Consider the following 72,089-nt stretch of genomic DNA (forward strand, 5'->3'; position numbering starts at 1 on the left):
GGGTCGGTGGTGAAATGGTCTGACCTTCCACCTGCTGTCACAGACACCGTCTTTCAATAATTTATAATTAATAAGCTGTGACCTTTCTTCCAAACTTAATCTGTTGTTAGCTTGTTTATTTGATGGCACAATTACAGTAATTAGTATACCCTAGAAGGAGGTTGGGTGCATGAACAGAAGACATCAACACTATGCATCTTATGTATCAGGCACTATAATTAGACATCAGTCCTATATATGTCTTGAGAAGACATTGTACAGTGCTGTAAGTTCTATGTACAAAGATATATACATATATCTATATCTATCTATATATATATATATATATATATATATATATATATATATATATATATAGTAACTCTTTATTGTAATATGAAAACTATATTTAACACTGGTTATTCCAAACACATGCAAAACACTTTAAAGCATACAGAAGATGATATAGGACAATAGTTGTGCTGCGCTGAAGGCACATTTGCTTGACATTGGGTATCAGGGAATAAAAAAGGGCTGATTGGAATTTAACATCATTGTCATATAATGTTTATGGCTACAAAGTGAGATTGACACAACATGATTACAATTGTCAGTAGTGATTGGAAATTAAACATTATAGCTGTTTAACCACATCCTTAGTGCAGGGGTGAAGATCAAAACTGAGCCTGTGATGGAGACAGAGAGGAACAACCAGAGGAAAATACGATCGAGAACCTGAGCCACGAATTTCCAGTCTTGAACAACCTAGATTAAAAGAATTCTTAATTAATAAGTCTGGCTGGATCACTTATAAATAACGTATTTGTGACTAGATCATGTAGAAATAATTTATTGCAAAAATGTATTTCAATCAGAGGTGCAGACACCAATGTATATAATTGCAAATGTACTTATCGTGTTACATTGGGATGTGTTTTGTATGGAAGTGTCATTTTTTGGGGTTTTGTAACTTTGCTAGAGGAAGTCTGTTTGCTGATAGCAGGAAATGCTAAGTAAGTCTTTTTATGTGAAGTGACAAACACCTGTTTGGCCTTTATACCCAGCAGGGGGCCGTTGCCTTTCTGTCTGGTGTGGCTGCATCTCAGATAATGCAAAGCATCAAGTTTTAGCACATAAATGAGTAGTGTAAATATTGTTAGCTTTGCACTACATGTAAATCCACATTTGGGAAAACATCGTATTCTGATACTAAAAATAGCTCAGACGTTGCGGAACCATCTCGGATCAGGGGGCTGGCTTACCCCCTGCCATTAGTTATGTCAGAACTGTATAAAAAGTGAGCTGTTTGAGCATGTAATGTATCATTCTTGTACCATCTCTACTTCTGGAAAGATCGCTAGTACCACAGACTGGTGTGTGAACTGTCCTAGTTAGGACTACTTGAGTTAATCATCATAATCTATTTATTTATATAGCGCCACTAATTCTGCAGCGCTGAACAGAGAACTCATTCACATCAGTCCCTGCCCCATTGGACCTTACAACCTAAATCCCCTAACATACACGTTATACATACATTGGATATACATGTTATATCCACTGATCACTTTACCTGTGTGTATGCTTAGAATAGAATTTCAGAGTTGTCTATAAGTTTTCAGTGGTCTGTGTTCAGTGATCAGGCAACACAAGACAAATATGTAAAATGAGTAACAGGACATTGAGACAGAGGCTTGCGCTGAAATACTTAGGGGTATTCACTGAGATTGCTATAAAGTGAATCTTAATGAATAAGCCTGACTCGTCAGTGAACTAAGTGTGGATATCAGTTCTAAGAGGCACCTGAAAGGAGCATGTGTGCTAGATCTGTCTACCCATGAGTGCAGATTAGAGCACAATGTACACCAGCAAAATTAGAGAAATATCCTGTAGTGATTTGAGATCAGGGCTAGAAGAAAGACTCTGATAATAACGAGATTGAAAGATTAAGAAGCAGAGAGACAATCCTAGGAAAAAAGAGTGTGTCAGGTCTGGGGCCATCATGTAAAGTAACGTAACTGTGATTCATGCAACTAAGTGTTATGCTTAATGAAACATTTAATAAAAGTGATGCTTTATTTCATCAGAGAGATTGTCAGTTGTAATAGTATTGTGCCACCATGCCTGTGTCAGCTCCCTGCATAATGATCACTTGTTATTAAAGCTGTATGTGGAGAGGCAACTGTCCAGTGAACAACAGTATCCTGGGAGAAAGGGACTCAGCTAGACCTGGGGGCAACGATAATGACCTCCAGAAGTAGATGCCAGGGAGGATACCTCTATACCACCCCACAGATGGAGAAAACAATGATCAAAGTGCAACTCTGCCTTGTGTGCACCCCAAAGCAGGGGTACTGTGTCTGAGCCCAACTTCAAAAAAGGTTCCCTGCGAGTGGTCAAGGGAAGGTGTAAATAGGGATGATGATGATGATGGTTACCAGCAATAGGAACAACTTATGATTGGCTGTTTGTGAATGATATGGGTATTTATTTTATTTTCTCATATACGTGAGACTGGGATTTGTTTCACCTGCATTAGAAAGGTTTAAGTTTTATTGATGTCTAATAGTGCATCAGTATAGCTTACAAACAAAAGAAATGGTTATAAATATGGACATAAGTGTATGTAGCATATGCCTGGTGTAAACTGGCTGAATAAGCTACTGGTACAGACCTGCACATGTCTAGTGAGAGTTGCAATATGCCCAAAATTGCGGCTTTTTAGAGAACACAATTTCCAACTGAGATTTGGGGAACAGTTGCGGCCAACTCCTCATCAGTTTGAGTTTATTAGCTCTAAAAAAAGCCTGCGACTAATCCTTTAAACTATTTGGCACCAATGCCCTTTAACAAATGTCTTAACTTTTGTTTGGCCTGGGACCATTAATTGTGGCTGTCAATTTTGAATGAATAATATGTTTGATCTTTATTACTTTACATTGTTAAACAATGAATGGTAGGTTATTAGGTACTATTATAAAACAATATTAAAATACTAAATAATTTGCCTATGAACTGATTGTATACAGTAATTTTACAAATGAGGATCATGGGTACTCATCTCTAACGACATGTGGACTCACTTTTTGGGTGTCAACGCACAGGTTTAGAGTTTCTATTATATACATGACTATTTTACTTGTTGTTCAGCTGAACTATTAAAGGCACACATGGATCTCTCGGTGGTTGCATGCATTCTTAACTTGAAACAAAGTGTAATCCATACTTACTTGTCTAATAAAATGTTCCTTCTTAACATGAGTTGAAATATACTTTATAGAATCAGCTGCCTTTTCCAGGAAAGCAATTAGAACCTTTTCTCCATCATTTGCTTGAATGTGTTTCCTTTTGCCAGATATCTTTGATTTGGCAGGTGGGGTAGACTTTTCTGAATCCAAAAAGGAGAACTGATCAACATGTCCCTTCATACATAAAAGTTTTGGTAGCTTCTGCAAGAAAAGTCCTTTCACCCACGGAGCCATAGGGTGGTATGTTGCTGAGGATCGGTGGTGGACATTGATGACAAATACAGTCACTATTATTGACAATGTTACAAATATCATGATAAATAATAGATATTCTCCAATCAAGGGGATTACCTTTGAAGAGGATGGGATAATCTCTTCAATGACAAGAAGGAAAACTGTAAGGGAAACCAGGACAGAGGTAGACAGAGAGAGCTTTTCTCCTTCATCAGATGGTAGGTAGAACACAAGGACGGTTAAGAAAGACAATCCTAGGCAAGGAACTATTAGGAAAAGTGTATAAAACAAGGGAAGACGTCTCAAGACAAATGAATATGTAATATAGGGATAGGAGTAAATTCCATCTTTCCTCATCCCTTTCAGACCTGTGGCATTTAGAATATCCCATTCACCATTATCAAAAAAATCCTTTCTATCTACATTTGCATCCAAAAGAATGAGATCAACCATATTCCCATCATAAGTCCATGATCCAAATTTCATTGAGCAGTTTTGCCGGTCGAATGGGAAAAATGTGACATCCATAGTGCAAGAGCTTTTATAACTGGCTGGTGGAGTCCATATTACTGTACCATCATATTTAACTATTGCTTTTGTCATCAGAGATCCCTCAAAACGCCCATCCGCACTGAAAGACAAATAAAAGCCATATTTTCAACACAATTTTTGACAGCCCTTTGGATATATTATTACAAGGATGTTGTAGAGATAGTTGCTAGTGCTCTTATCTTAACGTACCCATCCTGTATTAGCCAAAATGCAGGAAAAGACCAAACCTGTAAGCAGTTGTGTTTTATTGCAGAGGCAAATTTTTTAAAGCATCCTCGACATTACAGAACAGCTGTAAAAAGTATATACATCCTGACCTGCAAATGTCTAAGAGATATAGTATCAACTTAAAAGACAAAGAGCAACATATAAAAAAGTGGTTCATTAAATTCAATGTGTTCTCCAATACTAGGGGAAAACTTGTGCAAATGTGCATAACATTTTTAAATACAACTGTGGCTGGATCACATAGAAATAACTTATTGTAGAAATGTATTTCAATTAGTAGTCAATTAGTTTTTATATTGTGTTGTATTTCTGTAAAGGAAATGTATTGATTTCTGAGAGAGTATGCCAGGAGAGGAAATTTGGTTTTTCTGTGTAATTTATAAAGCCAGGTTAATCGCATCCTAATTAAGTTAGACTTTTTTATCTCAGTGACCAACATAGCTATTTAGCCTGAAGGCACAGCAGTAGGTCGTTACTTTTATTTCCTGTGTAGTTTTTCATTGTGTATTTTAAAACCTGTCTGAACAATGTAGACAGCAAGGATTGAGAAAATCACAGATTGATGTAAAATTTGTTAAAGCTTAAAATTGCATTAACTCCAAGTCTAGAGAATATATCACATGTTAAATTATTTAATGTTCTGTCTGCTGACCCTCGATCAGTTTACAGAACAAACCGCTGTCTGGATCGTCTTTTTATTTTTGCCTGGATACTATTCACATCACATGCTGGTTTGGTGATGTTAGTGGACTGGGTTACCCCTGCTAACATATAAGTCAGAAATTGTATAAAAAGAGCTCTGTTTGACCATGTAATAAATCATTCCATCGTAACTTCTGGAGAGTCGCTAGTACCTCAAACTATCATGCAAAAGTCTTTGTCAGAGCTTTTGAGCAATAATACATCACTGCTTGAAGATTCAGCCTGTGACTATTACCTGCTGTATCCTACTGTGGCTGTCCTGTGTTGAACCCAGCGTCTCTGCGTCAATGATCTGCCCACTACTCAGCAGCCCTGATCCATAGTAAGTCGTCAGGAGGGACCAACTAGTCCACAGCAAAGAGGCATTACAGCAGCTATACCAGCTACCCCAGAAGTATGTGGTTCTGGGTGCGGCAATGGAGCCAAGTGGTGGCAGCTGAATTCTCCTACAACTATTGCACAGTTAACATTCGCAGTCAGTGAGTGTCTGGTGGCAAGGTTACAACAGTAGGAGTAACATTCGATTACTAACAGTGAAAAGGAAACTCAGATACACTGAAAAGGAAGTACATCCCTCCTTTCCTCTTCCCCCTACAGACCGGGTGGCGAAGTAAGCCCATCCGGTCACAACAATACAATGTGCTATACGAATGCTACCCAATTATGACAAAAAATAAGCTACTCTAGCTTCATCAAATGCCTCTAGAGCACTGTACAACTTCCACACTACTCTAGCAGCATACAACAATTTTGCTTATATCTTTTGCTTAAAAAACACAAGCTAAATAATCAATAAATTGTTATATACAAATCTGTGCAAAAGTTTTAGGCAGGTGTGGAAAATTGCTGCAAAGTAACAATGTTTATAAAAATAGAAGTGGGTCATTCCATGTCAGTTCAACCAGGGTTGTCCACCACCCATCTAAGAATTTTTTAGTTAAGAGAGGATGTCAAAACAACTATTTCTGCCAAATATCTTGACTGTCTGACAATTAGTTGATTAAATATTGATTTTTCAATTTATTAAATAGTTTACTAATCGCGGCTTCTTTATCCAGTTTATTTGAAGTACCGCGGGTGTTTTTAACAATGTGTAAATTATGTATGCGGTACAACACTAATCGGACATCAACTATGAAACAGAGTACCTGGCTGATTTTTTTCCTGGTAATGTATACCTTTTTTAAACAGCCCCGGAAAAATTGGATCCCTAATGTCAATTGAACCTAGCGTTTTTAATTCTTTTTGCCATAACGCAAAACATGAGGCAGATAAAGTAATTTGATTTGGATTTTTGGATTCGGGAGGAAGCGTTACCTTAAGGGTCCAAATTTTGTGGTGATTCTTAATAATCACCCGCGGTACTTCAAATAAACTGGATAAAGAAGCCACGATTAGTAAATTATTTAATAAATTGAAAAATCAATATTTAATCAACTAATTGTCAGACAGTCGAGATATTTGGCAGAAATAGTTGTTTTGACATCTTCTCTTAACTAAAAAATTTTCAAAAAAATCTGAGATGGGTGGTGGACAAATCATGTTTTTTTGGGTGATCTGGGGGTAAATGTATTAACATGCAGGTTCTTCAACGCTGCATTGTAAAGGGAAACTTCCCTTTACAAGGCAGCGCCGCTTTAAATTTAATCGCCGAAGACGCTGAACTCGTGGGTGTTGAAGAACCCGCATGTTAATACATTTACCCCCTGATGTGGAATGACCCAAGTGTTAATAGTCTATTTTTATCTATTTTTATCAATTAACAAAATGCAAAGGGAATAACCAGAAGATAAATCTAAATCAAATCAATATTTGGTGTGACCACCCTTTGCCTTCAAAACAGCATCAATACATCAATTCTTCTAGGTACACTTTGTGAAGATACCGGGTTGAAAGTATCCCTCTATGCCGCACAGATGGCCTACCATCTAAGGTTCAATATCAGCCAGGCAAATATCCGTAATATAATAAATATGTTTATTTCACAAAACGATAGCACCAAACAGCAATAAACAAATTTGAATAATACTAAAATAAAAAAAAAGTTCTCACAGAGCTCCAAATATCAACTGCTGCCTGAATCATTTCTGATGTAAAACACACACTAATTTACAAACACTTCAAAATAATAATTAAAGAACAAATCAGGCGCTGTATATATCCTATTCCGTTTAAACAGAAAAGAGAATATATATAAATACTTATATTCGTATTGTGAGAGGTTCCTTGATGGTTCTCCTCCACTGTTTCTCATATGTAGTAGGAGGATTTATGAAAAACAGAAAAAACAACACTAAATAGTGTGATATTGTATGCACCTGTTAGGGTTATGATTTATAATAAATAAATATAAATGTAACAATAAGTTTTATGTATAGTTCTTGTGGACATTCCAAAAGGTGACCCCCCCAAAAAGAAATAAATCCTTTCACGCGTGCTGCCCCCTAGTGCCACGCTTCTTACTAGAAGTTTCCTTTTTGTATTCGCAATTAGCAAGAATCTTGTGTCTTTTTTCTCTTCTTTATTTTCTCCTGACACTCCTTAGATCAATTTTCTCATCACATAGAATGCATTTATAAAGAGAAAAAAAATACATCTAGTGTAATCCAGTTTCACATATTTTACAAAAACTTTAAGTAATTCTCCTAAACACTCACATTTTAAAAAACACATTCAAACATAAAGCATTGGTTTGTACGGTCAGTCCTATCAGAATGGATCTCTGAACAACAGCAGTGGTTAAATCATGTTTCCAAACAAATATCCCGGATTATAAACACACTGTGAAAGTCCTGAGTTCATATGGATGTTTTACACCGGAAAGGAGGTCCATATTTAGCAATCTTAATGTTCACAGACTCAGTGTCGGACTGAGGCATGAAGGGCCCACCGGGTGACTGCAACACTAGGGGTCCACCAGAGGGGGTGTGGCCAGCCATCAAAGAGGCGAGACCAGACACTAGAGGGGGGGGGGGGGGTGGTCAGCCCACGAAGGACAGCTAGCACCATAGTGTAGTATATACAGAATGCAGTGTGTATATAAAGTACACAGTCTTGACCTGCCCTTAGATTGGGCAGAACAGTCACCCCAAAAAATCGGGATTGTCCCACTAGACTCAGAACATTTGACAGACTGTCCTACCTGTTCTTGTCACCACCTGTGGCTGCTGGTTTCTTTGTTGCGGCTTGTCTGGATCCTGAAATGTTGGGGGCCCTATTTGGAAAAAAATGGGTACATTTAGAAAATTCCAACCAGTCCGGGCATTAAATCAATAGGACCCACAATTAATACTTAAACCTTCCTCCATCCCCAACATTAAAGTAATAGTATTCACATTTAATAAATAAACCTATTTCCCTCCCTCCAGACAGACCCAGCAATAAATTAATAGCATTTACGTATAATAAATATACATATTTCCCGCAACCGTCACTGCCATTAAATAATTCATATTCACATTTAATAAACAGACCTCACACTCCTCAAACTCAGCCCCACATTCAATTAATAGCCCCCAAACCACCCCATCTTAAATTAATAGTCCCCACTATAAAATTAAATTTCCCCATCACCCCACAAACAAAATAGCACCCATTAGTTAGCCACCACCTGCCACACACACATTACATTACCACAAGCCCCCTGTGCCATCACACACACATTACTGTGTCCCTTCATCACCATGCTGTGCCTTCTTATGATCACACTGCGCCCTCCATGCTGCTTTTGCTCCCCCCTTGTCCTGGCCCCCTTTCATCACCCTGTGCCATGCTGCTTTGACACCCCATTCACACTGTGCCATGCTGCTTTGCCCCCCCCTTCACTCTGCCATGCTGCTTTTCCCCCTTCACACTCTGCCATGCTGCTTTGGCCCCCCTTCACACTCTGCCATGCTGCTTTGGCCCCCCCTTCACACTCTACCATGCTGTGCTTTGGACCCCCCCCCTTCACACTCTGCCATGCTGTGCTTTGCCCCCCCCTTCACATGCTGCCATGCTGCTTACCCCTCCTTCACATTCTGCCATGCTGCTTTTTCCCCCCCTTCACACGCTGCCATGCTGCTTGGTCACACTCTGCCATGCTGCTTTGGCCCTCCCCCCTTCACACTCTGCCATGCTGTGCTTTGCCCCCCCTTCACACTCTGCCATGCTGTGCTTTGCCCCCCTTCACACTCTGCCATGCTGTGCTTTGCCCCCCCTTCACACTCTGCCATGCTGTGCATTGGCCCGCCCCTTCACACTCTGCCATGCTGTGCTCTGCCCCCCCTTCACACTCTGCCATGCTGTGCTTTGGCCTTCCCCCTTCACATTCTGCCATGCTGTGCTTTGGCCCCCCCTTCACACTCTGCCATGCTGTGCTTTGGCCCTCCCTTCACACTCTGCCATGCTGCTTGCCACCCCCCTTCACACTCTGCCATGCTGCTTGGTCACATTCTGCCATGCTGTGCTTTGGCCCCCCCTTCACACTCTGCCATGCTGTGCTTTGCCCCCCCCTTCACACTCTGCCATGCTGTGCTTTGGCCCTCCCTTCACACTCTGCCATGCTGCTTGCCACCCCCCTTCACACTCTGCCATGCTGCTTGGTCACACTCTGCCATGCTGCTTGGTCACACTCTGCCATGCTGCTTTGGCCCTCCCCCATTCACACTCTGCAATGCTGCTTTGCCCCCCCCCCTTCACACTCTGTCATACTGCTTTGTCCCACCCCCTTCACACTTTGCCTTGCTGCCATGGCAGTTCACGTGCCCTTATTGCCCCTCATCTCTCATGCCACATTTGTTTTACTCCCCTCTTCCCCAAAATGACAGTCTGCTCGCTGCTGCAGCACTGCACGCTTTACTAACCTTATCAACAATGGCTCCTGCTGCGTCTGCATTCTTCATGTAACTCCTCTGGGCGGCAGGATGTCTCCAACATGGGCGGTTCTTCTTCCCAGATGAGTCATGTAAGATGACTCATCTACCAATGACTGTGTCTGTACGGCGCATGTGCAGACAGCCGCAGTCACGTCTGGGCTCTCTGCACTTCACCTGTCACTGTCACCTGTCATTCGGAACACCGGACAGGGCGGGGGCGTGACTAACCAGCGTCAGGGCCTACAGGCCTGGCTCCCCGGCAGGCCAGTCCGACACTGCACAGACTTGTACCGAGATCTATCACCTACATGTTTCGACTAAACAGTCTTTCTCAAGGTCAAAAGACTCTCAGTACCTTAACTACCTAGTTAAATAAAATCCAGCAAATCACAGGTGATTTGGCGCATGGAACATCTGTGATATTAACCCATTCATTATTTGGCCAAACTGAAATAAAAACAACCACTGAACATTCAATAAACATATAAAAGCAATGTTCATAAGTTAATACAAATATATAAAATAGATGTAAAAAAAGTTATTTTTAGCAATATCTTTTTTACATCTATTTTTTATATTTAGATTTTTTTATTTCTGTATTCTGTACGTATCATTCAGCATTTTGTTAATTGATAAAAATAAACTATTGACAGTTCTATTTTTGAAAGCATTCTAACTTTGCAGCATTTTTTCCATACCTGCCTAATAAAAATATTGCACAGTTTAAATAAACACATACTGCGTGATCTTGCACTGTTTCTCTCCTCTGGTATTATAATTGTCTTTGAAAGGAGGAAAACTCAGATACAATTTGTTTCCTTACTTAGCCCCACTTCTCCATTGTTGCAGCAGAGCCCAACTATTTCACAACCAACCTCTATGAAAGTAATGAATGTATTCTCTAATATTAAAAATGGATCATGGACTTAATTATATTTTTTAATGTTGGCAGGCATGTATTCTCCAACATATATCCCCCTCCACAACCACCAGACAATGATACTCTACTCTATAGAAAGTCTAGTGAATAGCGGAGGACACAGAGGTAAATCTCCTCTTTCAAACGATATGGTCCCTTAGTAGTTATTGTTTGTGATATTGTCGCTTAGTAGTTATTGTTTGGTGATAACTAGAGATGGTCACTGACCCCCGTGTTTTGGTTTTGGATTCGGTTTTGGATCTGGATTACCGTCGTGTTTTGGTTTTGGTTTTGGTTTTGCAAAACCGCCATTGCGTGTTTTGGTTTTGGTTTTGGTTTTGTTTGGTTTTGTTTTGCAATTTGTTATAAAAATTACATTTATTGGTGCTAAAATAACATAATTTAGGTATTATTTTGTAGCTACATTATTATTAACCTCAGTAACACTAATTTCCAGTCATTTTTTATTCAATTTTGAACACCTCCTATGTCACAATATGATTTTCATACACTTGAAAAGAAAAATTGCTGCAGTTCTTGCCAGTGATAACAAAAAGGCCATTGTCATGCCTGGGCATAAGACCAAAAATCCACCTCTTAAGTGTGGAATTATTTTTACACGAATCCTGGCAAGAGTTGTCTATCCATTTGTAACATTTTGAAAGCCACACTCAGTAGAGGTAGGGACCTTAACCATCTGGGATCCTCATCCATGTTTCATCATTTTTCAGCGAGTTATTGGCAAACTGTTGGGAAAATCAGAAACTTTGGTTAAAAAAAAATTAACAACAAGCATTCCAGCATAATCTACCTCCCTTCTCTCATCTACATCCCAGCACCTGCAATCTTCCCCCCCAACAATTGGCAAGTAAACAATCCTCTGCAAGAGGAAGCAAGAATGAAACCTGTCACCCAGTCGCAAAGCGGATCACAGACGCCCTGGGTACTATGCTAGCGTTAGATCTGTGTCCAATGTCCACTATTAATACAGTTGGTTTAAGACATTTAATTGAGGTGTTATGTCCCTGTTAGCAAATGTCATCACTATACCATTTTACTAGAAAAGCTTATTCTCTCCTGTACCGGAAAGTTCCTAAAAATGTCATTATTGGGTGACAAAATGGTATTCTACCCACTGTACACTTAACCACAGATATGTGTACAAGCGGAACTGGGCAAACAAAAGATTATATGACTGTGAAAGCCCACTGGGTTGGTCTTTCGCCTTCCCCAGCATGGACAGCAGCAGCATGTACCCAGGTGCATCACATTTTTGAGAAGTAGGCTACTCTGTGTATCAGCAGCTTCACTAAGAGGCATACAGCTGACAAACTGTTCCAAAAACTAAGGGATGTCATTGAAAGATGGCTAATCCTGCTTGGAGTCTCCTGAGGATATGTCATTTCTGATTACGACCCCAATATTGGTCCAGCATTACAGCGGGGCTGAATTCCATCACATTTCCTGTTTTGCACACACTATCAACTTGGTGTTACAGAACTTTTGAAAAATGACATGCAGGAGATGCTGTTTGTGTCCATAAACATTTAGGGTCAATTTGTGGTTTCTGCAACAGCATGTAGGAGAATACAGCAGCTGCAAGAAGACTAGCATTTGAGGGGAATATACTTTAGTCCAGCGAAGTAGTTACCTGTGAAGAAAGTGCAGACACAGTTAGCTTGAGTCAAGTGATTGCCTTAATAATAGATTTTGAAAAGGTGCTACATGAAATTATAGTGTGCAATAAAACAAAGTAAATGTGCTAACTATATTTTAATTGTAGATGAAATACTTAATTTTCTTTGCAAGGATCCCAGACTTATCAACATCTTGTTGGGACGTCTTCTCCTTCAGTTTCTCTGGCAACTGCTTGTAATAAAAGAAATTGCTTTCCCAAGACACCCAGTGATGATGCAGATGAGTCCGCTAAACATTTTGATATTTGCTGTGCTGTAAAAGAATTGCCCAAAAACCGTGACAGCTCTGCCCTAAAATCAACTAGTCATTCCCTTTGGAAGGCCATTATCAGCAATTACATCATACTACACAGACTTCTATGATATTGGGATATTGGGATGAATTAGTATTGTTGGAGGAAGATTATCACTAAACCCTGCCACCTCTCCAGTTTCGCAATGAGCTATGGTACAATAAAATGTAACTGCAGATTTAGACCAAGACTGTCAGCCCTATTATTTCTATTTCAGCAATTACAATTAGCAATGGAGCAATGGAGCTCTTCTCTTTGGGTGTTACCTATATAACGCAGCACAATTTGCCTGCAAATTCTACAGACAAGCCTGCTTGTCTTCCTCTCCATCAATGACTCTTAGCAATTGAGCACTCGTCTTTGGGTGTATATTACACCCAAACATTATTAGTGAAAATTATGAAAAATACAGTTTAATCCCTGATAGGCCCTCCACCATCCTTTGCATGTTAATAGTAGGATTGGTTGGAATTATGGTCAAGGTCACACATTTTTTTGACAAATCCTTCAAACCAGCCCAGATGTCAAACTGTTGTGGTCTGCCCCCTGCGTCATCCCTGCTTGTGTTTGGAAAGTGCATATTGGTGCCAGAACCTCACATGCCAGAACTGCTCCCACTGGTGCCACACTGCTGCAGGACTTACACAATCAACCGCATCCTCATCGTCGGATACCCAAATCTCCCCCACATCCTCTTCTAAAGACAAAGTGTCATCCTCACTTGGTGTATCACCGGCTACACTCGGGCTGTTCAGGCACACATCAGCAGAACTGCTGAAAGGGCCCTTCTTTATGGGTAGACTAACAGAATGGTCACGATTAGACATCCCACTGTTGGATGGACTCTCCACAGGGATTGTTGTCATTTGTGAATCAGAGCAAATATTCTCCTGTAATGCCTCACTGTTATCTTGCAGCTCGGCTTTGACGCGTAACAGTAGTTGTGCACCAATTGTAGGCTGGGTAACTTTTTGGGATCTGCCACTAATAGCCAAAGGTGAAGGCCTCATTCTCTCTTTGCCACTGCGTGTGTAGAATGGCATGCTTGCAATTTTTTTTTATCGTCACTTAACTTTTGCTCAGTTACACTTCTTTTTCGCTTCAATACAGTAAAATTTTTTTGGGTTTTTGTTTTTTGCACTAATTTGAAAACACTCTGTTGTTTGACATCGCCTTGGCCAGATGACGTACTGGGAACACTAACATCAGGACTGGTGACAGAACCTGGTTGCTCATTTAGATCATATGTGGACTGCTTTGAATCCATTCTGAGCGCAAACCACTGGGGAGTGCTAAAAATTATTGAGTAGATACTGCTGACAGATATGACTTTTGACAGCCAGAAATATTAATGCACAATTAGGGAGGACACCCCAAAAACACTGAGGAGTGCTAAAAATTATTGAGTAGATACTGCTGACAGATATGACTTTTGACAGCCAGAAATATTAATGCACAATTATGGGGGACACCCCAAAAACACTGAGGTGTGCTACAAATTATTGAGTAGATACTGCTGACAGATATGACTTTTGACAGCCAGAAATATTAATGCACAATTAGGGAGGACACCCCAAAAACACTGAGGAGTGCTAAAAATTATTGAGTAGATACTGCTGACAGATATGACTTTTGACAGCCAGAAATATTAATGCACAATTATGGGGGACACCCCAAAAACACTGAGGTGTGCTACAAATTATTGAGTAGATACTGCTGACAGATATGACTTTTGACAGCCAGAAATATTAATGCACAATTAGGGAGGACACCCCAAAAACACTGAGGAGTGCTAAAAATTATTGAGTAGATACTGCTGACAGATATGACTTTTGACAGCCAGAAATATTAATGCACAATTATGGGGGACACCCCAAAAACACTGAGGAGTGCTAAAAATTATTGAGTAGATACTGCTGACAGATATGACTTTTGACAGCCAGAAATATTAATGCACAATTAGGGAGGACACCCCAAAAACACTGAGGAGTGCTAAAAATTATTGAGTAGATACTGCTGACAGATATGACTTTTGACAGCCAGAAATATTAATGCACAATTAGGGAGGACACCCCAAAAACACTGAGGAGTGCTAAAAATTATTGAGTAGATACTGCTGACAGATATGACTTTTGACAGCCAGAAATATTAATGCACAATTATGGGGGACACCCCAAAAACACTGAGGTGTGCTACAAATTATTGAGTAGATACTGCTGACAGATATGACTTTTGACAGCCAGAAATATTAATGCACAATTAGGGAGGACACCCCAAAAACACTGAGGAGTGCTACAAATTATTGAGTAGATACTGCTGACAGATATGACTTTTGACAGCCAGAAATATTAATGCACAATTAGGGAGGACACCCCAAAAACACTGAGGAGTGCTAAAAATTATTGAGTAGATACTGCTGACAGATATGACTTTTGACAGCCAGAAATATTAATGCACAATTATGGGGGACACCCCAAAAACACTGAGGTGTGCTACAAATTATTGAGTAGATACTGCTGACAGATATGACTTTTGACAGCCAGAAATATTAATGCACAATTAGGGAGGACACCCCAAAAACACTGAGGAGTGCTAAAAATTATTGAGTAGATACTGCTGACAGATATGACTTTTGACAGCCAGAAATATTAATGCACAATTAGGGAGGACACCCCAAAAACACTGAGGAGTGCTAAAAATTATTGAGTAGATACTGCTGACAGATATGACTTTTGACAGCCAGAAATATTAATGCACAATTATGGGGGACACCCCAAAAACACTGAGGTGTGCTACAAATTATTGAGTAGATACTGCTGACAGATATGACTTTTGACAGCCAGAAATATTAATGCACAATTATGGGGGACACCCCAAAAGCGCTGGGGAGTGCCAAATATGAAGAAAAAATAATAAACCTCTATCCTCCTCTCTGCACTAGCGATTTTGGTTAGAGCAATTGCAAGAACAATATGGTATTCTCTGTCCCTGCTCTAATTAGCCTATGACTACACCCTGCTCTCTCCCTCTGTCAAATGGCGATGGATTGCTGTGGAGGCGTGTATTTATAAAGTTGAAGTATCGCGAGAACCGAGTCCCGAGATCCGACGACGTCACAATGACGTTCGGCCTCGATTTGGATTCGGAATGGGCGGGAGAGTACCGAGCTGCTCAGCTCGGTACTCGGATACCCAAAGTTCGGGTGGGTTCGGTTCTCGGAGAACCGGACCCGCCCATCTCTAGTGATAACATATGATGACCAGACAATAACACCCTACACTACAGAAAACATTAAGAAGTCTAGGATGGGGAGAAGGGTTTTGGAATGCACACATCACCTGTATCCTGGCATCTAGAGACAAAGGGACACCCTTGTTTGAAAGAGGGGGGCCTCTTCTTTCATGTTAGGTGCCCCCCTAATAGTTATTTACTGTTGATCCGACAATAATACCCTACACGACAGGAAGCTTTAAGAAGACAAGAGGAGGAGGAGGGGGGGGGGGGTTATAATGACCACATCTTCCCCATCTTGGCTCAAATGAACTCATGGGGTATGCTCATGTGATGTGGTAAATTGTAGTTTTCAAAATAGTATGCCTTGGTGGGCTCCTCATATTGTTCCTACACTTTTTATGCATTTCATTCAAGATGGTACAAACCAGCAAAAAAATACTTTATAATTTTCAAGTGGAGATTTTATTATGAAAAATTATGTGTAAAATTCTGCCTAATGGTATTTTCTGAAAATTCAAAGTCTAAAAAAATTAAGTATAATTTGTGTGGATACTGCATAAAGAAATTACTGATATTGATGTTGGAATGTGATAAATCAAAAAGTGCCAAAATAGACTGAGCGGTGAATGGGTTAATGATCATGGGGAGACATCAGGGCTGTCTTTATTACATGTGTCACTTTTGCATATTTGAAGGTTTTAATTAGTTAGGAATTTTCTTGGACAATTTTACCTCTGACCACCAGAGGTCACTGTTGTTCCTAAACTTACTATTAAACTTGCCCGTTAAACTTGCAATTATCCAAAATGGTCCATACTGCTTAAGCAAAATACATCTTGGATCTATTTTACTGTTTGACCTATTAATAGGCACTCCTTGCTTAAAGCATATGATTGAGTATTTTGTTTGCTCTGCTCCTGTTATCTAAACCTGTTCCTCTTAAAACTATTTACTATAATGTATGACCAGACTTACAACTGACTACCAATGTGTGTTCCAACCCAGTTTACAGTTGACTACCACCTTGTGTGCCAACCTGACTTAATACTGACTACCTCCATGTATACAAATCCAGATTACTATTGACTAAAAACTTGTGTGCCAAGCTGGTTTTCCACTGGCTACCTGCTCGGGTATTGACATAGCTAATGTCTGATTACCTGTTTGTGTGCCAACCCAGCATAAATCTGATTATCTGCTACTAATACCATACTTTCCCAGTCTCCCGGAACATCCGGGAGACTCCCAAATTTCGGGTAGGTCTCCCGGACTCTCGGGAGAGCAGACAATTCTTCCACAACCTGCCCTTTGGGAGCCTAAATGGCGTGATTTGCTATGAATTACTTCATTTTAGCCCTGTCCCTGCGAAAAATGATGGTTTGTCTGTGGCGAGGCAGGGCCTAAATGATGCGATTCTCCCTGCCCCACCCACTCGATCCTCCCACCATACTTCCCCCTTCGGGATCTCCCAGAGGGTAACAGCAGAGAGTTGGCAACTATGACTAATATACATGAACTAGTTTATATACAGGAAACTCTCAAGTTACTTTCTGCATACAGAGTTTGGTTGTCTTTAGTACTATCAGCTATTGGACTTCAGCTAACACACCTGTATTGTGACAATTGCAGAGGTCAAATTGCACCTAGAAATGCACTGACCACAGAAGTGCAATTAGGAGGTTCAAAATGTGTGCTACTAGAAGTACAGTCAAGGCCAAAAGTTTTGAGAATGACACAAATATTGTTTTTCACAAAGTCTGCTATCTCAGTTTTTATGATGGCAATTTGCATATACTCCAGAATGTCATGAAGAGTGATCAGATGAACCTCTATTAATTTCAAAGTCCCTCTTTGCCATGACAATGAACTTTATCCCAAAAACAAAATTTCCACTGCATTTCAGCCCTGCCACAATAGGACCAGCTGACATCAGGTCAGTAATTCTCTTGCTAACACAGGTGAGTGTTAACGACAACAAGGCTGGAGATCACTCTGTCATACTGATTGAGCTAGAATAACAGACTGGAAGCTTTAAAAGGAGGGTGGTGCTTGAAATCATTGTTCTTCCTCTGTTAACCATGGTTATTTGCAAGGAAACACGTGCAGTCATCATTGCTTTGCACAAAAAGGGTTTCATAGGCAAGGATATTGCTGCTAGTAAGATTGCAAATAAATCAACCATTTATCGGATTATCAAGAACTTCAAGGAGAGAGGTTCAATAGTTGTGAAGAAGGCTTCAGGGCGCAAAAGAACGTCCAGCAAGCGTCAGAACCGTCTCCTAAAGTTGATTCATCTGCGGGATCGGGGCTTGCTCAGGAATGGCAGCAGGCAGTTGTGAGTGCATCTGCATGTACGGTGAGGCAAAGACTTTTGGAGGATGGCCTGGTGTCAAGAAGGCCAGCAACGAAGCCACTTCTCTCCAGTAAAAACATCAGGAACAATCTAATATTCCTCAAAAGGTACAGGGAATTGCACTGCTAAGGACTGGGGTAAAGTAATTTTCTCTGCTGAATCTCTTTTCAGATTGTTTGGGGCATCTGGAAAACCGCTTGTCTGGAGAATTATAGGTGAGCGCTACCATCAGTCCTGTGTCATGCCAACAGTAAAGCATCCTGAGACCATTCATGTGTGAGGTTGCTTCTCAGCCAAGGGAGTGGGCTCACTCACAATTTTGCTTAAGAACACAGCCATGAATAAAGAATGGTACCAAAACATCCTCCAAGAGGAACTTCTCCTGACCATCCAAGAACAGTTTGGTGATGAACAATGCCTTTTCCAGCATGATGGAGCACCTTGCCAAAAGGCAAAAGTGACTCGGGGATCAAAACATGAAAATTGTGGGTCCATGGCCAGGAAACTATCACGAACCGCAGCGGTACGCTGCATCCTGGCGTGATCTAGCAGGCGGGCGCATGCTCTAGTTTCTATGCTCTTATATTATTCTTTGGAATTATCCTTGTGGAATAGATGTAGGAGGGTGTAGGGACATCCTCCAACTCCAGGCTGAGCTCTCATATGATTTAAACTGGTTCTTTTATGTTTTTATACATGCTTCCTGGTTATGTTATTAACTATGCTAGTTCTAGCTAGTAATTAATTAGCTGCCTCCTGAGGCTGATTGTCAGGCCTGTCCTCCTCTGTCCTGATTGGCTCTTAGTACTATTTAAGGCAGTGAGGACTGAGCCTCACTGCCGGTTATAGCGTTCTGTTCAGTTCTGCTGCCTGCTCCTGTTCCTATCTGTGGTGTTTAACCTGTGATTGATTAACCGTGTATGACCTTTGCTTGCCCCTGGATCCTGAACCTGTGCCTGTGACCTTGACCTGCCTACCTGTACCCGACATACCCTCAGGTGTCCTGTCCACTCTGCTTATATCTGGCCTGCCGCTACTCCGTCTGCAACCTCCTATATCTGTGCGCTGCCGTGTTAACATAAACCCATACTACTCTGAGCATAAGACCTGGGGGCATCTGAGTACCTGTGAGCACAACCAGTCTCTACGGGAAAGGTGGCTGCTAAAGGTGAAGACCTCTTCTACCTGTTCTATGAGTTTATGTTGCACTGGTAGCCATAACAGAAACTCCCCAGACCTTAATCCCATTGAGAACTTGTGGTCAATCCTCAAGGGGTGGGTGGACAATCAAAAACCCACAAATTCTGACAAACTCCAAGCATTGATTAGGCAAGAATGGGCGGCCATCAGTCAGTATGTAGCCCAGAAGTTGATTGACAGCATGCCAGGGCGAATTGCAGAGGTCTTCAAAAAGAAGGGTCAACACTGCAAATATTGACTCTGCATAAACGTAATGTAATTTTCAATTAAAGCCTTTGACACTTATGAAATGCTTGTAATTTTACTTCAGTATACCATAGTAATATCTGACAAAAAGGTCTAAAAATACTAAAGCAGCAAACTTTGTGAAAACCAATACTTGTGCCATTCTCAAAAGTTTTGGCCATGACTGTACAGAAGTAGACCCTATCTTCTTTTGTGAGAAGTAAAAGGTGTATGCAAAGGTAGCTTCTTTCGTGCGCCTAACTCGTACTCAAGGAATGCCCCTAGTCAGCCCAACTCTGCCTTTTGTAACCACACAGATGCCATCATATTGGCCTATAAATCCATACACCTCCCTGTAAAAACGGTTGTTGTAGGGGCCAGATGTAACAATAGAGTATTTGAGCTGCAGGTTAGTATTTTTCAACTTAAATAAGCCTATATATCTTGAAATAAGATGTAGATACTTCACAGAACATGCCGCATTGTGAATTTGTGATATTTAAAGAGGTCATATTATAGTTTCAATATAAGTTTTACTATGTTTTTTACACTAAATAAAAAAGTGATAAATTCTTACTTTTCAAAGAGGACAATGTCGGGAAGCCACAAGGTCTCAGAAGGCACTCTAATGTAAGTAATTCCACCATAGTCTTTAGGATTCCATCGCAACTTAAAATCCACCCATTCCTAGGACATAAATCAAAAGAATAATAATGGTAATAATTAGTATTGTTATAGATTGAAATCATTTCTAAACAGACAGTATATGACAATGCAAAGAAAAAAATCAGGTTGTATTTTTGCACGGGTAAATTATGGACTGAGATAATGCAAGCTCCATATAAAAGGTGGATATTTGCATTACCCACAATGTTCTTGTTTTTTTACTTGTTTATGCCCCTTTACCGACACTCTTTTAGGTTGGTGGAAATCAGGATTGTTGGCAGGCATGCTGTTACCTACATAAAGTGGAGGAAGCCATTTGGGAGTCAAATGCAACACGACTGTAAGGTTTTCACAAGCCTTCATTCCAGATATGTTTACAATTTAAAAATCAATTATGGGCTTAAAATAAAACTTGTAGTAAACTTGGTAAAATTAGTTGATATTGATGTGTGTGTGAAATGCAGCTAGCACAGGAGTTTATAAATATGGAATAATTCTTGTCACATCTAAAACTTTATTAGGATAAGCAGGTAATGCAGGCTACACACATAAAGATTAGGTCATTCAATTGACTAGACTGTATAAGATCTACTTTGTCACACTAGGACGGAACACAAGCTTGGGCACATGTGTGAGGTCAAACTGGAGAGTGGCAGGATAGTGTGAGCACAAATGCTTTGGATGAACCAGCTCACGATGGATTGTATATGTGCACATTGCACAGATTTTATTATGACCAAGGAGCATATTGCAGTGTTATCATTATGAATAAGTATCATGCTAAATAATCAAATTACCATGAAATTACCATGGGAAATCAAACAGGGGTCAGACTAAGCGGACCAGGGGACCGATGCCCCCCTGCCCCCCGTCCCAGCCCGCCCCTGCTCTGATTCAAACAAAACCTTGATAAGAATAGCTACTATCTATCATAATAGAAAATATTTTACCTCAGGTGTCAATTTACAATTAAATTTGTCTGGTACTGAATGGCTTATCGAATATAAAAAAAGAGAACATGTTATTACCTGTCTTAGCCACACATTCGTGGTCATCAATTGCTTTTTCTCATCCTGTCAGGAATATAAATGAAAATTGGAGTTAGTGAAGGAATAAGTTACTATAGGTATACTGTGCAACTGCTGTTTTACTGCCTCCCGTGTTGTCACTTGTTTTCAAAAATGGATATAAACTTAGGGGTTCATTGGAAACTGAGGGATAACATTACAAGTGATAAGTAATTACCATTTTTCAATTCATTTCTAGGACAATATGAAACTGCACCATAAGGACTTAGGGGTATATTGACTAAACTGTGGGTTTGAAAAAGTGGAGATGTTGCCTATAGCAACCAATCAGATTCTCGCTGTTATTTATTTAGTACATACTACAAAATGACAGCTAGAATCTCATTGGTTGCTATAGACAACATCTCCACTTTTTCAAACCCGCAGTTTAGTAAATATACCCCTTAGTGGCAATAATGACCATGTTTATTACGCCATTAGCCAGATGAGACAAGAGTAAAGCTGTCCATATCTGGTGTTTGAGCAAGTTTAGTGGGAAACAGAGGTCAAATGATCACTCTCATCACCACAAATTAATAAATCCTAAAGCACTGGTGATGCTTTCAAGGCAACTTTCTCAGATAGTTTAAAAAATTAAATAAGTCCTTGGCTAAATTATTATTATTTGGAAGACATGCAGAAACAGTAAATGATTGCTTTAAGAACATTGTTTCAAGAAGGATATAAAAGTAAAATGATGTTTAATTAAGTGGGACAATTCCTGCTATGGTCTCTAAATAAATGTAATTCATTTTCAACATGGCTGTCAACCTCCAGTAAACTATCTAAAAGTCAGTAAATAACTGGTTGAATTTTTGCCTGTCAGTAAAAATTACATATCAGTAATTAATGACAACCTCTGACTGTATTATATTGGTTACCATACCAATGATTTGAAATTTAATTAACATCATAAGCCTGCTATTTTCAGTCCATTATCAATTTTTCCTTTAAATGTTACTATTTTAGATACAATTCTAGATACAATTTAAAGTCCATAAATAATGTGTCAGTAAATTCCATTGGTCATAAGTATATTGCTTTAAAATTGACAGTAAAGTAAATAAGTAAGCAAAGTATTTTCAAGTTTTGGCAACCTGGCAGTTCATCACTAACCAGGCAACAGATGCACCAACCAGGCAAATATTGCATCAGTCAGGCAAAATGCGCACCAATCAAGCAAAAGGCACACTAAACAGGCAACAGGCACACCAACCAGGCTGCAGTCACACTAACCAGGCAACAGGCACACCAAAAAACAGATACACCAACCTGGCAACAGGCACACCAACCAGGCAACAAGCACCATGCAACAGGCACACCAACCAGGCTGCATGCACACAAACCAGGCAACAGGCACACCAACCAGGCTGCAGTCACACTAACCAGGCAACAGGCACACCAACCAGGCTGCAGTCACACTAACCAGGCAACAGGCACACCAACCAGGCTGCAGTCACACTAACCAGGCAACAGGCACACCAACCAGGCTGCAGTCACACTAACCAGGCAACAGGCACACAAATCAAACAACAGATACACCAACCAAACAACAGACACACCAACCAGGCAACAGGCACCATGCAACAGGCACACCAAGTAGGCAACAGGCACACTAACCAGGCAACAGGCACACCAATCAAACAACAGATACACCAACCAGGCAGCAGTCACACCAACCAGACAATAAGTACACCAACCAGGCAACAGGAACCAAGCAACAAACACATTAACCAGGCAACAGGTACAACAACCAAAGAAATAATACAGAATTCAACTGCTAACCAGGCGACAGGCACACCAATCAAGCAACAGACACAAAAACCAGACAGCAAACACATAAACCAGGCAACAGGCACACCAACCAGGTAACAGGTGCACCAATCAAGCAACAGATACATGCAACAAGTGCACAAACTAGGTAATAGGTGCACTTTCATTATAAGATTTAATTAAAGCAAGAAAGTGGTGGGTGGATCACAATGCTGGTGATGTCATCCTGATCCTGATTAGTCTTATTAATTATCAGCAACTTGAGGGAAGCAGTGCAGGCAGCGCATATATTACTAGCTAACAGGGACAGGATCTGGGATAGTGATGTACCGAAAAAGAGTGATTGCTTATAGACTCCTGGCTGCATGGGACAGTGCAGGGTTCCCTGTCTCATGTGCCTGTGTGCACTTCACACCCTACATCAGTGTTAGATATACCAGAGACTTGCAAACATTCAAACTTATTTCTATGCTGCAATATCGTTTCAAAGAGTACAATTCTGCACAATGTGACATGGAATGCTTCCGGAACGGTCAAGAGGACACCCAGCTGAGATGCAACATTGTGGATTTTATCTAGCATCCCATAGAGGTGCACAGGAAAATCTGTGATATTGGGGTACTGTAGTACCCAAACATGCACACAACCGAACATGGTGGTGATGTTCGGCAACACATCATGCAGAACTGAATAGTAGTGCCCCGGGAGGAAGATATCTCAGCTTACTATCTTTTATAAACTTAACCCTATATATGTTGGCCAGAATTTCCAGTTTACAAATAGATAATTTTATAAAGAACTATAATATGTCTTAATTTTTCACCAGAAAGTAGCAGAACTGGTTTTACTTACACATTGTTGACGTATTTTGAAAACTTTGTCTAAAGCAATTGTGAATTGTTAATAACAACAATCAATGACAGTGGGGGGTTTTAGTATAGGAAGTAGGAAACAATGTTAGATTTTCTTTGCTATTGGGCAAAAATTTTACTTATACATCATTTCTACTGACATTCACAACCATGATTCCAGGAAACCATGTTATATGCACAGAATAAATTATAGATGCACATTTTACTAAGTAATCCAGGGAAAATGGATCAGATGACGTCTCTTTTACCTCTTTCCATCTACCTTAGTAAAATAGGATCTGCAGAAATTAGGTCTGCAGTTTTGCTCACTCAGCTGCTTTTCTTATGACCTATTTTACATAAACTCCAACACTTTTTCACCAGTGACAGCGTTAGCTCAGGACTACCATGTATGCCCAGGAACACTGTTTGATACAGTCACATGTACAGGGTGTTATTTCTGCTTGATGTTACTGTTGCTGAGCTCCTGGGTAAGGTACTCTCACAAATTCAATGGTTAAATGCGAAGATTGTATCAACAACATATATAGTATTATTCCTATAGACATGTTTTATTTATTGGTTCATTTCAAAGGATATACAGGTGTCCACTCTCACCCTGCACCTGCGATTAATAATGAAGTATTGATGGTACTTCATCATACAGTAATAAAAAATTAATCCTCCCATGGTGTGTGGGAAAGAGCTCCTCAAGCTTTTTAGAACACTCTTCACTCCTTTCCCATCATTTAAGTTGCCTGGAGCTCTCTGCTCTACAGTGCCGCTCTCCGCTTCACTTCTTGATGAGAAGGAAACCCCAGAGTTCTCTTGCCTTGTGGGCACTGGGCAGGATCGCATTTCTGAGCCCCAGAATGCTGGCTTGTGTGCACAGAATTCTGGGGCTATGAATCTGTTGCGGTACCAGCAGTCTCACAGCAGGGAGCTCATTAAGCTCCGTGCTGACCATGGACACCACAGCATGAGTTGCAGCTACACAAGGTTTGGCAGCGGCAGAGCCATGAAGGGCCTCCTTAGTTGCTGGGCCCAGTAGTACCTGCTACTCCTGTTGCCCTGGTATGTTCGCCCACAGCTCCCTCAATGAACTTGCTGGTCATGCCTCAGTGTGTAGCTAATCTAAATAAAATGTTTCCAATACTTAGTAGACTGAAAGCCAATTAGGTTGATTAAGCATTGGGCTTTTGTGAAGTGCCAACCACTGATTTCCCAATCCAGAGTGATTTAAGACAGATAATTATCTACCTTCTTCCAGGCTAAACAGCATGTCATCTCTCAGCAAGAAAATAGGATAAACCCTGTAATTAGGTCAAGTGTTGACACAATTTGTGTATACAAAATATAAATGGTTGCAGAGTTAATTAAGGTTAGGTTTTTTTTTTTTTACCCATGTCTATTATACTGGAAATAGTAGGTTTCCTGCAACCCCAGGTTATGGTAATATTCAGCTCTCTCAGGCCCGGCGCTCCCATTAGGCAAGGTTAGGCACTTGCTTAGGGCGCTGGGCTCCGGAGGGCGCCACAGATTAAAAATTTCTTTAAAACTGTGCGGCGACCGCTGACCATACCTTTCACGGCCACCGCACAGCTTCACATACATCCACAAGGAGGGGGGAGGGACTATTGCTCACCACCACCTCCGCCTCTCTGCTCCGTCTCCTCCCCTCCACTCACTGACTGACTGTCGGGCGTGACATCATCATCACGGCCCGACAGTGTCAGTGAGTGGAGGGGAGCAGACGGAGCAGAGAGGAGGCAAGTTAGAAGCAGGTAAGAAAAGACGCACATTTTCAAAATCGGCGCCCCCACCCTGCACACTTACACACTATTTTGTAAGTGTGCAGGGTGGGGGCGCCGATTTTGAAAATGTGCCGGGCGGAGGCGCCGATTTTGTAAATGTGCCTAGGGCGCAACGGACCCTAGCACCGGCCCTGAGCTCTCTTATGCACTTTCCTCAGTTCATCCACTGTGTAGACAGGCTAAATATCCAGTACAGGTCTGGGCATTGTGTAATTGAAAGCTGGCACCTGGTAGATGCCAGAAAATCAGGAAACAGAAAATGTAAAGTCAATATGAAAAAATGTGAAATAAAATGCACCTTTTTCTATAAAAGGTGACCTCTATTACTAAAATTTCCAAAACTATTTCTTTTTGTAATCTTAAATTTTTGGTCATCACTGAAAACAAACTGGCTCACTATGTTGGTTTAACATGACTCTCCATGATCATCTTTTATTGACTGAAATTCCACCCTGTTTACATTTTATTCTGTTAAACTGATACAGAGAATCACAATTTGTGGAAGTAGAAGTACAAGCATGGTACAGATGTTGTGTAACTACAAGTATCAGTCTCTACACCTGATCACCACTTATCTAAGGCCGGGTACACATTACAGGTTAGTCAGCTGATTATTGGGCCAATCACATGATAAACGACCGTTCGACCCAATATCGCATTAGTATGTACACTGCAGCAATGAGCGATTATCTTTACAAAGCACATCACATCGTTTCATTTCATTTTCAAACCATACGAAAAAACCCATTCAACGATGGAACAATATCATTCCAATTCTGCAGTGTGTATGCACTCATGGCCAGCAGTATCCGTAGATCTTGATGCAGTGTGCAGGGTCACGATCTATTCAGCCGAATATTATGACAGATGAAGGGCACAGATCTGAAGGTAAATCATGTAACATGTGTTTAGGGTGTACACATGACTCGACATGCTGATCGGGACTTTTTTTTTTCCAGTCGTTGGGTAAACTGTTAAAGATATCGCATTGGGAGAAATTTTGTATAGTGTGTACCCAGCCTAATCCATGAGTCACCAGTTAATCTGAGTCCTGGCTGGAGATAGGTTAAGAACTTTCATTTAAGAGCTGTTGACACAAGTAACAGGATTTTCAGACATAGCTAAATTGGATAGCTGATGGGGGTATGGATTTCACACATATATTAATGTGCCATGAAGCATATATAACACAAACTGCAAGCTCATATTTTGTTAGTATTTTTTAACTCTCTTATTCCTTTACTGTTGTAATAGATTGAAGCAGTTGAATTTTGTGTTATTTCTTTGCATGTTTTTTTTCTCTTGGCATTCAGCAAATTTCTTGTTGATCAGCAAGTGCTAATATCCAGTGACTGCAAAGCACATAGAGTAGTTGCCTAATTGTCTCTAACAATTTACAGTTTTGTTATGCCCAATTGCTTTGTATGTGCAATATGGTCACACATATATGGATAAAATGCACAGACCCAAGCATTCAAGCCTTGGACTGAACACTATAGGAAAATTCACAGGGCCCAGTACATGTACAAGTGAAGCCCCATTTGGGCTTCTGTGCATATGCTCTGTGCTAATAGGAGATGATGGTGTGAGCTGGCAGTGTTCAAAGGCTTTAGGACAAATGATCAGTTCACAATGAAAATTGACCCACTTAGCCTCTGATGATCTCAGATCTTATTAAATCCTTATATTTAGGTTAGCCTTATGTCTATCCCACTGATTTTTTTAACCTCTGCCACATCAGCTTTGAGGCTATTCCACCTTACCACAACTCTTTTACAAAATACATTTCTCTCAAATTCCCCCTAAACATGCTAGCCCCATGTTTTAATACATGTCTTCTTGATCTAATACATCTCTTCCTCTGGAAAATGATTCTTCCCTCTTGTACCTTGATAAAACCTTTGATACACTTGAAAGGTTCTATCATGTATCCTCTTTCCATTCTCCATTTTAATGGCCCTTCTTTACACAGTTGTCTGATATATTTATATCCTTTTGGAGATATGGCTCCAGGACTGAAATCTGAACAAAATATTCCAAGTGGGAACACACCAATGACACCTCACTCTTTCTGTTACTAATTTTTCTCCCTATGCAAGCTAGATTTCTACTGGACTTCACTACAGCTGTTTGCCTCGCTTTAATTCTCCTGAAATAGTGAGTCTTAAACACTTTTCCTTATCAGCAGTTGATATTTTAGTTTAAGCAATACTATATAACAGCCTTTGGGTTTTTGAAACCCAAGTGCGTGACAATGCATTCTTTTAACTGTTGTAGCCACACATAATTATTATTTTTTTTTTCATTTGTAAGGTGCCACAAAGTGTCCGCAACATTGTACAGGAACAAACAGTAGGACAGTACAGGATAAACATTATGGTACAAAAACCAAGTAGCACTATTACTCAGGTAGCTCACCACACAGCTAATAAGAAAGGGTGGGGAAGAATCAGCATAGCAAGAAAGAAAGGGCGGAAGAAAGTCAGCACAGCAGGAAACCTGTGCCCATGAGTGTGGGCACAGCTAACAGGTTAAGCCCTGACAAGGTGCATAAAAAAAGGGGGGGTAGAAAGGGGTAGAGTCAGTGAGCTCAAGAAAGAGGTGGGCAGAGTAGCTGTGGAGCACAGTTAAAAGTGGTGGAAACAGGAGGAGAGAGGACCCTGCTCAGAGGAGCTTACAATCTAAGGGAGGGGCAGAAAGACAGAGGACACAAGGAAAGTGAGATGGGGACAGGGACAAAGGGAGCGAGAAGGAGAGGAAGCCGACAGGTGGGTAGTTAGGCAGATGACTGAAAGGCTTTTAAGAAGAGGTGGGTTTTTAATGTCCGTTTGAAACTGCTTAGAGTGGAGGAGGTTCTGATAGCACAAGGGAGATCATTCCAGTGGAGCGTGGCAGCGCGGGATAAGTCTTGAATATGTAAGTGAGAAGAGGTAATCAGAGGGGAGGAGAAGCGGCGATCGTTGGCCGATTGCAGTGGGCAGGAATGATTGCGACTAGAGAAGAGGTTGGAGATGTAGGGAGCAGTGGAGTTGGCAAGGTCCTTGTTTGCCCTCCCTGGTATGTCTACCTTGTTACATATCTTTGTGTCATCTGTAAAAAGACAGACCTTATCTTCAGTAACGTTAGTAATATCACCAATAGAGATATTAAATAACATTTGTCCAGGTACAAATCCCTGAGGTTCTCCCCTGATAACCTTCCCACCCTCTGAATGTCCTCCTTTACTACAACTCTCTGTTAATACTATGATATTGTCAGGTGCCGTCTCCGTGCTCTCCACAGGCACCGGAGATGGGCACCTTCTCTCCGCAATCCACGTCCTGTTGCCTAGCAGCAGAACTCTAAATCTACTCACCTGTTTGCAGCCAGCATGTCTAAATCGCCTAAATCTCCCTAACCCAATCAGAAGGCACCTTAGAGTACTTAAAGCAGCCTCTGACACATGTTTAGTGCCAGAGTATTGGTTCTACCCTGCTCCAGCATTTAGTTTGCATTCCTGTTCCTGAACTCCTGTGTATAGACTCCTTGGCTTGTTTGACCTCTCTTCCGGATTTCCCTTGTACTTCGCTGCCCGCACTGGTATTGACCTCTGGACCGTCCCTGACAACTCTTGCCTACTCTCCGTGGTACCTCGCTTCCTTGGTTTCGACTCGGCCTGTCTGACTACCCTATTCGCTGCACTGGTGACTTCCTGGGTGAGCCGCGACCTGCACATCGCACGCAGCCAAGCCCAAACCTCCTTGCGGGGGTCCCTGGTGAACACCGGTGATGTGTTAGACTCTGCGCCTCTCAGGTTAGTAGCGCTAATACCAGTCGGTGATATTCTCCGTGTAAAAGTGTGACAGATATTTCTTAAATCTTATTAATTCAACCACCTTTGAATCAATCTAAATCTTTCTAATTTACTTAGCAGTCTTTGAGATGGGACAGTGTGTAAGACCTTAATAAAATCTAGATATACTATAACTATGGCTCCTCCTTGATCAGATTTTCCTCTAGAAAATTCATGCTAATAGGGATCTTGCAAGTTGCTGCGTTGACATATCCTACAAATCTTTCTTTCAACATTGTTTCCATAAATGTCCCCATTACCGATTTCAGACTCACTGGTCTGTAGTTGACAGCCTGCACTTTACTTACACTGTTGTGCAGCGGGACAACATTTTCTCTTTTTCAGTCCTCAGGCAATAGCCTCATTAATAATGACTGGTTGAATAACTCTGTCAATGGTTCTACCATCACCCCTACTTTAGTGTTCTTGGATGTATCCATTCTGGCCCCATTGCCTTGCCCACTTTCAGTTTTGAGAGTTGTATTATGGGATCCTTTCCTCTGTAAGTGGACTTATATCTACCTCTTTTGTATCAGTGTTTTTACTACATGGTTGTGGTTCCTTCCATTCTCTTTCTGTTATGAACACTGAGAAAAAAAAAAGTATTAAGCTGAGTAGCTATACACTTGTCCCCACCGACAAGACCCTCTCACTCTGTCTTTAGTCTTACAATCTTTCTTTTGTTTTCTTCTTTCACTTATATACCTAAAAAAGGTGTTGACCCCTTTTCTGCTGACTGTGCCATCTTCTCCTCAGCTTGGACTTTTGTACATCTGAATGCCTCCTGCTGCCTACAAAGATATACCTCTTTTTATTTATGCCTGATTCTGCTTATTTTCCCTAAAATTCATCTTTGACTTCCATTTACTTGTGTTTTTTCTAATCTGTTTGATGCAAAAGTTCTTCAGTTCTATTTTTGCAATTTGTGCCTCTATCCAGCCAAAGTATCACTTGCATCATTTTAACCTTTCTTTTTGATACAATTTTAGTGATGTCCACTTTCTCTACCTGTCCTAGAGTTCTGTTCAACCCCGTACAAGCAATATTTTTTTCTTCCATTTCCAGGGCTCTTGTCTCTGTTTTTACTCCAATACTTTGTAATAAAGTAGCATTTATGCTTTTTTTTCACATAAATTGCTACCTCCTATTACCTGTCCTTCCTAAATCAAGATGTATAGCTATGTCCCAGTCATTGTTTTCTTAGTATAATCAGTCCGTAATAACCACAATATCCAGATCATCACTTATCATTCTAACAGTTAATTCTGGGATTTTATTTCCCAAGATACAAGCATTCCTACACACAGCTCTAAGACTTTTGCTAGCGCTTCTCCTATTCCCTCCCATATTCTTCATTCTTTCTATGTTGATCATTTTGGTTTTATCTAAACTGAATTCTGTTGCTTTTGATATGTTTTCTGCTTTGAGGTCCTTTCCAAACACAATCCTCTAATGTGGTGCTGCAGATTGCTTTATTGTTATTTATTTCCCTGCCTCCCTCTGCCAGTTGTTATTCAGTTACATTTAGTTGTTTGAGACATGTTAAATTGGCTGCACATATCTGCATATATGTGGTCAGCATTAATACCATTGATCAACAGCACAACGTCCCTTGCTCTGAATACTGAATGCAATTCTCAGTATCACTTATTATTCTGCATGTACCATACACTAATTATGATATTGGTGGTAACGCCTCAAATGTACAGGAGCAAACAAAAGTATTTATTGAATTACTTTCCCATGGTAGCTGAAGAGCCAAATGGTCTCATGGTCTCCAAAAAGGCAGTGGTTAACATTAAGCAGTCAAAGACGACTCACTGCGGCTTTACATAGAGGAATTCATTTGTATGAGTGAGTCATGAGTTATTTTCCTTCACCTCTAATCATTGTTGAAAATTGGTATTCTAAATATCTAGTCTCTTTCAGCCAATTTTGAGGTCTGATGCATGAAGAAAAAAGAACAGCTACAAATTGGGCTTCTGACCATAGGGATATATATATATATATATATATATATATATATATATATATATATATCTAATATATAAATGTCTAGTGGCGTGTGTTAGTCTGTCTGTGTGTGGAAAAAATAAAACCGAGCTGCAGCGCCACCTGCTGGGCAGAGTTATACACTGACCTACTAAATTCTTAGTGTGTGTGGAAAAAAAAATTCAGAAAGGGCTGAAATTTGGTATACTAAGATGTTTTTAATTTGTTAATTTAATTTGTTAATTGTTAAAAGTGTTTATAAAGATTTTAAAAAAATATATATATATATATTTCTTGAAGGAGAAGTGACAGTTGGGAGTGGCTGGTGGTTGCCGGGGGTGACAGTGGGGAGTGGTTGGTGGTTGAGGCCTGGGCTATGGCCCAAATGCATGACAAGAACCTTTTTAACACCTTAAGTAGCTTGGTTTGACTAGAATGCATGAGTATCATGCACGGGTTAACTTGTATGTGTATATATATATATATCCCTATAGATTGTAAGCTTGCGAGCAGGGTTCTCTTACCTCTCTGTCTGTATGTATTACCCAGTGTTGTCTTATCAGTGTTTGTTCCCAAATGTAAAGCGCTACGGAATTTGCTGGCGCTATATAAATAAATGTTGATGATGATGATGTGTATATATATATATATATATGGAAGACTATGGTCTGTTGGCCTCGGAGATGGGCTGCATCGTAGCACAACAGACACACTAACCGGCTTATATGGGCAGCGCCAGCTCTCCTCTGACAGCCCCTTTGTCTCTTGACCAGTAATAGGTGTTGTAAAGGCTGCCAAACAGGCTGGCACTTGAGAGTCTCATCTCTGCCTATTAAACTTGTTAGTATGTAAGTGGAGCGAGTAAAACTGAGCCTATCCAATGACAGACATCCTCCTGTGTGTTAGCCTATCCACTGCTTCCTACTGGCTAGAATGCTGTCACAGAACAGTTTGGCTAACAAGGGGCGATAGTGCTGCCCACATATGCTGCTGGGTACACAACAATGCAACCTTTTTCCTTGGCCAGAGGGGTGGCTTGGAAAACAAATGTTATTTTAAAAGACCTATTAAAAATCAGTCATATTTTCATAAAATAAATTAAACCCCAGTCCCCCTCTTGATGACAATCCACTTTAACAGCGTAATTACACCTTGACATGCAATTGTAAGACACCACTAATTTAAGTAAAGATACTTTGACCAGTAGGTTTTATTCACTGGGTTTAATCACTCATTGAAACGTCTGCAGACTGATCATCTGTGTGACATCATCCAATAACATTTAATGAAAGCATATAGGACCATATTTTAAGTGTTTATTGTATTAATTTTACTAGCATAAACACAGTGGAAGAATTGGCAGGGTTTGAAAGTATTGCTGTAATGCTGACAGCCACTTAGCACGCTCTTAGTCAACTTCAAGCAGACCTGTCACCAGGTTCTCTAGTGTGATTTCTTTGCTTCACTAGAAAGAGCAAGGAACCCTCAGCATTTTATCCAGCTTGACATGCTCTCTCCTGGGCAGGTCCACACTGCAGTAGAGGAAGATGAAGCTGTCTGGGAGCTAACATACTGCAGTCTGGCAGCTTTACTTGGAAGCTCATTTCCAGGCTTCCCCTGTACCTCACACCTCTACTGCAGAGTAGGGAGATGAAGCGTGTCCAGTGGAGAACATAATGGACTGGATAACACACATAAGGTACTTTGTAGCAAAGAAAAGAAAATAACACTAGAGGACACAGGTCAGCTTCCAACACAAGGACACAAAGTCATTATTACTTTTGCACTTATGTAGTCAGTGATCTCCAGCGCTGGTGCTAGGGTTCACGGCGCCCTAGGCAAAAAATTTCCGCAATCCCCCCCCCCCCCCCCCCCCGCGACGATCACACTAAAAAAATAAGTAGATTTTACTTACCTTTTCTTTCTTTTCTCTAGCTGATCTGCGCCTTCTTCCCACAGGAGGCGGAGTGATGCATGCTGGAAGGGGAGGGGGGCGCCGGGAAAGAACTTTATTCACACTGTCTGTCAGTGACAGACAGTGACTGACGGACAGTGTGATACTTCACCGATGCACCGCGGACACTGAAAAACAGTGGCGGCACCCCGCCGCCGCTGCAACCCTCTCCTGAAAATCTAGTCAGCGGCGCCCTGCAGGTCCCGGCGCCCTAGGCAACTGCCTAAGGTTGCCTAATGGGAGCGCCGGGCCTGGTGATCTTAATACCACATTTAACAAAGTTTACAACCAATTGCCATGTATGTTGAGCAGAAGAATCTGAGCATGTTAATATTCTGCCATATTGCACGATTAGATTATTTAAATTATATAATGGGTCATGCAAACCATTTTCTCCTTGCAAAACTCATTGAATTCTCAAAGAGACCCTAGATCAGGACTCATCTATATACTTGTAATTGGACCCACTGTTCCCACCACTCCAGCACTGTTTACTGTTCCCACCCGGCACCTATTATGTTTATCTGCCAACCCACAAAACTAGGCCCAGAATGCTTTTACATGGGTGTTACCAAAGACCATGAATTGAATGGGCACCTTGAAATGCGCTTGGCAGACAACTAGGTATACTTGCAAAAATAAAGACACATTGTATATGAACTAGCAATAAACATAATTACAACAATAATGGCTTCACTACAGGGGAGAATAGAGTATTAAAACACACACACAAACATCAACATGCGTGCATACAGGGCCACCAAGAGGAATTTCGGGCCCCAATACAGCAATTATTGGGGAACCCTCCATAGGCCATGAAGGGGCGTTGCCACATCAGGTTAATAGTTCCTCCCACCACACAGGTAGGCTAGGGCATACTTGCCAACTCTCCGGAATGTCCGGGAGACTCCCGCATTTAGCGTGAGTCTCACAGACTCCCGGGAGAGTATGGCAATCTCCCGGATCTGCCCACTTCCCAGTGAAGTGGGCAGATTTCGGTCCAAAACGCTGCGATTCACCGGGAATCGCGGTGTTTGGCCACGTCCACGCTGTAAAATGAAGCGATTTGCGTCATTACATCACTGCGATTTTCGGAGCCCCGCCCCGTGCACGCCCACCTTCCCCGGCAGGCTCCCGGACCATACTTGCTAGAAGTTGGCAAGTATGGGCTAGGGCCCCCAGGCAGGCCCAGGCACCGGTACTTTGTAGCTGCTCCCTTCCCCCTGTCACCGCCCCTATGTTCATACATCTTATTGACTACACAAGTAGAGGAAAATCTGCAAAATGTGTTATCATGTATTTGGTATCCTTAGAAGCATTGTAAAAGCATTTCAGGGGTATATTTGTGGAGCTGTACTATGTGTATGAAAATTAAGGACAAGTATATTTTTTCATACTTTAATAACTTTTACTCTATGTTATATAAATGTGGTAATAAAATGTGCAAGTTTTTCCATATTATACCAAAAGACATCCCTATCTGTCAAAAAATGTAATGTTTACCCTGAACCTAACATATTGCCAAAATGTAAATTGTGGCTAAAAAAGAATTGCAAATAATGCTGCACACAACATATTTATATTGCATCTGTTTCCCTCCTGTGACCAGATTTTTTTTAATCTTGTCATGAAAAATGTGTTTGTCTTCTGCAGGACATCTCCGTGCCAAGTTTGCAGTATATTTAACAAAAATGTGACATTTCTCAGACGTTTTGGCAACATTTTTGGTGCACATTAACGTTTGTGTACCTGGTGCAGAAGGTCGTAAGAAAAAGTGATAAATCCATAAATCTTAAATAGGGAAGTAGAGCACTTCAATAAAAGTATAACTATCCTATTTCTGCTATTCCCCAGTTTTAACAATATCTTGCAAAGTCTATAGGTTTTACTTTTTAAACGATTCAGTCACATCTTTCAGCTTTACATTTGGTTTTCATGCTTTTTAATGTATTAAAATCAGATGAAATGTACAGGAAATTGAATTAATAGCTTTATTATGGCATGCTCAAAATTATTAGGACATATGACATAACTTATTATAACGTAATAATTATAATGCTTTCTTACCACATCCACAAGTTGTGATATTTTCAAGCCAAAATTGACTTTTATTGTCTTGTTGGGGTTCACCACAGGTCTCACCCATTTCTGGTATCCAATAAAGAGGTTCCGCAGGAGTGAGTCTTCGATTTCTGCCAAAGGATGGGAACTGCAAAAAGCTGTATGGTTACAGAAAGACGAGTTACAGTATTAGACTCATTCAGCAAAACAATGGTTTTATGTTTGTTTCATTCACTTTTTTCTTCTTTTTCCTTATGAAAATGGTTTTAAGCATGCACAAGTACCAATAAATGGACTATTTATTTGTCAACTTCAACTATAAATATGTAGCTCTGATGGGAAAACCACACAGAAGCAAAGTTAATTTATATGTTGACACAGTAATGGCCAATGTAATATTTCTATCACGTCAACCTTGGGTACTTACCCATAATTAAAACTGTTTGTGGCTAATGAGCCCTTCACCTCTAGCAGCCCCCTTCCACATAAAGCTAGAGATGCTTACCGGTTCTCTGTTGGCACCAGAGCATACATGCTCATAATGGAGATTAGACAATTGGGAAGTGTGAGAATCCCAATGGCTAGGAACCATAATTAAAAGGTCAGAGCCAAAGGTGGTAGTCAGACAAGCTGACATTATACACCAAAGGTCAAGAAGGAACAAGTCACTGGATTAAGCACAATATTTTGCTCCAGTCAACTTTGGATCGCAATAATCTGGCTAGGATACCAGGCACAGGGCCGCTTTTTATATAGAGGAAGAATAATGTTTACCTGGGAGATTTCTGTATCAATTTGGATGCAGTATGGAAACAAATCAGGATCCAACTGTGCATCTGCCTATGCCTCAAAACTTGCACCAATTTAGTAAGAAATAAAAGTTCCTTATGACTGCACCATAACTCTATGCCTTAAAGAGCACAGAGCATACATAAGGGAGACTCAGACAGGTAACCTGCTAAACCAGTTAAGGACAGATCATAGTAAAAGTTAATCAAGGAGCCTTTTTCCCTCTTAGACCAGAGAAGTTTACAAGCTGAACTATGGAACTAAATCTGGACACATTGTGAGAAATAATGGCCAGTAATTGACACATCAATCAAATACTTTTATAACAGACCTTATACTAAAAACCAGCAGGATGGTGAGGGGTATGGACTGATCTTTGCCTATGGTACTTAGTACCTTTGCCCTAGTACCCTAGTTCTCTTTGTAAATTAATGTAAGTCTATTAATTTTACAGACAATTTGTAGAGCAAATTATTGAAAATAAATACCATTTAGCCTATTTGTTGCTCTTGTTATTTATATCCTTTTGTTTTTCACTTTAGAACCTAAAACATAATACACAACAAGAGAAGTGCTTTTGTTTTGCAGAGTTTTCGCAGGATTTAGGGACTTCTTTTATTTATCAAAGCCCCTGACCAGTGAAGACTATCGCAGGCTATTATATTTTTCTTGAGTTTGGGCTTCCTGTTCCACTGCGCTCGTGCGAGTCAGCAAGCAAGCTCACTCATTCACACAAGGGCCCTGCACTGGCGAGCCGTAAGACTTCTCTTACCATTGAAGGACGCTCAGCATCTCTCAGCTGCCCAGGAGAAATGTTTTGATAAATAACAGGGGGTTAAAAGCAGCTACAGAAAATCTTCATAACAAACTGGTCTTACTAAGTAGATACATTAAACACAACAGAATCACTGAAAGTAGCTTATTTCCATTACTTGTTCTTAGTATTTTGCATAAATGAGAACTAAATCAAGTGCTGTCATACTCAGACGTGCAAATTTAATAGATTTTCCGGGGCATGCTACCTTATGCACCTACTACTTTATCCTGTTGGTAACAAAGAAGTAATGTGAATCCAGAGCCTGATTAAGAGTTCAGCTGTCCTAGGCTAATATACTCATAGCACCCAGTCATCTTTCACACCAGGCTAAAACGTGGTAGGCAACTTATCCTTGATTTAAAATCTGGTTTCCTTCATTTCATCCCCCACTACCTAAAGGGTTGTTTTCAGTGCCTGCACTGTGCCCTAGATTAAGCCAGGTAGTAACAAATACTGTTATATGCTATTCATTTTTTTCATTTTGGAACTGCAACTTTTAGTACATACTTACTAATTTTATTTGTCCTCAACTGTGATCTTCTTCAATTATCCTCTCTCTCTTCACAAGAAATCTAAATGCAGACCTGCTCCTCAAACTCATTCTCTTATAAAGGCCGCAAGCAGGTAAAACTTATTAGTGTCTACTTTCAGTAGCCCTTGTTGCAAACACCACCACAAAGATGTGCTGGAAAGGTGACTTATCGTGCAGTGAGGAAATGACATTCAGCTCAGTGCCGGCGCACTCTGCGCGGCTCATGTGACGCAAGTGGCTCCACCCATCCAAGCCATCAGGGAGGATGTCTCTGAGGAAATGCTGTTCATTCAAGTACTGGAAAGGGGGGTTTCTGGCCAACCAGAAACTCCCTTATGCATAAGAGGGGTGGTGGAATCTAGGCCTCTCCAAACTGAGCACTGCATGAGCTGCCAGCATCGGCCTGAGATGGCAGCAGCCGAACCTTTCTGTGCAGAAGCAGGTAGGATCTCACATCTTATGCCACCAAAAACCATGCACCCTATGCTGCAGCCTTGTCAGCCCATTAATTAAGCACACTCTGTATGAATCTCTTTACACTGGCAGACTAAATCCGTTCATAGATTACAATAGAGCTTTATGGAATAGCTACTGATGGCATGCAATGTCCTTGTTTAGGCTGCAGAAATTGGCATGGCATTTGTGAACAAAAAGAAAGGTCTGGCTGCTCAGCACTCAGGCTAAATGGCCAGAACCTTTGAGGCATAGTTAATGCAGTTGAATGATGTATGCATACAATCAGATGCAGTCATTTTTGGCCAGTCCTGAACAAAACTGCAAATATCCCATTTAAATCGGGATTGGTGGCAATTTTAAACATTGTATCAATGTGATATGTGGCTATTTCGGTGTAAAACGATCTAATTAACTGACAATTGTATTCTGTATGGGTGCATTACTTAAAAAGTAGTGAGTAAACAGGCATAGAGAAGATGCAGAAACCAAACATATTATATATTCATTCATCTATATTCTAATCTGCAGTTTTGACAGACTTATGTAACCGATCTCTCTTGACATGAATTGGTCCTAACGACTGGAAATTGTTATTGTAGTAATGAACCACTGCCTAAAATTGCAGTACAGGAGAAATAAATTTTATAGGATAGATAGCTCACCAAGGGGGCTCTGTGGGTTTACTGGGAAAAGGTTGTGTCAAGTTTATCTAATTTATTTTATTTGCTATATCACTAAATCTTTATACTGGAGTGGACCTATGGGCATAACTCACCACTTATTTTAGCAAACATTTCTACACTATTCAACACATACATATAAAAGAAAATAAATTGGTGCACAAGTAACTGTGCAACAACCAATCAGATTCTGTCATTTTCTAGTACGTTTTAGAAACTTAATTCACAGGTCTGATTCATATGCTATGGATTAGAGAACTTTTTTCTGCTCTTTGTGCACCAGTTTTATAAATGTTCCTTGAGGAATGTGGTTTCACACTTTCTGTATAGTGTTGTAAGATGCTTAAGTCATACACAGGGCCGGTGGAACACGTTAAGTCCTGTAAGCGCGCCTAACTCCTCACCAGTGGAATCCCTACGCTGAACAGAGCAGTGACCGGAAAAGGCATTGTGGTGTAGGGGAGCCGCTCATGTGCAGGGAAGCCTCAAAGGGGCATTACTACGCATGCACAAACTCTGACTGGGTGGTGCTGGAGATGCCAGCGATAGTCCTGGTGCTATATTTAATTTACTCATTCATATTTAATGTGTATATGATATTTAGTGTCATATTTTGAAAGCCAATGCCTTTTCTGACTGACTTAGTATACGTTATGCTTTTTTGACTTGTTATATGGTTCAAAATTCAGGATGTATATGTGCAATTATATATGATCTAGGTGTACTTGAGGAATAGATAAAGCAATTGGGAATATAGTAATGGGTACACATGATAAGAACTTGGGTGATTTCTTCAGAAAATGAATAAATAAAGAGTGTAACAAAGGCTAGCATAATACTTGGCGTAATAAGCAAATGGATTAGTTGTAGGAGTTGGTCTTATTTCACAGAGCTGTTATAAAAGCTTTAGATCAAATTTACAGTACTGTGTTTGGTTCTGGAGATATAGTTTTCAGAAGTATATTGATAAAGTCAAAAATAGGCTGGAAATTCATAACAAAGGGACACTGTCTAAAACCGTTGGGTAGAAAGCTAAGGAGTAACATATAAATAGAGTAGTAGATGCTTGGAACAAACATCTAGCAGAAAAAAGGATGATATTTAAAAAGTAATTTTAGAAAAATCCTTTAAAAATTGAAATCCTCACTCCTTGTACAGCTGCGTGTGTTCAAAGCTGACCCCACTCTCTGTCTGTGTGTATGTTAGGGAATTTAGACTGTAAGCTCCAATGGGTAAGAGACTAATGTGAGTGAGTTCTCTATACAGCGCTGCGGAATTAGTGGTGCTGTATAAATATATGATGATGATGCACACATTTTTTTGTTCATTGTCACATTTCTGCTATGACACTCTTTAAATGTCATAACTATAGGAGAAGGGGGTCAGCATGGCACAGTGATGAAGGGGAGGGGGGCTGCATGGCACAGTGTGATGAAGGGAGGGGGGGGCAGCATGGCACAGAGTGATGAAGGGGGGGCAGCATGGAATAGAGTGATGAAGGGGGGGCAGCATGGAACAGAGTGATGAAGGGGGGCCAGGTGAAGGGGGGGGGGAAACCAGAATGGAAGGCGCAGTGTGATCATAAGGCGGCAAAGAGTCGTTGTGATGAAGAGGCAGAGTGTGATCATAAGGAGGCACAGCATGGTAATGATGAAGGGGCACAATAGTGTGTGTGTGATGGCACATGGGGGCTTGTGGTAATGTGTGTGTGATGGCACAGGGCGCTTGTGGTAATGTGTGTGTGTGTGATGGCACAGGGGGCTTGTGGTATGGATGTGTGATGGCACAGGGGGCTTGTGGAAGTGTGTGTGTGTGTGTGTGATGGCACAGGGGGCTTGTGGCAGTGTGTGTGTGATGGCACAGGGGGTTTGTGGCAGTGTGTGTGTGTGATGGCACACGGCACTTGTGGCAGTGTGTGTGTGTGTGATGGCACAGGGGGCTTGTGGCAATGTAGTGTGTGTGAGGTAGGTGGTGTCCAATTAATGGGTGCTAGTTTGTTTGAGGGGTGATGGTAGGGCAATTTAATAGTGGGGACTTTTAATTTATGATGGAGTGGTTTGAATGTGGGGGTGAGTTTGGGAGAATGAGGTCTCTTTATTAAATTTGACTATGAATTATTTAATGGTAGTGATGGTTGCGGAAATAGGTATTTTTATGAAATGTAAATACTATTAATTTATTGCTGGGGCTGTTTGCAGGGAGGGAAAGAGGTTTATTTATTAAATTAAAATACTATTATTTTAATGTTGGGGCTGGAGGAAGGCCTAATTATTACTCCTGGGTGCTATTGATTTAACGCCGGGGTTGGTTTGAAAAACAGGTAGGAGAGGGCAGGACAGTCTGTGAAATGTTGCGATTCTAGTGTGACAATCCCAATTTTTGGTGACTGTTCTGCCCAATGTAAAGGGCAGGCCAAGACTGTGAACTCTTTATGTACACACTGCATTCTTTATATACTACATTATGCTACTAGATGTATTGAAAGTCAGGAGTGCTGAGACATATGTCACGCTCCGACGAGCGGGCACTGCACCCTTGTGCCAATGATGTACACAACAATGCAGGTTTTTTCTGTAGGAGGTTGGCCTAGCGCTTTTCACCTGCTAGCCACACCCCAAAGGTGCATAGCCACACCCGCAACCTATGAACACCTCCATCGTTGAGTCACTGCAATTTTTTTTCCATGCCCAACTATAAGGGGGGCCCCATGAAGTTGTTGTACCGGGGCCGTGAATTCCTCTTGCCACCCTGGGTGTTGCCACTGCTTGTCAATGTCTGGCACTTAGTGCCGGAGAGCTGCGGGGAAAAAGACATTGAACTCACTGTTTTATGCACCCGTCCCTTGGCTCAATTAGTGGTAACACCTGCCCTGTACTTGTAGTAACCAGAGAGGGCCATATATACTGTTCAAGATTGTAAATGTATCGTAAGAAGAATCGCACATGTAAAAGTATGCATATGTTGGATGCTTCTTAAGATAAGACTTCTCACAATAACTCAGAGATGTGGCATGACAGTGTTAGTAGTAAATGCTATAGTTGCATTACGCAATTGGTACACAATATAATAATGTAATGATGTGTCATGTAGATGAGAGAGAATAGTTTCTTGACAGTTATTAACAAATGCAAATTACATTTTCAATATTATTTTTTTAATAAATACAATCACAAAAGCAAAATATCAATACAATTTAAATTAATTAAATTAAATTGAAGTAGAACAAACCAAATACAGACATCTGTAGTAGTCCAAATAGAAATGTCAGTGAATATGCAATCGCGAATTGATATAACTTCAACGCTAATCATCTATGTGCTATCAGCTGGATTGGTCAATGTGAGATCAGCAAATCAGTAGCGACTAGATAGTGTTTGCTGAAGCCACCCTCATCATTGTGTATCATTGCACCAGCCCTACGGCACCACAAGGCACCCGCTATCTAACAAGATGCATCTATGGCTAATTGTGTCATATTTACGTGAACACACCCTTACTGTACTCGACCTACTCTAGCCCTTCCCTGTGCTGGTTTCCCAGTCAAGGGGGAATTCAATTCCAAGATTCGCAAACATGTATGTACATATAGACGTATGTGTAAGCATTTTTGGTGCACATGTGCAGCAATATGTATTTTGCACACAAAAAAATAGACACAACAATAGACGTCCAACTCTAGATGGGCCCCATGTGTTTATTCATTTGTCAGTAAAACAGGTAAATTAACAATTAAATCAAATGTTAATGTTATTAAACGGGGGCATTACCCTTTAGACTGTAAGCTGTCACAGGGCTCTCTCTATCCTTTGTCTCATGTCTACACCTACTTCATCAACCTTGCCTGTACTTGTTCTCTATTTTATATGTGACTGTATTTTGTATAGTTTATAACTCTGACTGTCCGGGGCTATAGAGTTTTATGGTGCCTTACAAATAAACAATGTTGATGGTGATTATCCATTGTGTAGAAATTCAGTTTACATTGTTTCCAATGGGAAAGAGATGTATAGGGAACAATGTACTGTAAATTATAGGAGGCTATTAGAAGTCATTGATGACTCTATGAAGGCACAAGACGCTTGCTGAGTGCAATTCTAACTTAGAATTAGTAAGGAGTACATCACTTTCATCGTAGTTACATTTCCATAAGCAAAAATGAATAAATAGCCCATGTCAAATATTACACTCACTGATTAAAACAAAACACAGCTATAGACAGCACATACGGACACAAACAAACACACCCACATACATACAAGAGTATTTTACAAGAAGCAATAAATTTTAATTATAGGCAAAACTGTGATCAATGTTTTTGCATGCCTTGATTATCAGATAGTCAATGCATTGTACTGACATACACTTCTTTTTGGGGAGTAGAACAATGGCACACAATTAGGGTCGCAACTAAAAAAAAAAAGGTTGCACCCCACTGAGATAGGATTGAACCAAGTGTGATGCTTTAAGCAGCAGAACTGTTAAGTTGCTATTCAAGCCATAGCCTAAACATGCCAAAACATGCCATGAGAACCATTAATCTTTTAGCTGTGATTAATATATTTTACCAGTATCCTACATATAGGATTTCTTCACTACACACATACATGCAGTATGCACTAGGCACTTTGTAATATTTAATGCGATAAATTCTCTTTTATAACCATTTCATGAATCCTTAGCATTATTTAAAGGTGATGTGAATATTAGGATGTCTTTTACTTATTTTTTATCACTATTTAGCAGTTGAAACATTGTTTTGCTGCATAGTGTATTCCAGTATTGTTTTGTACTGTATACTATTGTCATATTTCTAGTTTTCTGTCTTTGTTACTACATGTTGTAGAAATTCACAAACAGTGTGTTTGCCTTTCCTCAACACTTACACTTTTCAAAGGTATACTATACTTTGGATGAGTAATCAATATGCAATTGCTGCTTTACAGAATTAAAGTTTCAGCCACAATTTCACAACAGAAACCAAATATTAATTAAGATAATAAAAAGAAATGCTTACAATGTACTCACCAGAGTTGAAGGAAAACACATTAATGAGTACAATAAGACATTGAGCCCACAGGATCATGTTCATCAAGAGTCCCTTTCTCTGTCAGTTTTAGTCATGTGCTGTCATGGAACAGATTTCTGTGACACCACAAATTAATCCTTGAAAAGACAGAGGAAGGATTTAATGCAATTCCATCGGCATGAAAAATAATTAGAGCGTACTTTACTGTTTCAGCTGTCTGCTGCTCCGAGCATGGATCCAATCTCTGGATCCTAAGCCCTGCCCTGTTTAACCCTCCCAATGCCCTCTGTCTTCTAAGCTGGTATCAGATATTATGCCAAAAAATATTAAAACAGAGCTACCAGGAATATCGTAATAGCCCAAAAGTAAAAATAATTGATATTAATGGCTAAGCTATATTATTATAAGGATAATATATAGTATGTTAAAATAAGGTATTTAATCTTCATATCTTTTTGTTTTATTTAACGTTATTTTATATTAAGAAACATATAACATGTAATTTCATTATTCAGAATAAAACATATGGAAACATGTAAAGGGACTTATAACACCTAGAAAATAAAAGTTAAGTTAAACATAATGCAAAGAAAAAAGAATTCTGACTTCATGTCCATGCTTTGTAAAGAATAAAGGGATGATACCATGTTGAGCGCATTTGCGATACAACTTGCAGACGCAATTTGCGTTTATTAAAAAACCCATATGCAAAGTGGCAACTATCTTAAGATTTTCTTCCCACTTTTGCCCATGTTTTTAGCTATATATTTTTTTTGCAGCAAATGCTAAAACCTCTTTAATAGAGGAGAAATAACTCCCCATCTTTTTTCCGGATTTTTTTTTTTGCTTATACACGCACACTAAAGCATAATATATGTATGAGCGACAAAGAAATCATCAATCTCCGGAGCATTTGCAAAACGCCAATCACAAGTGGCTCACTATTGCTGGGGAATGTCATAATGATAAGTCGCTGTTTTAATCTTCCCCCTGACCATCTATAAATAATAAGGTTTCTTGTGCACCTTTGTCACTGTCTTTATCTGTTCAAAATTGCGCAAACATGCCCTAAAGCTGGGTACACACAACAGAAAATTACCACAGGTACGATTTTTGTAACAATTTTACCAAGGACTGAAAGTCCTGATGAGCATGCAGATGAAAGTGTACACACTATACTCGATTTACCTTCAGATCTGTGCTCTTCATCTGTCATAAACATCTGCTGAAAAGATCGTGACTCTGCACACTCTATAGAGATCTACCTATTAATTCTGGTTGTGAGTGTATACACACTTCCACCTTAGGCTGACATCGTTCCATTGTTGATAGTGATTTTTAGTCAGTTTAAAAAAATGTAATGAAACCATAAGCTGTGCTTTGGTACAATAAAACACGATCGTGGGAGCGTACACACTAATGTGATATCGGACCAAAACCTGTAGTGTGTACCCAACTTTACTGTACTCAGTCTATGGTAAACTCCACCATCCCTCCCCTTCCCTCCTATCCAGATGCAAGCAGGCAAAAGTGGCAGGAGCACACAAATCTGCATGGGTGCATATGGGTTGTGACCACTTTTCTGGGAATGCACCCAGCGATTTTGCGCAATATATGCTATGCAAATTGGTGTAGTATTTACTAGGTATCATCCCCTAAAGATATACACAACATTCCTACATTTAACAGTGTAAACACTATACGGATGATAGCACACTGCTAATAAACTAAATATAAGATTTATACTCCAATCCTGCAATATTAGAGCATAACATACTCCAAATGATAGATGGTCTTGTAAATTATACAATTGGGTATATCTTATGCCATTACATTGGCAAGTGAAATTTTAAAACACCTGTCTCTCCCTGTGGTTTATGTATAGCTACACACACATATATATTTAAATAACATTAACCACCAGATGTCACCATTTCTTATCTGATGCCTTGAAAATTTCAATAAAAGCAACACACTTTCACACAGCTGGAAGTCACGTGTTACTACAAGTTATATGTCAAATACCAAGATATTCCATACAGCACCAGAACCAGTGCTGCACAGATAAGTTTCTGGCACAGATATGATGTGGTCGCATGGACTGGTGCAGATATGGTGTGTCTGTTAAGTGCACACTGAGGGCAGAGCTTAGTGTGGGCAGTGTCGGCCTGGGGCATGAAGGGCCCACCGGGGGACAGCAACGCTAGAGGCCCACCAGAGGGGGTGTGGCCAGCCATCATAGAAACGAGACCAGACACTAGAGGGGGAGTGGTCAGCCCACGAAGGACAGCTAGCACCATAGTGTAGTATATAAAGAATGCAGTGTGTGTATAAAGAGTACACAGACTTGACCTGCCCCTTAGGTTGGGCAGAACAGTCACCAAAAATCGGGATTGTCCCACTAGACCAGGATTGGCTAACCTGTGGCACTCCAGGTGTTGTGAAACTACAAGCCCCAGCATGCTTTGCCAATATATAGCAGCTTATTGCTGGAAGGGTATGCTGGGACTTGTAGTTTCACAACAACTGGAGTGTCACGGGTTAGCCAAGCCTGCACTAGACTCAGAACATTTGATAGACTGTCCTACCTGTTCTTGCCCCTTTAATACCTGTGGCTGCTGGTTTCTTTAGTTGCGGCTTGTCTGGATCCTGGAATGTTGGGGACCCTATTTGGAAAAAAATAATGGGTACATTTAGAAAATTCCAACCAGCCCTGGCGTTAAATCAATAGGACCCACAATTAATACTTAGGCCTTCCTCAAGCCCCAATATTAAAGTAATAGCCTTCCCATTTAATAAACCTATTTCCCTCCCTCCAGACAGTCCCTGCAATAAATTAATCACATTTATATATATAATAAATATACCTATTTCCCGCATCCGTCACTGTCGTTAAATTCATATTTACATTTAATAAATAGACCTCATGCTCCTCAAACTCAGCCCCACATTCAATTAATAGCCCCCAAACCACCCCATCTTAAATTAATAGTCCCCACTATAAAATTAAATTTTTCCACCTTCACCCTACAAACAAAATAGCACCCATTATTTAGCCACCGCCTACCACACACACATTACATTGCCACAAGCCCGCTGTGCCATCACACACATTGCAGCAGTGCCATGCTGCTTTTGCTACCCCCTTCTCCTGGCCCCCCACCATCACCCTGTGCCATGCTGCTTTGGACACCCCTTCACACTCTGCCATGCTGCTTTGGCCCCCCCCTTCACACTCTGCAATGCTGTCTGTGCTCTCCCTTCACTCTCTGCCATACTGTTTTTGCCCCTCTACACTTTCTGCCATGCTGTCTTTGCCCCTTTTCACTCTCTACCATGGTGTCTGTGCTCCCCCTTCACTCTGCCATGCTGTCTGTGCTCCTCCTTCATGCTGTCTGTGCTCCACCTTCATGCTGTCTGTGCTCCTCTTTCATGCTGTCTGTGCTCCCCCTTCATGTTGTCTGTGCTCCTCCTTCTTGCTGTCTGTGCTCCCCCTTTGTCACGAATCGGGGTCTTAGCCCTGTTTACACCACTCGGCGGTATCATATTACTGTATATCTTCCTCCTGGTCGTATGCAGCATGTTATCCTGGGACAAGCGTGACTTCTGTCTGCAGCACTGGAGGCTGCCATCTTGGGTGAGACATTTGCTAAGCTTCCTGCTGAGTCTAAACACCTGATTCCATTCCCCAATTGGCTTCCTCTGCAGACTATAAGAGTCCCCTCCTACACTCAGCAAGTTGCCAGTGCAACACTACCTAGTTCCTGGTTCCAGATCTACAGTTGCTGTTTTGGCTGCTCCAGGCTACCTGCTTTATACAGAGCTCTACCCTTCATGTGTATTCAGCCTCATCCTGATTATATCTTCTCCTCCCGCTGTGTACAGATCTCCATCGTTACCTCTGAGTGTATTCAGCCTCAACCTGCTGTTATGTTATGGACATCTCTCAGTGAGTTCAACTTCATCTGTTGCTATTACATGAACTGCAAACCTTTAACCATTTTGTATGAATTTAATTTCTTCTGCTGCTGTTATATGAACTGCAAGCATTAACCGTTTGTGTGAATTCAACTTCATCTGTTGTTTTCTGAATTACAACTATTAACCATTTGTGTGAATTCAGCTTCATTCTACAGCTGAAATAAATACCTTGGTTTGTTATTCCTCGTGTGGATTCACCATCTTTGTACCTGCAAGCAAGCTTTATGAGCCCCCCAGTTTCCACTAAACTCCTACCACAGCTAGTCCCTGGGGTCCCGAGATGGATCCCAGAAACTCTATTGCCGTGACAGTTTGCACTGGCCCAATGGATCCGGTAGGGGAACATACCCCAAGGGTGGACTTAGTCCGAAGTCAGTTGAATGCATGGAAAAACAGGAAACTACTCAGGAGCAAGTGATGAAATATTTGCAAGAACTATCTGCTTGTATGGCAAACCTCCAGACTGCATTGACATGGAGACCTACCCAAATCCTTTCAGAGAGTACCAGTGTCAATGTTGTACCAGGTCCACCATCCTGGTTGGTTCTTCCTATACCAGCAAAATATGATGGAGACCCAAAGAACTGTAGAGGGTTCCTGAACCAATGCAGTATTCACTTTGAGCTACAGCCGGCTAATTTTCCCACAGATCGAACTAAGACTGCCTATATTATCTCCCTTCTATCAGGGCAAGCCCTAGCCTGGGCATCTCCCCTCTGGGAGAAGTCTGATCCCATTCTGTCCAACGTCAATGAGTTCCTAACCCTATTCCGGAGAATATTTGATGAGCCTGGGAGATCATCATCTGCCGCTGCTGACATCCTGCGGTTATGACAGGACCAATCATCTGTGGGACAATATGTAGTCCAATTCAGAACCCTCAGAACTATCATGGAACAATGACGAACTTTTGGCAGCCTTTTGCCAAGGTCTTTCTGACCGCATCAAGGATGAGTTAGTCACACGAGACTTGCCCACCAATCTGGATGAACTGATCACGTTGTGCAATCGGATTGTCACACGACGCTCATTCGGCTTCCATAACCGAAGACTAAGACATTCACCTGTCCCTCATTAAACAGACCTCAGCTCCTAGTGTTGGATTTGCACATGCGCAGACCTAGTACCTGTCTGTCCATGGCAAGATTCCTATTGGTTCCTGGTTCTGGCTCCAAACTTGAAAAGGCACTTCCTCCCTTTCCTCTGGGCCTGTTGATCAAGTTACCTGTCTGATTGGGATCTTGCCTATTCCTTACTGCTCAAGCTGCACCTGTCTCTGCTGTGTTGCTGTTCCACGGGCTATACAGCTCAAGTTGCACCTGTCTCCGCTGTGTTGCTGTTCCACGGGCTATACTGCTCAAGCTGCACCTGTCTTCACTGTGTCATCGTTCCACGGGCTGGACCGCTTAAGCTACACTTGTCTCCGCTGTGTTTCTGCTATACAGGCTGTGCCGCTCAAGCTACATCTGACGCTGCTGTTTTACCGCTCCACGGACTGCACTACTCAAGCTACACCTGTCTCCGCTGGGTCACAGCTCCAGAGGCTTCTCTGCTCAAATCACTCCACTTCCTACTATCGTGCTGCCTGGCTCATCTCATCTGCATCTGCCTCTGTGGCTCGGTTGCATTACAGGTTGTATCATTCAAGCTGCTTGATCTCATCTATCTCGGTTGGCTGAACCGTTCCTGCTGCCCTTGTATCTATTTGCATAGCTGTATTACGGGCTACTCCACTCAGGCTGCTTTTATCATGATTACCCTGCTGGCTGGACTATTACCTGTACCTCTCTTATCTTTTCCATTCAGCTGCTAGACTGTTCATGCTATTACTACTATTAATTATGCCGTTATACTGCTAAGCTGTATTTACACCTGTTACGCTGCTAGTGGAAATATGCACGTTACCATTACTCTCCTTGTGTCAATATACTAAGACTGTTCTGTTCAACCTCTAGTCATCATTAAACCGCTGATTGTATTGTTCATCCTGCATCTGTCTTTACTCCGCTGCTTGGTTGTAGAACTTACAACATCACCAGTGTGTCTACATATCAGTTACTATCCACTCCCCTGAGACCTTGCCTAACACTCCTGGTAGGGACCACGACCTACGGGTGAATGCCGCTAAGCCCAAGTCACCTTGCGGTGACCCCTGGTGAAAACCATTTGTCCGTTAGACTCTGCGCCCTGCTGGGAGTAACATCAAGTTGGGCAGGTGCAAAACCATGACACGGATAGATCTGACGTTCCGAGAAAGAAGTTTAGAGAAAAGTGGTTCAGAGTATATGAAACCACATCAGACTCCTCGAATCCAGTTCCCTTCTCCCCCTCAAGAAGAACCCATGCAGGGCCCGGCTCTCGCCCACCGAGCGTGAGCAGAGGGTCAAGCAGAAACTCTGCATCTACTGTGGTGCTTCCGGCCACTATCTGAAATCTTGCTCCCAGAAGTCGGGAAACGCCACCTCCTAACCAACAGTCAGGAGGCTGGGTTAGGAGTTACTGTTTGTCCTCCTCAAACTAGAGACTGTGTTCTTCCTGTGGCATTGAGACTGTCTCAAAATTCTGTGTATACCTCTGCTCTCTTGGACTCAGGAGCTGCAGGCAACATCATGTCAGGTCAGTTAGCCAAACAGTTAGCCATTCCTCTGGTCCAGATGTCTCCACCCATCTTTCTAACAGCTATAGATGGGAGTCATATTCCTGGTGGCACCATCTCCTGCCTTACATCGCCAGTGACCTTGCAAGTAGGGGTCCTGAATCCTGAGATCATTCAATTCTTAGTAATTCCTGAGGCCACCAATTCCATTGTTCTTGGTTTCCCGTGGCTCCAACACCACAACCCCTGTATCAACTGGTCTTCTCCCCAAGTGGTCTCCTGGGGCCTGGAATGCACTAAAACTTGTCTTCAGAAAATATTGCCTCATCGCAAAACTTCCAACAAAGAGACTCCTTTTATTCCTGTGCCCTACCGAGACTACATAGATGTCTTCAGTAAACGGGCTGCAGAGACTTTGCCAACTCACCGCATTTGGGACTGCCCCATAGACTTGATACCAGGAAAGATTCCACCCCGTGGACAGGTTTACCCACTCTCGGTTCCTGAGACACAGGCTATGTCTGAATATATCAAGGAGAATATAGAAAGGGGCTTCATTCGCCTATCTTCTTCACCTGCTGGGGCCGGTTTTTCTTTTGTTAAAAAGAAGGATAGCGGTCTTCGCCCCTGTATAGACTATTGGGGACTTAATGACATCACTGTAAAAAGCAGATACCCGTTGCCTCTCATCACAGAACTCTTTGATCGGGTCAAGGGAGCTACCATCTTTACCAAGCTTGATCTCTGTGGAGCCTATAATTTGATCTGGAATAGACAAGGTGAAGCGGGGAAGACAGCATTTAACACCAGGGATGAACATTATGAGTATCTTGTTATACCCTTCAGACTCAGTAATGCCCCCGTGGTCTTTCAAGGCTTCATAAACAAAATTTTCCGAGATCTCTTGTACAACACTCTAGTAGTTTACCTGGATGATATTCTTATTTTCTCTCCAGATATCAAGTCTCATAGAACCCATGTCAAGGAAGTCCTTCAACGTCTCCTTAAGAACAAGTTGTACTGTAAGCTGGAAAAATGCACCTTCGAGGTTAGCTCCATTCCTTTCCTGGGTTACATGATCTCAAGAAGAGGTCTACGTATGGATCCAGACAAGGTACAAGCCACTATAAATTGGCCTCAACTTCCTACATTGAGAGCAATACAACTACAGCGTTTCCTTGGGTTCGCTAATTATTACTGGAAATTTATTCGAGGCTCCTCTATGGTAGTATCGCCTATTACCGCTTTAACCCGAAAAGGGTCCAACTCTTCCAAGTGGTCTCTCGAAGCACAGACAGCTTTTCAGCAATTGAAACAAGCATTTATTTCGGCTCCTATCCTCTCGCAACCTGACATTAACTGCCCATTCTATCTGGAGGTTGATGCTTCCTCGGTTGGTGTGGGGGCCGTACTTTCCCAGAAGTCTCCTGATGAAGAATGGCATCCGTGTGGATTCTTCTCTAAGAAATTTCTCCCTGTTGAGCGGAATTATGCCATCGGAGACAAAGAATTGCTCGACTTTAAGTTGACTTTAGAAGAATGGCGATATTTGCTGGAGGGGCTCGTTAGCCAGTGACAGTATATCCAGATCATAAGAACTTATTGTATCTGAAGACTGCACAGTGTATGAACCCTCATAAGTCTCGCTGAGCACTGTTCTTCTCTCGGTTCGACATTCATGTTACTTAACGTCCGGGCTCTAAGAACTGTAAGGCAGATGCCCTGTCACGGTCAATAGTAGAGAATGAGGATCCCAATCCTTCTGAACCACGACCTATTATCAGTCCTACATGCATTGCATACACCAAACCTGAGCCAATTCCTCCTCATGGCAAAACTTATGTGGCAGAACCTCTATGCAAGAATCTTCTCCACTGGGCTCATTGTTCTAAATTTGCAGGACATGCTGGTGTGCGGAAAACTCATGCTCTTATACAAAGGAGTTATTGGTGGCCTACTCTTCTTAAAGATGTTGAACTGTTTGTCGCAGCATGTTCTAAGTGTGCCCAAAATAAGAGTTCCAGGCAAGCTCCAGCCGGTTTACTACTACCCCTGCCGATTCCTTCTTGTCCATGGACCCACATATCCATGGATTTTATTTCTGATCTGCCGAGTTCTAACAGCTTTAACATTATATGGGTAGAGGTTGACACATTTTCAAAACTGGCACACTTCATCTCACTACAAGGTCTTCCAGCTGCTCCTATACTTGCCCAGATTTCCATCAAAGAGATCTTCCACTTACATGGATGTCCTGAAGAGACTGTGTCTGACCGAGGAGTTCAGTTTCTAGCTAAATTCTGGTGTTGTCTGAGTAAGGCTCTCGAAGTTAACAGAACTTCTCTTCCTCACACCATCCACAGTCCAATGGTCAGACTGAAAGAGTCAATCAGGATCTGGAATCCTTCATCAGACTCTACGTGTCTTCCTCTTAGGACGATTGGTCAACTCTGCTTCCCTGGGCAGAATTTGCTCACAACTCTCACTATCATGAGTCATCTTCTTCTACCCCATTCTTCATGGTTTATGGACTTCACCCTCAAGTACCAGTATTTGCCCCGTTACCTGCAACTTCTGTTCCAGCCTCTGAAACAGCCCTGAGAAAATTTGCAGACAACGGACGGCAGGTTCATGAGTCCTTACTCAAAGCTTCTCATAACTATAAGATTTGAGCGGATAAGAAACTTAGAGACAGTCCTGACATGAAAATTGGAGACAGAGTTTGGCTATCTACCCGTAATTTCCACCTCAGAGTACCTTCCATGAAGTTCGCTCCTCGCTTCATTGGTCCATTCAAAATCTCCCAAAAAATTAACCCTGTTTCCTACAAACTTCAGATGCCAGAGTATCTCCAGGTACCAAACACCTTTCACATTTCCCTTCTAAAACCGTTGGTGTTGAACCGATTTTATGCTCCTAAAGCTGGTTCACCTCCCGCTGACTGAACAAGGCGAGGAATACGAGATAAAGGCCATTGTGGACTCTCGCTTTCGACATAATCATCTGCAATATCTGGTCAATTGGAAGGGCTATGGCCCTGAGGAGAGGTCTTGGATTAAAGCTCCTACCTTAGTCAAAAGATTCCATCAGAAATTTCCTGCTAATCCCCATGCTAGGTGTCCAGTGGCCACCGTTCGAGAGGGGGGGTGTACTGTCACGAATCGGGGTCTTAGCCCTGTTTACACCACTCGGCGGTACCATATTACCGTACATCTTCTTCCTCCTGGTCGTATGCAGCATGTTATCCTGGGACAAGCGCGACTTCTGTCTGCAGCACTGGAGGCTGCCATCTTGGGTGAGACATTTGCTAAGCTTCCTGCTGAGTCTGAACACCTAAATCCATTCCCCAATTAGCTTCCTCTGCAGACTATAAGAGTCCCCTCCTGCACTCAGCAAGTTCTCAGTGCAACACTTCCTAGTTCCTGGTTTCAGAGCTACAGTTGCTGTTTTGGCTGCTCTAGGCTACCTGCTGTATACAGAGCTCTACCCTTCATGTGTATTCAGCCTCATCCTGATTACTGCTTCTCCTCCCGGCTGTACTATAGTTCAGTGTGAGTTTCTGCTGGGCATATAGTTCCGATCAGTTGATTCTGCCAATGCTGGTAAAAATAAATGTATAAAACAAAAAAATGTTTGATCAAGCAAAATTAATAATCCAATTCTACGCGTTTCACATGGAAATAACCATGGCTTCATCAGGGTTTGCAATATGAAGTAGTAATGTGAACAAGCGCTCTTTATAGTCTCCTCCCTTCAACAGCGGTCCATGATTGGTAATCAGGCCAGAAGGGGTATATTCATACCGAAAAAAAAGACCAATTAGGGTGTGGTAATTCAGAAGGATCCGAACATATAGTAGTAACAGAAAAAATATCACATGTAAAATTACACATATAAATAAAAAAATAAAAAGTAAATTAAACAAAAATTGAAATTGAATCAAAATAGAATTAAAAATAAATAAATAATAAATAAATAAATAAAAAAATAAATAAAAAAGGAAAAGAAGGGTCAAAAATACTCCAAAAATAAAATACAATGAAAAAGGTGGTTAGTTGCCTCCAGATAGAAAGGTCCCCAAATCAAAGTCCATATTGAGACCCTTAGGTGACAGGGTGCCCATATCATAAATCCAACGAGCCTCTTCTTTTGATATTTTCTCTAAGAAGTCCCCACCCCTCTAGTCCTTAAGGACCTTTTTGATTCCCACAAATTTTAATAATGAAGGGTCATGGTTATGAAACTTTGAAAAATGCTGTGGGACACTATGCGTTTCTAGTTGGTTCTTTATATTCCATATATATGTTCAGAAATTCTAGTGTCACACAGCGCTTATTCGGCTTCCATAAACAAAGACTAAGGGCTAGATTTACTAAGAATCGTGTTTGGTGGCGGTTTGAAACCGCCACTCATCGCCGGCGGTTTAGTGGTTCAAACCGCCGCATTTACTATAGGGCGACTTGAGGCTTCAATTTAAAATGACTGGCGGTTTGGATGAAACCGCCACAAAGCCGCCAGCCAAAAGACAGGACAGGACAGTTTTAATACCTGCTTCAGAATGGCTTGATAGCTTAAATATGCTGTTTGAACTATTTTGCCATTCAGAACATTAGAGAAAGTACCATTGACATTTAAATTATGTTGGCAATCATTATTTATTGATTAAGGGGCAAAATGAATAAAATATTATCTTATGAGGGAATAAAAAATTTTCATTATATAAAGGGGATAAAATTATTTAATTATTACATTATTTGGACAATATGTCATGACAAATTGTGCAACATAAATAATTATATCCACCATTAACAATCAGTTAATAATATTATATATTCACATTTTCTACAAAATATAATGCTATAACAGTGTCCCTTAAAAAAAAATATAAAAAAAAATTATTTCATAAATTATTATTACATTTATTTTGTCCCTTTAGCAATAAATAATGATTTTCCAAATGATTAAAATATCAAAGGTGCTTTCTCTTATGTTCTGATTGACCAAATATCTGAAACAGCACACTGTTTGAACAATCTCGCTGCTCACAAGCAGCGCTTTCATTTTGGTATATTGAATGGCGGTTTTCCGGCGGCTTTATAAACCCCCTAATAGTAAATCCGGCTGTTTGTATGTTGAACATTGTTGAAACCGTCATGGGGCTTTATACAGAGGCGGGTTTGAAAACATCATTTCTGGCCGTTTGGACGGCGGGTTTAGCCTTAGTAAATCCGGCGATGGCTAAACCGCCGCCAAACCCGCCGAAAGTCGGCGGGTTTACAAACACGCCTGTTAGTAAATCTAGCCCTAAGACACTCACCTGTACCTCATTAGCAGCCCTCAAACCCTTAGTCTTGATCTGCACATGTGCAGACTGAGTACCTGTCTGTTGCTGGGAAGATTCCTATTGGTTCCTGGTTCTGGCTCTAAACTTGAAAAGGCACCTCCTCCCTTTCCTCTGGGCCTGTTGATCAAGTTACCTGTCTGATTAGGTTCCTACCTATTCTGTGTCCTCTCACCTGGATCGTCAGTGCCTCTGCTGTGTTGCTGTTCCACGTGCTATACTGCTCAAGCTGCACCTGTCTTCACTGTGTTGCTGTTCCACGGGCTATACTGCTCAAGCTGCACCTGTCTTCACTGTGTTGCTGTTCCACGGGCTATACTGCTCAAGCTGCACCTGTCTTCGCTGTGTTGCTGTTCCACGGGTTACACTACTCAAGCTGCACCTGTCTTCGCTGTGTTGCTGTTCCACGGGCTATACTGCTCAAGCTGCACCTGTCTCCGCTGTGTTGCTGTTCCATGGGTTACACTACTCAAGCTGTACCTGCCTTTGTTGTATTGCTGTTCCACTGGCTGGATCGCTTAAGCTACCCTTATCTTCGTTGTGCTGCTACTACACGGGCCATGCTGCTCAAGTTACATCTAACTCTACTGTGTTACCCCTCCACGGACTGCACCACTCAAGATCATCTACTCCACATTTGTCTCGGTGGCTCACTGGTATTACAGGTCGTATCATCTAAGCTGCTTGTTCTTATCCACTCCTTGCTGGCTGGACTGTTACTTGTACCTCCTGTATCGTGCTGCCTTTTTGTGGTCTCATATACCTGCTGCATTACCATCTCCACTTTATTGCTGGACTGTTCCTACTATTGCTATATTTGAATACACTGATTATCCTGCTATATTGTATTCACTCATACTACATTGCCGGTGGTACTGCTCACCCTGTTCCTATGTTCCTTGTGCCAATTTACCAAGACTATTCTGTGATCATCCAATCATCATTAAATCGCTGATTATACTTTTATCCTTCATCTGTTGTCTATTCGCTGTCTGGGTATAGAACTGACATTACCATTGTGCCTACCTCACAACAGTTACTATCACTCCCCTAGGATTCTGCCCAACACCCCTGGTAGGGACCGCGACCTGCGGGCGAACGCCGCTAAACCCTAGTCACCTTGTGGTGACCGCTGGTGAAAACCATTCGCCCGTTAGACTCCGCGCCCAGCTAGGGGTAACATCTGTTGGGTGGATCCAAGAGTCCAGAATACCAAACCGTGACATCTAATTTGAAGGGTCCTAATGGTACGCCCTATGTATTGAAAGCCACATGGACATTCAATAAGATAAATCACCCCAGTTGTGTTGCAAGTGATTTTTTCTTTAATTTTAAATTCTTTACCTGTTGAATAAGATTTGAAAGACTGTATAGAAGTAGTATTTTTCTGCCTAATTGTTCTACAGGCCATACACTGATTACAGAAATAGAAGCCCCCCTTCTTCTCTCCTAACCATGTCTCTGAAAAGCTTCTAGCAATAGATGGAAGAAAACTGGAAACTAATTTGTTCTTGAGGTTATTGGCTTTCTTATAAACAACAACTGTTTTTTTTATGTAAAATTGAAGAAAGCTTCTCATCCTTTAAAAGAATATACCAGTGTTTATTTCAAATTTTTTCAAATTTTCTAGAGTCACTGTTGAACTGTGTAATGAACAAAGGGCAAGCGGCATTTTCAATTTTCCTCTTCTCCTTTGAAGCAAACAGTGTATCTCTCTCTAATTCATTGATTTATTGATAGGCTTTATCGATAGTGGCTGCATCATAATTCCTCTCCAAAAACTTATTTTTGAGGGTCATAGCTTGATCTTTGAAAATTTCTTTATCCGTGCAATTACACCTGATATGCCTGAATTGGCCCTTGGAAATGTTATTCAGCCAATTCCTGTGGTGGTTGCTAGTAGTCGGTATAAACGTATTGCAATCTACTTTTTTAAAATAAGTTCTGGTCTTTAGAGAACCTTCAGTCACATATATTTCCAAATCAAGGAATTGGACTAATTCTTGGCTCATATGAGCCGTAAAGCATAGATTCAGTTCGTTGGAATTGATATATTCGATGAAAGCAGTAAGTTCGCACTGAGGACCCTTCCAAATACATATGACGTCGTCTATATATCTACGCCAAAGGATGATGTGTTTAAGAAAGAGATTGCTGTTCCAAATCCGAGATTACTCCCATTCCGCCATAAAAAGATTGGCGTAACTCGTCGCTGTCACTCACCGGACCGTGAGTGCCTCTTCCCGGACATTTAGGAACCGTGGCCGTCCTCCATCCTGAGGGCCTGCGCATGCGCAGCCCTTTCCTACCCTTCAGTGTATGTCCCTTTAACTTAATTGGCAGATCAGGCAACACTCCCTATATTAAGCACCTGTGGTCAACACCACGTGGCCTGATCTTGGAGTCTCATTCCTCATGAGTCTCTGAAGGTGTTCCTGTATTCCTCGTGTATTCAGCGCTGCTGATTCCTGTGGTTTCCAAACCACTTCTATTCCTGTGGTTTCCATACCACTTCTACCATCAACTATATCATCAGGACTGTTTGCTGATTCCTATCCGCTGCCTCCGTGCACTACAGTCTTCTAAACCACTTCAACGTTATTTTATATCAATGTGACTGTTTGCTCATTGCTATCCGCTGCCTCCGTGCACTCCAGCTTTTACTTCACTCACCTGCTTCTCATCAAGTCTGTTTGCTGATTCCTATCCGCTGCCTCTGTGCACTACAGTCTCCTGCTTGCAACTCGCCTGTGTTCATCATCGTGACTGCCAGCTGACTACTATCCGCTGCCTCCGTGCACTACGGTCTCCTGCTTGCAACTCGCCTGTGTTCAACATCGTGACTGCCAGCTGATTACTATCCGCTGCCTCCGTGCACTACAGTCTCATCTCATCTTTGCTGTGACTTCCTCGAGACTGCCGCTTTCATGACCATCTGCTACACTTTGTGATCTACAGCTCCTGCCCGGCGCTGCACTCCTGTTTCCCATCGCTGTTGGTTCCTGTGGTTGCTACTGGTTACCTCCGTGTGCCGCTGAGCCCTGCTGCTGTGGTCAGCGCTATCGTCCATCTCCTGCTGATCCACTCTCCACGCCTTCACGTGTTCCACTGGTCTCTACCCTCCTGTCAGCACTGGATTTGTATCTCATCTACTACCCTCTGCTGGATCATCTCCATTCTCCTGGGTCTCCTATGAGTCCAGTTCCACGTGTTGCTGACTCCTGTGGATTCGTGTCCCTGTTGGTCTACTCACCTGTGCGCTGCACCTGCTAGACCTCTGCCTCACCTGTCCAGGGACTTTCTATCCAGTCGGCCTCTAGCCGCTCAGGTACCGCTACTATCCCATCTGACTGCTACTGCTGAACCACGGTATGCATACTTCTCATTGACTGTGCTGTGTATTGCATATCTTGCTGGACTGTGTTTGGTTCTCTCTGGAGTCTGCTATCCGCTGAGTCTATTGCCATCATTGACGGTGTTATCATTGTGCTGGACTACTTCAAGAGACTTTCTGATTGCAGACCTGCTCAGTCATTTATATATATATATCTATATTGTGCATATTACTGTGGATCGTGTATAAGGTGCCTGTTTATATCCTGTGTTGCAGTCTTCCCCTGTGCACCTCCTCACATATATATTCTGTGGTACAACTTGCTGATGTCAGACCACTGATCCCTGTTTCCGGTATCACCTGTTCCATCCTCCTCTCACATAGCAGTGGTACAACTTGCTACCGCAGACCACTGACTACCTGGATACCTCCACTTGGATTCCATTCCTTCACTCTGACAGCGGTACAACTTGCTATCCGCAGACCGCTGACTCTCATCACCGCCTTGTTTCTGTTGGACATTCCTCCTCACTATAGCAGTGGTACAACTTGCTATCGCAGACCACTGACTATCTTCACGTGTCCTTGTCCATACAGTTCCTTGTGTATTATTATCTCATTATTACCAGTGTTGCTAGTCATAGACTTTCCTGAGCATCTCATCGGCCATCATTTCATGTTCCGTGATCACCCAGCTACCAGAGTACCCTATTACCATCTACATTGCTCTGGTAAGCCTACCATCTGGTGATCCCTGGGTAAAGACTCCTAGTGCCCGTGACAGTAAGATCAGGCCATGACAGACCCAGATACGGAACCTACAGCCAAAGAGATGCTGCGGCATCTGGTTACCCGTATTGAGCAACAGGAAGTTCGCCAACGGCATTTACTGCGGTGTTACCAGGCGTTAGCTTCCCAAAGAACGTCCGTGCAAGATGCCACAACTACTGTTGATGCTCCTGTGCCTTCCTCCGTTTCCCCAGTGCCATCCCAGGTGTTTACGGCTTCCACGCTTCACCTGCCTACTCCGTCAAAATACGATGGAGACCCCAAAACTTGTAGGGGTTTTCTTACTCAATGCTCAGTTCATTTTGAGCTCCAGCCTCAAAATTTTTCTACCCATCGTTCCAGAGTGGCCTATCTTATTTCATTGTTTTCTGGACAAGCTCTCGCATGGGCTTCCCCTCTGTGGGAAAGAAACGATCCATTGTTACAGGATAGTGCCGAATTTATTTCCACGTTCCGAAGTGTATTCGATGAACCAGGTCGTGTTATTTCCGCTGCATCCAGCATTCTCCGTCTTCGCCAAGGATCTCGCACTGTGGCTCAGTACGTCATTCAATTTAGGATCTTAGCCTCTGAACTTCAATGGAACACTGAAGCATTAATTGCCGCCTTCTGGCAGGGGCTTTCCGATAAAATTAAAAACGCACTGACTTCACAAGAACTACCCTCCTCTTTAGAAGATTTGATCTCTCTTTGCCATCGTGTAGACCTGAGGTTTCGTGAAAGAGAACCTGAGAAAACAACTTCGGTTAAAACACCTCTTCTCTCAAATCCTCAATTTCACCCAGCTTCATCTCCAGTGATACCCATGGAGATAGGTCGCTCCAAATTAACTTTAGAGGAGAGGGACCGAAGAATAAAGAATAGACTTTGTATCTATTGTGCCGATTCTACGCATATGCTCAATTCTTGTCCCAGGAAATGCCGGGCTCTAACCAATACTGGGGAGATAAGGTTAGGGTTCCTGGAGTCCTCTCCATCGTCTATGAAATCTAAAGTCTGCGCTTTTGATGTTACGATTTCCTTTGCTACCAAATCCTTTGAGTCACAGGCATTGATTGATTCCGGAGCAGCAGGAAATTTCATTTCTAAATCACTAGTGAATCAATGGTCCCTACCAGTGATTACTTTAAAAACACCCATTACTGTGACGGCTATAGATGGATCACGTCTCATCAATGGTCTCATCACCCAGAGTACGTCTCCAGTAACTCTTCAGATTGGTGTACTACACCATGAAGAAATTTCGTTTTTAATTCTTCCTGTTACGACAAGTCCGATTGTCTTAGGCCTTCCATGGCTTCAATGTCATTCTCCCCGGATTGACTGGCGCACTTCTCAAGTTACATCTTGGGGAGCTGAATGTCATCATCGTTGTCTCTCTCAAATGGTTTCATTCAAAAGACAGCATTCGTCTATTCCACCAGGTCCTCCTCCACAGGATCCTTCATCTACGGATCTGTGTGATAAGGTTCAGTCTGAACGCCTTCCTCTTCATCGGGCGTTCGTGACGTCATCGGACGTTGAAGATGGATCTCAGGAGTCATCTTCAAAAAGTCAAGTGCTGGTGGTTCCCGGTCACCATCCGTCTTTTCCGGAATTTCCTGCCCTCCCTCCCACCCAAGTTCCTGCTGTGGTGACTGTTTGTCAGACCTTCAAAAATATCTGGTCTCAGGTCAAAACCTGTTTAAAGAAGACATCTAACAAATATAAGTCTTTTGCAGATAAAAAGAGGCGGGCTATTCCACCACTAAAAATTGGAGATTGTGTCTGGTTAGCTACCAAAAATATTCGTTTGAAGGTCCCATCTATGAAATTCGCTCCTCGTTTCATTGGTCCATATAGGATCATTCAAATAATCAATCCAGTATGTGTTAAACTTCTTCTTCCTAAGAATCTTCGGATTTCCAATGCCTTCCATGTGTCTTTACTCAAACCTCTTATCATCAACCGTTTCTCAACTCCTCCCTCAGCTCCGCAGCCAGTTCAAGTTCATCAGGAGGAGGATTTCGAGATTACTGAGGTATTGGACGCAAAAATTTCGCGAGGAGTCCTCCGTTTCCTCGTTCATTGGAAGGGCTTTGGTCCTGAGGAGCGCTCTTGGATCAAAGCTGAAGATCTTAATGCTCCTGCCCTTTTGAAGAAGTTTTATTCCAAAAACCCGGACAAGCCCGGTTCCAGGCGTTCTGTGCCCACCTTTAAAAGGGGGGGTACTGTCACTCACCGGACCGTGAGTGCCTCTTCCCGGACATTTAGGAACCGTGGCCGTCCTCCATCCTGAGGGCCTGCGCATGCGCAGCCCTTTCCTACCCTTCAGTGTATGTCCCTTTAACTTAATTGGCAGATCAGGCAACACTCCCTATATTAAGCACCTGTGGTCAACACCACGTGGCCTGATCTTGGAGTCTCATTCCTCATGAGTCTCTGAAGGTGTTCCTGTATTCCTCGTGTATTCAGCGCTGCTGATTCCTGTGGTTTCCAAACCACTTCTATTCCTGTGGTTTCCATACCACTTCTACCATCAACTATATCATCAGGACTGTTTGCTGATTCCTATCCGCTGCCTCCGTGCACTACAGTCTTCTAAACCACTTCAACGTTATTTTATATCAATGTGACTGTTTGCTCATTGCTATCCGCTGCCTCCGTGCACTCCAGCTTTTACTTCACTCACCTGCTTCTCATCAAGTCTGTTTGCTGATTCCTATCCGCTGCCTCTGTGCACTACAGTCTCCTGCTTGCAACTCGCCTGTGTTCATCATCGTGACTGCCAGCTGACTACTATCCGCTGCCTCCGTGCACTACGGTCTCCTGCTTGCAACTCGCCTGTGTTCAACATCGTGACTGCCAGCTGATTACTATCCGCTGCCTCCGTGCACTACAGTCTCATCTCATCTTTGCTGTGACTTCCTCGAGACTGCCGCTTTCATGACCATCTGCTACACTTTGTGATCTACAGCTCCTGCCCGGCGCTGCACTCCTGTTTCCCATCGCTGTTGGTTCCTGTGGTTGCTACTGGTTACCTCCGTGTGCCGCTGAGCCCTGCTGCTGTGGTCAGCGCTATCGTCCATCTCCTGCTGATCCACTCTCCACGCCTTCACGTGTTCCACTGGTCTCTACCCTCCTGTCAGCACTGGATTTGTATCTCATCTACTACCCTCTGCTGGATCATCTCCATTCTCCTGGGTCTCCTATGAGTCCAGTTCCACGTGTTGCTGACTCCTGTGGATTCGTGTCCCTGTTGGTCTACTCACCTGTGCGCTGCACCTGCTAGACCTCTGCCTCACCTGTCCAGGGACTTTCTATCCAGTCGGCTTCTAGCCGCTCAGGTACCGCTACTATCCCATCTGACTGCTACTGCTGAACCACGGTATGCATACTTCTCATTGACTGTGCTGTGTATTGCATATCTTGCTGGACTGTGTTTGGTTCTCTCTGGAGTCTGCTATCCGCTGAGTCTATTGCCATCATTGACGGTGTTATCATTGTGCTGGACTACTTCAAGAGACTTTCTGATTGCAGACCTGCTCAGTCATTTATATATATATATCTATATTGTGCATATTACTGTGGATCGTGTATAAGGTGCCTGTTTATATCCTGTGTTGCAGTCTTCCCCTGTGCACCTCCTCACATATATATTCTGTGGTACAACTTGCTGATGTCAGACCACTGATCCCTGTTTCCGGTATCACCTGTTCCATCCTCCTCTCACATAGCAGTGGTACAACTTGCTACCGCAGACCACTGACTACCTGGATACCTCCACTTGGATTCCATTCCTTCACTCTGACAGCGGTACAACTTGCTATCCGCAGACCGCTGACTCTCATCACCGCCTTGTTTCTGTTGGACATTCCTCCTCACTATAGCAGTGGTACAACTTGCTATCGCAGACCACTGACTATCTTCACGTGTCCTTGTCCATACAGTTCCTTGTGTATTATTATCTCATTATTACCAGTGTTGCTAGTCATAGACTTTCCTGAGCATCTCATCGGCCATCATTTCATGTTCCGTGATCACCCAGCTACCAGAGTACCCTATTACCATCTACATTGCTCTGGTAAGCCTACCATCTGGTGATCCCTGGGTAAAGACTCCTAGTGCCCGTGACAGTCGCACACTTACTGCCCATTGCTGTTCCACGAATCTGGAAAAAGTAATTGCCACCAAACCAAAAATAGTTATGCTCCAGCACAAACTTTATGGCATCCATAATAAAGTCTATTTGTTTGTCCCTCAAATCCGATGAAGAGGTTAGTATATTTTTAACATGAGTACACCCTATATTGTTTTCTATGACCGTGTACAATGATGTCAAATCACACGTCAGGAGTATAAATTCCTTTTCCCAAGTGAGTTAATTCAGAGTTTTAAAATGTCTGTAGTATCCTTAATATAACTTCTTTGCTTTACCACATATGGTTGTAAGAAATGGTCTATGTATTCTGACAAACTCCATGAAAGAGAATTAGTGACAGAAACAATTGGCCGTCCCGGTGGTTTTTCCAAATTCTTATGAATTTTTGGGAGGCAATAAATGACCGGTACCCTCGGATACTTCCTAAACAAGTATTCAAACTCTTGGTTATTGATGATACCTTCTTGTAAACCACCTAAAAGGAGTTCCTTAAGTTCTTTGTTGAACAAGATAGTAGGGTCATTTTTGAGATGTTTATATGTAGTGGAGTCCTCCAGTTGGCTAATCAATTCCTTTTCATAGTTCACTCTATTGAGGATAGTAACTCCTCCCCCTTTATCTGCTGGTTTTACGACAATTGACCTGTCATTTTTTAATACAGTGAGGGCTGAATTCTCCGATTTAGTAAGGTTGTAGGAAGTTCTATTAGTTCCCAATTGGAGTTTCTCCAAATCTTCTTCCATAAGTCTCTGTAAGGTTTCAATAAAAGGCCCCTTTAAATGGTAAGGATAAAAGGTGGATTTGTTTTTTAACTCCGTATGCTTAAATAGTGCATCACTTCCAGCCTCTGATATTTTAGGGAAGGAAGATTTTCCTATTGTGTCATGCTGGAAATGTTTTTTCAGAGTAAGTTTACGTATAAACTTTTGTAAATTAATATATGTATCAAACTTGTTCATCCTTGAACTTGGAGCAAATTTCAGGCCCTTTTTAAATTGTTCGACTTGTGGGGTGCTGAGTTCCATATCACTTAGATTAAAGATACCTCCCATATCTACTTCCTTATCTTGGGCCTTGCCCCTAGTTCTCTGTTCTCCACGTTTCCCTCGAGGTTGTTTAATTTTCTCTTTAACTTTGATGTCATACTCCTGTGTTCCGAATCCAGGTTTGGAGGTGAAGTTTTCTGACGACACGTTTCTAAAAAAGCTTTTTAATGGTGTTTTCCTCAAATGATGTTTCATGTATGGTGAGATTTTGAGTACTAGTAATATTCTCAAAGAGATGATTTCTAGTTTGCTCTAGATCTCTATCTATGATATCCGCCCCTTTGCCATAACTTTCTCTCGCTATGCGACCATAATTCATGGGACTTTTTGTCTCTGACTTCTCACTTCTGACATTATCAAGATTTTTGACATGATGTACCATATTAGATGGATTAAGTGGTTTATAATCTCTAGACTCATTTCTTTGAGTAGGTAATTCCTTAATCAAAGGTGGTTTCGTAGGGTAGGGGAGATCTCGATTCCTACCATGTACATTAGATCGCTGATAGTGAATAGGTTTCCTACTATCCCTTTCTCCATAATCTCCAGTTTTTTTCTTGTTATCTTAAACTGCTGTGGGTCTCTATGGCCAAGTTCAAGATCTTTCTTATCTCTTTTGAACTTTTTACTTTTAATTTGTGTAATTTCCTCCTCAATATGTTTAATTTTATTCATTGTGAGGGTCTCTAGATTTTTAAAATCCTCTAGATACTCTAATGGTTTTAGTCTATCTTGAATAGTCTTAATCTCCTTTTCAGTGTGGTTCAATTTATTCTCTCTTTCCTCAATAATTAGTTTAATAAGTTCAGTGGGACAAGCATCTAGTATTGTGTTCCATTTAACAAGAAAGACTCAAATGTTGGTTTTTTAAATAGCCTCAAACCTCTTGGTATAAGGTTAAATTCAATATTTTTCTTAAGAGTGGTGACCTCCCACCAATGCTTTGTTTCAGCTATGAGTAATTTTTCATAGCAGAGAAAATTTGAACGGAAGTTCCCTTCATCTACTAGGGAGATATCTTATTCTGTTCCTTCTGAAAATATTTCAGTAATCTTAGCAAGCCTCGTTGTTCTAAGATTCTGAAATATTGTAATAATAGGTATGCAGCAGATGAGGTGGAGGTTGGCAAAGGTACAACAAGCAAAATCCTAATCTGCGCTCCCTGGTGAACAAAAATAAGACAAGCTGCTGAACAGGAGAGCAGAGGAAACCCCAAATCCTCACAATAAAAACAATAGAAGAAAACTCCTAGACGCTAGAACAACCAAAAAAGAAACAAACAAAAACACAAAGAATAAAATAGATATTGTATTGCAACAATAACATATAATACAAATACAATATCCAATTTGCTTCTGGCCAGATATCAAAAACAAAACTAAATAAAGATGAAAAATATGCAAATATAGAGTGAAAGATGGGTCCGAAAAAAATTGTATTTAGGTTGAAATGATGACAAAACAAATTCTGTGTCACAAAGTAAAGTTCAGTTACTAAAAAATCTCCAATCGGAATCCTTGAATAACTCACTCGTCTTTATCCAAAGCGAAGAGGGGATTCCTTAACCCCAGCCTTTCAGCAATAAAACAGAAGAGCATAAAAATAAGCACTTACTAGAGCATCTTGAAAGTCCAGTGTAGAAACAGTTGCCGAATAAACACAAATCAACCAGCTACTCCTGCGGCTGTGATAAAGTTCTGTGTGAAGCTTCTACCAGTCCCGAACAGTTGATACCGTAAACCCTCAAGGGTCCAATGAGGGATAGTTGTCGGAAAAGACAAAACGAGAAGCTGCGTCTGCGGCTGTACTATAGTTCAGTGTGAGTTCCTGCCGGGCATATAGTTCCGATCAGTTGATTCTGCCAATGCCGGTAATTTTAATTTTTATATTTATTTTATTTTTTTATATTTATTTGTTGTTCAATTATTACAAAACAATGGCAAACTGTTCAAAAATTGTAAGTCTGACTGATACTGTGACTCATACTGTGTAGAATTAAAAAACTGTAGGGTGTTTAAGAAACTGTCAGCCAACAATAATGAAAAGAAATAGAAACATAAAAGTAGTAAAACTTGCCGATAGTGCGGTGTCTCATCTAGACAGTGTTACACATTCCCTTACACATACTCCATCATTCCAAATTGAATTGGAATTCAAAAGCGGTATGCTCAAGTATAACCTGTCACCGCACAGCAAGACCTATTCTTATATTTGACCCGTACTCCTCGTTAATGTAAACTTTTCCACTTATCTAACTTTATTTCCATTTGTGCTGCTAAAAAGTCATGTTACTTCCTGCACAACATAAATGCCTTCAGATATTCACACATGTTCCTGATCATTTTAATATATTTTCCTGCAAAACAAAGTCTTGGGATTACAGCGCATTGTGTATGTACCGAAGAGCCCCCTTCATTTGCAAAGTTCCCAAAATGCAGTTCTGTAAAAATTGGCACACGGACCACAAGTAAAGTTTTGCTACAAAAAGTGTAATGCAAAACTAAAATTTCACCGTTAATTATGATTAAAATATTTAATAAAATGCTCAGCACATTAATTCTAAAACTAAAAAGCAAAGAAAATACAAGATCCATTATTTTACGTCCTCTCTCAGTCTTTCAAACCAGCAATCTTGTCCCTGAAATCATGCAAATAACAATGTTTATCTCTCCTACAGATCTTATTTATATGTATTGTAGGTGAGTTCGGGGAACAGGTGCCATCTCCTGGGGTAGATGGTAGTGTACAGCAGCATAGAAGTCACACAAGTCCAAAGTTTTGGTACATCTGGCCTCAGACAGTTTTATTAAGCAGAAAAAATAAAGAAGAATCTTGAAAATAAACACCTTGCCTGTCCGGCACTAACTAAACACATGTCATTCCTAATGGTAAAACGAAACAAGAACATTAGAAGTTCCAGTACATATGGTTTACTCACAAGGTTTCTCCTATAGAGACCTCACAGTTCATTATCCCAGGCAGAGCTGAGACTCAGACTGATCAAACTGATGTTCTTTTTAACACATTTTAAAGGTACAAGCATTAATCAGTCTGCTGTCAGACTGGAAGTTCAGAAGACCCAGACTGGGCCTTTTAAATGGAGCCCACCCTTCTCTCTCCATTTATTCCCAGGGTCCTTTACTAGCTTTTCCCTAAAGCTAAACTCACTCTTTTGGGAAGATTCTTCCCTCACAAACAATCTCCCCAGGGTTTTAAAAATGTGAAGGTCAAAAACCTGGGACAAACATACCTGCCCAAAAATACTATTCCAGTGTTTTGTTACAGTAAGTTTTCTCTGTATTTATTCTCTCAAATCACCACATATAACAACAATTAATTTTGACTGGCAAGTTGCAGCAATGTAACTTTTTAGTAGGGAGTAAAAATAGTATTATGTATGTCCAATAATAGCATTGTTAAAATGTTGAATTAGCTTTTTTAAACATTATCAAGAAATAGAGGAAATATTTATCAAAAGAAGTAAATTAGATTTGTAATCTTTGTTACAACTTCTGTCTGGTTATCTGTATGACATAAAGGGATCATGATTAATAGCATAGTAATCACATAAATACAAAATGTTTTAATGCCATCAATAATTCCATTTTCCAGAGACATCATTGTTTTCACCACCATGATGCCTCATGCTTAGTAGATAAGGTTCATTCTCTATCACAGCAAGCTGTATAAGTTCCCCAAGCATTCAGTTGATAAGGGAAATGATATGCACAGAAATATAATGATTTGAAAGCATATTTAATGTCACACAATTCACAATAGCAATAACAAGTATCAAATAATAACAGATGTTCCACTGGATAAAAGCTTGCATACAAATACAAAGTATAATGTGTAATGCATAAACATTTCGGTGAAAGTCCATTACCTCATTTCACATTTGCCTGTAGTGTTTGCAGTCCATGGACTTGCTGTGGGGTCCAGCATCATGGAATCCAAAGGTAAGCATGTTCCTCGGCAGGCCCACTTAGTTTTGCTAGAAAGTTATTTATGCAGACAGCAAGTGGACATAACAAGTATTAGGGTTAATATTATTCGGTCATCTGGTTCAGATTGCTAAATATATACAGTGGGTTTGTGTGACTTTAGAGATGGAAAAGAGTTTGCAGTGGCTTTACCGCACACATAAAGTCTCAATTAGATTTTAGACCGACAATGATACCTGATTGTTGTCACTTGTCAGCATCAACCCAGCTTTCTAATTGAAATGGCACCAGATACTGACAACTGACATTGAACTTGATCAGTTATCGTTATCTCTTGTCAGTCTCAACCCAATATTTCAATTCAGAATACACTTGATGCTTTACACTGAAACATTGCTTTGTAAATCATTGTAGTCACTGATATTATTGTTGTCAATGATGTTTACAAAAGCACCAGACAAACAATAATCATAAAAAAATTACATGTGCCTGTATGTATTTGTGACAATAATTTCCACCATAAATTTACCAATTGCTAATCCAGCCAAAGCCCTTAAAGCTGTTTTTGTTTTCCACCTATGCTAAAGACAGACCTGTTATGTTTTGTATTGTTTATATAGTGGAAGGCAAATGTAATTTTGCAGTATAGTCCCAGTAGCTATAAATACTGTATTATTACAAAGAAATATGCAGAGAGAGAAGATTCATTGGGCCAAATAATTTATATTCTCTAAATTTCTACCAGTTTTTCTGATCATTGACAAAACAATAAAAATGCAAACTTCACACTTCAATAGGGTCTATTTTCCATGTTCTGCAGCAAGTGTACCAATGAATGAGGCCATGATAGGGCAGAAGGAAATTCTTATAGCTGGACCAGTTGATGATTGATTTAGGTCCCGGCGCTCAGTCAGCCTTCTATAATAAAAAGGTTCAGTGTCAGGTTCACTGGAAGAGGCTTGTGGAGAGAAGATTTCAATTATTCATTGTTGTTCACTTTGACCTTGGCAACAGTCATGAAATCTGTATCCACAGACAGCAGGACTATATTTCCCATGCACCACTGTGAAAAATAACATGTAAAATTTGTTTGTTTTGCAACATATTTTTATTGTGGTATTGAAAATACGAAAGAAGATAAAATAGAACATTGTTGATAAACATACAGTTAAAAGATAAGCAGTGAGTCAGCTCTTGTTTATCCTGTTGCATCTGAGTATGTTCTAGTTGATCATTTCACAAATAGGTTCAAGATTTAGCCTATAAACCCGATAATCTGACAAGTAGTCTTTTTTTTTTAACATATAAAGTAACCTGCAAAGACTGAAATGTTCAGGATTTATATGTAACACATTTTATTGAGCTAAGCCTCTATTAGGTAACCACAAACAAAAAATACGATCATTTAATAATGTAAGCAGCATGTTTCTCACTTAAATCTTCTGAATGTGAATTTATTTGTATGATATCCCAACTCCTCAAAAAGGATTGCAATAACACTCCCAACATTAGGTGGACATAAAGGTCAACTCACTTCTTGTGATCTGCATTCATTCATTAAGGCACACAAAACAAACATATTGTGCGGTTTTTAAAATATACACATAAATTTGGCATACGCATATCTGTATTCAACACAGAGCGGATGTAAGGATACGACTGTTGATGAATACGGGTCTAGGTGCGCTCCGCAGGATATATCCAATACATATGTGCAATATAAAGCCCCAAAAGAAGGGACCATTAATGACAAAACATTAATAAAATCTAAAAAAAAAAAAATTATTTTCCATAAAATATATTTATCAGGGTGTTATGAATGTCTACTGTACATAAAATGCATTTTTACATTTGCTCCTGATTGCAAACACCTGTTCTAGGTTGACCGTCATCATTAGGAATCGCTACTTACATCAGACCTGTAGCAGGTGCAAGTTATACAACAGACAAACACATAACTTAAAGATACCCAAAGATTCGATCAGATGTTGCTGCATGTGCTCGTGCTTGGCATGCCCTTACTGTACATTGACTGCGTGAATACAACCAGTCACCTTCCCGTTCCGCCCATGAAATCGTAGGCTGTAGTAAGGGTCATTTGGCTTGAAGATGAATTGGATCTTGCGGCGTTCTCTGGCGTATGACATGGGCAGAACGATTTTACGCTCTATACGGCACGTATCAGCATTTACTTGATGAATTAGGCACCAATGTGCATATTAAGATTTTATTTGTAGGTAGAATAGAAGTGTGACTGGATCACTTACAAATAACTTATGGTATAAAATTACACAGGTCTGCCCCAAAAAAAATTTTGGACAGCTGTTTTGGTTTAGTTGACTGATTCTTAAGTTTTTTGGTGCGCTGAATCCAAAAATGACAGCGTTTTGTCCTGGGACGTCAGGTTTTCGAACAAACGGGTGGTCATCATTTAAAAAAAATCTCTTACCGCAAATATTTTATTTACATGAAAAATATTAACTCATTTGCACAGGTGACGACAAAATTAACACCACACTCAAGTAGATTGCTTGTGAAATTGTCTTTTTTTAAACTCTAAACTTCTTTTTGAGCTTTTCCTCTTGTCGGTGGCTTCCAGAAGATCCCTGTACAACATCCAGCAGTAGTCAGCCATCATCGTAACACTCCATTTCCCTTGATCTTCTTTCCATTTCTTTTATATCTTTATGGAAACGTTCTCCCTGCTCTTCACTCACTGCTCCCAAATTTTCAGGAAAATAGTCAAGATGTGAGTTGAGAAAATGGACTTTTAAGCTCATGGAGCAACCAAGCTTGTGGAACGCTTTCAACATTGTTTCCACCATTTTCTTGTAATTTGGGTCCTTTTGGTTTCCCAAAAAGTTTTTTATGACCACAGTAAAGGCAA

At 41.2% G+C, this 72,089-nt stretch overlaps 1 protein-coding gene across 2 annotated transcripts; it reads right to left on the reverse strand.

Annotated features, from left to right (window-relative positions):
- Positions 1–339: 339 nt before the first annotated feature.
- On the reverse strand, positions 340–44,275 carry CHRNB3 (cholinergic receptor nicotinic beta 3 subunit). Of its 2 annotated transcripts, none has more exons than XM_075203809.1 (6): positions 44,030–44,275; positions 35,737–35,888; positions 21,415–21,459; positions 20,298–20,407; positions 3,210–4,092; positions 340–744 (listed from the first exon to the last, which is right to left on the reverse strand). In XM_075203809.1, the coding sequence occupies exons 1-6, from the start codon at positions 44,091–44,093 to the stop codon at positions 607–609; spliced, it is 1,392 nt and encodes a 463-aa protein (XP_075059910.1). In that variant the 5' UTR covers positions 44,094–44,275; the 3' UTR covers positions 340–606. The 2 variants fall into 2 exon arrangements, with proteins under 2 accessions (XP_075059910.1, XP_075059918.1); XM_075203817.1 differs by having other exon boundaries at positions 35,737–35,878; positions 44,030–44,114.
- Between the last annotated feature and the right edge of the window lie 27,814 nt (positions 44,276–72,089).

This window comes from Mixophyes fleayi, chromosome 1 (genome assembly GCF_038048845.1).
Source record: "Mixophyes fleayi isolate aMixFle1 chromosome 1, aMixFle1.hap1, whole genome shotgun sequence".
Taxonomy (NCBI): domain Eukaryota; kingdom Metazoa; phylum Chordata; class Amphibia; order Anura; family Limnodynastidae; genus Mixophyes; species Mixophyes fleayi.

Excerpts from the sequence above, each read along its gene's own strand:
- CHRNB3 (XM_075203809.1), bottom strand. The coding sequence starts at position 44,093 with ATGAACATGATCCTGTGGGCTCAATGTCTTATTGTACTCATTAATGTG. Across the intron at positions 20,408-21,414 it reads CGAATGTGTGGCTAAGACAG|GAATGGGTGGATTTTAAGTT; the intron begins GTAATAACATGT and ends TTTATGTCCTAG. Across the intron at positions 4,093-20,297 it reads GACATTGTCCTCTTTGAAAA|TGCGGATGGGCGTTTTGAGG; the intron begins GTAAGAATTTAT and ends TTTGTCTTTCAG.